At 39.4% G+C, this 72,089-nt stretch overlaps 2 pseudogenes; both read left to right on the top strand.

Moving 5' to 3' along the window:
- Window positions 1-50,541: 50,541 nt before the first annotated feature.
- On the top strand, window positions 50,542-51,457 carry LOC119524483 (annotated as a pseudogene).
- A 7,333-nt stretch (window positions 51,458-58,790) lies between these two features.
- LOC119524391 lies at window positions 58,791-71,586 on the top strand (annotated as a pseudogene).
- The last annotated feature ends 503 nt before the right edge of the window (window positions 71,587-72,089 follow it).

Below are 72,089 nucleotides of genomic sequence, written 5' to 3'. Positions count from 1 at the left end.
ACTGGGGCTCAGCTCCACTGTCCCCCCCTTTTTCCCCATAGTTAACCTTGGATAATGCTTCCAATCTTTTCTGATACGTTTTCTTGTTGTATCATGTTGAATGTATAATTTTTAATCTGACCTTTTTTTCATTTAACATTGTCTTGTGAACTTTTTTTCATGTCATTAAAACATCTTTGACATTACATGCCAAAGGCCATAGGATACTCTATCCTCTGGACATATACTAAGCTAAGCAAGAATTTAGAGCTGAACACTCAGATTGGTCCAAATCCCTTCCTTCTGAAAGTAAGAGAGCAATTAGTAATTGCAATGCTAATATCAATACTCTTTTTTTTTTTTTAGTATTTTTATTATGAAATAACTCCAAACTTACAGGAAAGCTCAAAATTAATTCAAAAACAATACATAGAACTCCAATATATACCCCTCACCCAGATACCCAGATTTATCAACTTTTAGCATTTTATGACATTTATTGTATCTATCTCTATCCATCTATTATCTATTATCTAAACATTTGAGAGTAGGTTGCAAACATTATGCTTCTCTAACACTTAACATTTCCATACACACACACACACACACACACACACATACTTTGTTAATTGCATCAACAATGTGCTACCATCACTATAATTTTGATACTGTTTTACTCTGCTAAACCTTGTTGTTTTTACTGACATAGCAGTACCTTAGGGGTTCAATGCCAGACATATCCCAGAATCATGTTCATGTTCACCGCTGCTCACAATCCTTCCGTCTTCCCCTCCCTCACACCTGGGAGAGAGCTGAGAGAGAGCCTCCCTGAAGCCCCTCTTTAGGGACTAAATCTCAGTATCTGCAATTCCCCTTCAACATCCTCCAGTACCCAACCCTGAAACAAAGGGCTGGCATGGACCCAGCCTGCGGAGGGTTTGGAGGAACTCTCTGAAGCTGCAGAAGAGGAGACTTTAAACCTGGGACGAGGCCAACCCTCTAGGTGGGCAGGAAGAGAACACAAAATTGTTAACAACCCAGAACCCCCAGTCAGAAGTGGTTTTCCTGAAAGCTCAATTCAGGAGAGCAAAACCCTGCAGGAAGCTGCATTAGCCCAGGGGATGAGCTACATCACTGCCCGGAAAGCAGCAGAGCCTGTATCAGCTAATAACTTATATTAGAATGATAATGGATATATTTTCATAAATTTTTTTGCTTCATGTTCTGAAAAGTGAATAAATTTGTATTTGAATCATAATAAATGTCTTTTTGTTGTTAAATTATTCATTTTCATTTATTTTGCTGAATTCCAATCATTAAATTAATTTTCACTTTAAATTATTATTAATTAAATGAATAAAATGATATAGTTTGGTGTTACATGGAATCAATACAGAAATGCAAGGTTTTTTGTTGTTATTTTATGCCAGTACTATTATCACCAGCTTCAATGAATATCTTTGCACATAAATCTTTCTACAAAATTATATGGAGTTCAAGATGCCAATGCTAAGTGTCATGTGACAAATACTTTCACGGCTCAGAGCTGTGATTCTGATGGATTACTAGCCTTCCTCCCACCAGACTGTGAGAGTGATGTTGGTATTCACATTTCTTTATTCACTTAGGTTGCCAGGAAGCTCAAAACTAAGTTTTCTATGCAGATACTATAGTTTTTCCAACCAGAAAGCAGACTTCATTCTCCCAAATATCCCATTTACTAAGTCTTTATTCTGTTACTCATCTTTATCTTATTTTGCTTTTTATTTTATTGTAAGCACCTCGTATCTTTGTTTTTACAGAGAAGAAAAAGAAGATAGTGCAATCAAAACCCATGGTGCTTAAATGGCAGGAGTCTGGAGTTAAACCATATTTGGTCAATTGACCAGGCAATGGCAAAGTCTTCTCTCATCTGCATTTTCTTATCTTCTAAGGAAAGCCACAGAGTAATGATCTACAGCAAGATCCTGCCATCAGAGAACTTGCCTCACCCTGCTCCTAGTTGACAAGTACGATTTATGATGCTTTGATATTTGTCTCATCAGGTGATGGTAGAGGACCTTGGTGACCCTCCTTGGGCACCGAGACGTCAAGAAAGCCCAGATCCCTCTGGAAACTTCTCAGTGCACATAGACTGAAGCAATGGAGTATGCTTCTACTTGGAAGGAAAGGTCTTATATCTGAGTGTCCTCTATTTCCCATCGTTCCCAATTACTTCCCACTGTGTGTCATGTGATGTGGGTTGTTATAGGCACAAAGGGGTATTAGACTTGGTGATCTTGTAAAATTGTAAAAATTTTATATTCTTAACTTAAAATCTTTACACTGTAAAGATTGCAATATGCACACATAAACACTGAAAATGAATTCTTTGTGCTAAGTTTGGGACATACTCAGCCCAGTACATAATACGTTATTCAATAAATATTGTTGAATGAATGGGGAATTCTAGCAGGCATCATGTTGTCAATAAACTCTTAAGATTCTGGGATCCAGATAAATTTACATCTTCTTCATTGTTTCCTTAGATCCCAAAGAGCAGACCTATTATATTTGGGAAAGAAAGATCCTTACCCCAGTAAACACTAGGGAGGAAAAAGTGTAACCTGGATGTCTTCCTTTGTAGTCCATAAAGAGCCTAGATTATTACTTCTAGGACTTTCTCACATTGCTTACATATGGTATTCCTTGAAATGTTTACTAGCATGAACAGCCTGAACATCCTCTTCCTCACCATCTCTTTACCTCCACTTTGCATGCAGCCAAGAACAGCATAATAGTCAAATCATCTGTGGATACTGAGAGCCTCTCCCACAGTCCTCTTCCTCACTTGTGGAGACTGAAGAGGTTTGGTGGCTGGTTCCTGCTGTCCTTCTAGGCTCTCCGAAATGCGTGCTCTCATGGCTGGCTGGTCTGCCCTCTCTATTTTCCTGGATCTTGGCACCTGCACCAACCCAAGCATCTGAGAACCTACACTCCAGTCTCCTCCTATCCAACACATCCTGAGCTCTGTGCTCCTGTGCTCTTCCCCATTCATGATACTGAAAGCTGTGTCTTACAACCTCACTCCCAAAAAATACCCCATAGCCTTAAAAGGGAAACAAAAAAACAAAAAAACCACCTCTCATTCTCTGACTTAGCCATCTCTTTCTCTCTCTCTTTTTTTTTTTATCTTCTCACTGAAACCTCAAGAAAATAAGGAAGGAAAAAAATTCTCATCTCTTATGAAGTGACCAACAAAATATCCACCCTGGGTCCTTCAGTCCCAAAGTTTAAACAAGAGTAAAACCCTGGTTCCACCACTTACGAACTGAGTGGACTTGGCAAGTTATTTCATCTCTCAGAGATCTCCCTTCTTGCTCTATAAAATAGTGTAATTATACCTATTTCACAGGGTTGTTATGAGGAATCAAGGTAATATATGGGAAACCTGGAGTTCACCAGGCAATCTATTGGCAGTGATTGTTATTAGCATGCATGCCTTTTTGACAGATCCTATCCTGAGTTATAGAAGTGTCTTGACACTTCTTGACCCAGGAGAACATACTGAGAACACTGTAAAGGGAAAATTTATTGACCTAGTGCCATTCCCAGAACCTACAAACATTCCCTGGAAATTCCCTTGGTGCCCATAAGCTATTACAAACCTACCAGCGTTGAATTTGTCTAAGCATGTGTTTAAACCATTCTATATTTTCAGCTCATAAAAACTCATGGGATAACCTATTAGTTATAGTCCATAAATTAATTCTTCACAAAAGCAATAGCTTCCAAAGGGAGGTAATGAGACACAGGGGAACGAGCTCAGACTCTGCTTTCAGACATGTGGAGTCTGCCACTTTCAAGCTGTGAGGTTTTGTGTAAGTGGCTTACTTCTCTGATCCTCAGTCTCCAAACTATGAAATGGAACCAGAGCCTTTGACCCTCAGCCTATGATGCTTTTCCCATATGGATCTACATAACTTTCTTGCTCATTTCATTCAAGTCTTTGTTCAACACTTTCCTATGAGGAATTCTCCACTTCTGCACAATAAACACCTAAAAAACTGGACAAAATATAAGAACCTTTTTTTAGACATGAGGTAATTAGCAGAAAAGGACTCTGAGTCCCCTGAGAGTAGAGAAACAACAAAAATGAGCATTCTGATTTGCTCAAGCCATTGGAATGCGAAATACCAGAAATGGATTGGATTTTATAAAAGGGATTTATTAGGTTACAAATTTACAGTCCTAAGGCCATAAAACTGTCCAAATTAAGGCATCAACAAGTGGAAACCTTTGCTGAAGAATGGCTGATGGCATCCAGAACACCTCTGTCAGCTGGAAAGGCACATGGCTGGCATCTGCTGGTCCTTTGCTCCTGGGTTCTGGTTTGAAAATGGCTTTCTCCAAAATGTCTCTGGGCTTCTGTCTCTTTTAGCTTCTCTCTCTCAGCCCTTGTGCATCCTTGCTTGTTCTCCCAGGGCACTTCTTTCTAAGCACCTGGGGGTCTTCTCTACTCTGGGCTTTATCTCTTAGCTTAGCATCTCCAAACATCTTTCTGTCTGTATCTCCAAGTGTCTGGGTCTGTGTCAGCTCTTAATTTCTCCCAGGGGTAAACTCTGGATTACATATCTTAGCTTCTCTCCATAATGTCTCTCTCAGCTTCTCTGAGCTCCTTCTCTCTATGAGCTCTCTTAAAAGACTCCGGTTAACTAATCAAGACCCACCCTAAATGGGGGGAGGTCACATCTCCATGGAAATAATCTAATCAAAGGTTTACCCACAGTTGGGTGGGTCACATGTCCATGGAAACAACTTAATCAAAAAATCCTACCCATGACACAAGGAGCAGGGCAGTATGGCAGAGTGGTGAGGTCTGGAATTTAGTTACTCCTCTCAGGCAGTTGGTAAATAGCAAGGAACAGTCTGAAACAGCTGTTTGGGGGATTTCTGTGACTGGACTCACATCATACACCAGTCTGGAATGGGTGGAATGGCTGAGATCACAGCAAAGAACTTAATGAAAATGTTCAAAAATTGATTGTGGTGATGAATGCACAACTACATGATGGTACTGTGAACAATTAATTATACACTGGGGATGATTGTATGGTATGTAAATATATCTCAACAAACTGAATTAAAAAAAAATCCCACCCATAAAGTCTGCACCCACAAGAATGGATTAAAAGAACATGGCTTTCCTGGGGTCCATAACAGTCTCAAACCAGCACAATGAGCTTTACAAATGCACTGATTTTCTGCTTAGAATTAATTTCTAGATCACAGCACAGGGAGGGGAGACCCAGAAGACAAAAAATCTCACTGAGTTAAAGAGGTGAAGATAAGAGCACTAAAGAACTAAGGTGGCGAGAATTTGTGGGGAAGAATGCCAGAGAGGCGGGAGCTAAACAGAAAAAATGTTTTTAAAAATCTGTATGGGTTTCCCCTCCTTTCTTTGGATGAATACCAGTCTGTGCATGCATAGGGTAAAACTCCACAAGACCATGCAAAGAACACCTGGTTGCTACAAGCTGAATAATTCCCATTGCTCACACATAGCTGGGAGACATTTGAGTTCCTTACTTCAGTAAGTGGAGAGAACTTACTAAAAACTCAGGGCATTCAGTAGAGGCCTGAGAATTGGTATTTTATAGAACACTATACCCAACAACAGCAGAATATGTAATCTAGTCAAATGCACATGGAAAATTCACTAAGTTATCATGTGCTTGACCATATCAAGTCTTCATAAATTTAAAAGGACTGAAATCATACAGAATATGTTCTTTGACCACAATGAAATCAAATAATAAATCAATATCATAAAGATGTCTGGAAAATCTGCAAGTATTTGGAAATTAATCAACATACTTCTAAATAATCCATAAGTCAAAGAAGAATTCACAAGGGAAATTAGAAAACATTTTGAACAGAATGAAGTGAAAACAAAACATATAAAAATTTGTGGGATGTAGCTAAAGCAGTGCTTAGAGAAAATGTATAGCTATAAGTAATTATATTTCAAAAAAAAAAGAAAGACTCAAAATCAACAATTTAAGATTATACCTTAAGAAGCCAGAAAAAAGAGGAGCAAATTAAATCCATAGTAAGGATTGGACAAAAAATAAGAAAGATGAGAGTGGAAATCAATGCAATAGAAAATGATCAAATGATGGAAACTTAAAGAAAACCAATTAACCCAAAGCTGATACTTTGAAAATATGTTTTTTTAAAAAATGGTAAACCTCTGTATCAAGGAAAAGAAAGAGTGAAACACAAATGAGCAAGATGTCTCCCAAAAAGGGAGGACATCATTAAAGATTCTTCAAACATTGAAAATACAATAAATTTGACAACTCAGATAGAATGAACAAATTTATCCAGACACAAATTACCAAAACTGGCACCGGAAGAAAATGTGAATAATCCTGTATCTATTCAAGAAATTGAATTTGAAATTTAAAATCTTCACACAAAGAAAACTCCAGGCTTGAATGACTTCATTAGTAAATCTATCAAACATTTGAGAAAGTAATAATACCAATTCAACACAAACTCTTAAAAAATTGAGATCATTTTCCTTCTCATGTTATTAGGAACTCATTACTCTGATACAGAGACCAAACATGTTTACAATGAAAGAAAATAACAGATGTATAACCCTCATGAACATAGGCACAAAGTTTCTTAACAAAATATTAACAAATTAAATCCAGTGATATATTTTTTAAAAAGCAGTGCTCATCCCAGGAATGCAATGTTGATTTAACATTAGAAAATCAAGCAATGCAATTCACCATATCAACAGACAAAAAAAAAAAAAAAAAAAGAAAGAAAGAAAAAAAACATATATTCATCTCATAGAACCAGAAAAAGTATCTGAGAGAATGTAACTTCCAATTATGATGTTTCTAAAAATACTCTCAGAACACTAGGAATAAAAGGGAAAAGGGAAACTATGAAAACCTGAATGCTTTCCCCCTGGATTTGCATAAGGCAAGGTTATCCACTCCCATCACTTCTATTCAAAATCTATTGGAGATTCCAGCCAATGTAATAAGGTAATAAAAAAATAAATAAAAGGAATACAGATTGGAAAGGAAAAAGTAAAACATTTTCTTCTCAGATGATATTATCATGTACATGGAAAATCATTAGAAAATCTGCAAAAAAGCTACTAAAACTAATTAATGAATTTAGCAAACTCATAGTACATAAGATCAATATACAAAAATCAATTGTAATTTTATTTACTAACAACAAACAATTTGGAAATAAATTTTTAAAATATTTGTTGTAGCATCAAAACCACAAAATACTTAAGGATAAATTTAATGAAAGGTATGTAGGCCCTGGACACATAAGCCTATAAAATATTGCTGAGAGCAATTACAGAAGACCTAAGAAAATAGAGAGATATTCCATGTTCATAGACTGGAAGACTCAATATTTTTAAAATTGTCAAACTGATCTAGAGAATTGATATAATACCAGTCAAAATGCCAACAAGTTATTTGTAGAAATTAGCCAGATGATTTTAAAATTTATGTGTAAATGCAATAGATCTAGAATATATAACAAGAACTTATACTACTTTGTTCCAAGACTTACCATAAAGTAGGGGTCAGCAAACATCTTTCTGTAAAGAGCCAGATAGTAAATATTTTAGGCTTAATGGGTCATACGTAACTCTTTAATAATGTAAAGGTCATTCTTAGCTCACTGACCGTATAAAAATGGACCATGGGCCAAACTAAGCCTATATTGCGTAGTTTGCTATACCACAAGCTACTCCTACTATAAAGCTACGATACTCAAAGTAGCGTGGTACTGTTGTAAGAATATATCAGTTGAATATGACAGAGTCCAGAAATAGATCCGTACATACATGATCAATTGAGTTTTGGAAGGGAAGCCAAGGTAATCCAATGAAGAAAAGATAGTCTTTTTCAGTAAATGGTGCTGGAGTAACTGGATATCTGAATAATAATAATGCTAATAATAGCAACTTTGAATCTTACTTCACACTATACACAAAAATTAAGTCAAAATGCATCAAAGATCTAAACTTAAACACTGTAATTATGAAACTTCCAGAAGTCATAGGAGAAAATTTTCATGATTTGTGGGTAGACAAAGGTTTCTTAGATTAGAGCACAAAAAGCACAAAACAGAGAAAAAAAGAGAAATTGAACTTTAACAAAATTAAAACCTTTTTCTCTTCAAGACATTATTATGATGTATCTGATAAATGACTGATATCCAGGATATATAAGTAACTTTTAGAATTCAATAATAAGGAAACAAATCATTCAATTAAAATGTGCAAAAGGTTTACACAGGCACTTCATTAAAAAAAAAAAGGCACATGGATATCCAAGAAGCTAGTAAAACATCACTAATCGTCAGAGAGATGCAATATAAAACTATGAGACAGCACATCACCCAAGACTAGAATGGCTAAACTGAGAAGGATTGATAATATCAAACGTTGGTGAGGGCATAGAGCAACCAGAACTCTTATAAAATGCTGAGTGGTAATGTTTAAATGGTGCAATCAATTTAGAAAAGTTTAGCAATTCCATATAAATTTAAACATATGCACAACCTGTGGCATCGCCATACAATGGAATGCTATTAAGCAATAAAAAGGAATGAACTACTGATACATGCATATGGATGAATCTCAAAATCATGCTGAGCAAAAGTAGGCAGACACAAAATAGTGCACACTTTATGATTCCATTTATATGAAACTCCAAAAAAGACAAATCCAATCTATAATGGCAGAAAGCAGATCAGTGGTCACCTAAGGTCAGAACCAAAGACTCTGGATTGATTAGCAAGGGGTAGAATGGAACTTTCCGGAAGTTCCATGGAAACATTCTATGAAACTGTAGTGGTGGTTGTATCAGTATACATATTTGTCAGAACTCATCTAACTCAACAGTTAAAATGGGTGCATTTCATTTTATGTAGATCATATCTCAATAAAGTTGATCTTGAAAATAAATGCTTGACAAAAATAAATACTGGAGAACATTACACACAAAGATGTTCACTTATAAGGGAGTTTTTGCCTGACTACCCATATAAAATAGCACCCAACCTTCAACCTTCTCTAGCCTTTCACTCCACCTTATACCACCTAACAGGTTACTTACATACATACTTATTCATTCATTCCTTCAATTGCTGTCTTTCTCCCCAACCCATCCCCACTTGATGCTTTATGGCATCAAGACCCATTGGTTAGGGGAAAGCAGCAACTTCAAAAATGTCCTCTTGGACAGTGAGGTATATCCACCAACAGCCCAGAAATGTTCCCTTTTATCTTTCCATGGTATCTGTACCTCCATTCTCATGAACGAAAGAAGAGTAATTGTGTGTCATTATAGGGGCAGTAATGCCACAAGAGGTAAAACTTGCTTCTGCTTCATGATTAAATAAGATGGTGTTGAACAAGTTCAAGAGGGATAAGAAGGGATTGCTATTTCCTATTTAGGAGATTGACCAGAAAGAAACTACCAAGTAACTGATGTGGGATTAGGGGACAGTGAAGGTCAAAAAGCCTGAGTCAAAAATGATTAATCATTCCTCTTATTGAAGATTTGTAAAACCATGGAATGAAAACTCTTGACTCTCTAAATTATGTCTCTAGCAAGAGCTTCTTTCAAAGTGGCACCTACCTTGTCAACACCTGTGTAGGCCCATGACTTTTCTTGCCAATAATAAAAATTAACTCCCTGCACACTTCAAATCTCAGTTTTCTTTAACTCTCAAAACACTTTCTCAATTCAGTAATTTAAACATCTATTTCCATGTCATAGTGTTGTAATAAAAAATATTTCCTCACTTGATACATAAAGGCTTCTCTCTTTTCCTAGCTCAGGATTTCGGTGGACAGGACCACTATAGAAAAGGGGTGCAGTCTGCTATTTTAATTCCCCATATTCCATTTTCTCCACAGTTTTTCTAACCACAGTCTCTGATCCTTCCAGGGTTGATAAGAGCAGGAAGAGGAGGGAAAGAGGAGCAGGAAAATTCTTAGGCCACTGATAATATCATAGCCGTCATCCCACGGTCTGAGCCTGGAAGATGATCAAACACAGTTATTTATCTCAGGGCCCTTCCTTGGATTCTTCAGAGACCACACTGCCCCCTCCCCAATTCCTGGTCCATATCTGACCCACATCCAGTCCACAGGAGGTACCTGTTCTTTCTTAGACGCAGTAAGTTCAGAAATTGTAGTTTCTTTCCAAACCCGAGTCCTTCAAACCACTACTAAAGACTGTTCTCATTCTTTAGATTATTCTAGGCAGAAAATCTCTAACATTTTTTAATAATCTTGATAGGGGCAAAGGATTAAAAGTCATCTATTTGGATGGTTTGTATGGTGTGTGAATCTACCTCAATAAAATTGCAGTAAAAAAAGAAAGGAAAAAGTCATCTAACAGTTTTAGATCATCTATTTTGAAATTTCTGCATGGGGATCTCAATCTATAATTGTCCTCATGTAATTTTTCTTCACCTATTTTCTTTATGCCTCAGCTGCAACCTAGACAAGAAGGGCCCCATTTTAATGCCCTAATATACATCCATAGAAAAACTGGAAGAAAATAAAACTGAATATTTATTCAACCACCTGGCAGTGGAGAGATGTATGCTTTTTAAACTTAGAATTTTTTTAGTATAATGTGGGCCAACTTGACAAAACAAACATCTTCAAGCTTCTGTTCATCAAAAACATGCTTATCCAAACTAAAACTTAAAAACCAGATTGCCAAAGTACATTGTAAGCATATTTAGCCAGCAAAGGATTACAACACTTAGTGAACATTTTTATTTCCTAATTATAAAATTAATGCAACCTTGTGGTAGTTTGGAAGCCGTTATGTATCCCAGAAAAGGCCATCTTCTTTTAATCCATTCCTGCAGGTGTAGATGTATTGTAGGTGGGACTTTTTGGTTAGGTTATTTCAACTGAGATGTGACCACCTCATTCACAGTGGGTCTTAATCCTCTTACTGGAGTCCTTTATAAGACAATAAAACACATACAGAAGCAAAGAGATGAAATTCAGAGATGCTCACAGTAAAAGCCCCAGAGAAGCTAAAATGAGGCCACTGAAGCCAGAAGCTGGAAGCAACAAAACCCAGGAGAAAAAGACCAGCAGACATTGCCATATGCCTTCCCATGTGACAGAAGAGCCCAAGCTTGCCAGTAACTGGTCTTCAGAGAAGGCATCCTGTTGATGTCTTAATTGAGACATTTTAACAACATTAGACCGTAAATATGTAAGCTAATAAATCTCCATTGTAAAAGACAAAATACATTTCTGGCATATTGCATTTCATCAGCTTTAGCAAACCGAAACAATGCTTATTGATCAAAATCTGGAAAAATACAGTGAACTATGTTATAGGCATAATTCTTGAAAAAGGGGGAAAGATAAAGATATATCACATTCCCTAAATATTCAAATTCAATTTACTTAAGTTCTCTACTGGCCAAGAATTGTATGAAATACAAAACAATTCATTTGGGAGTCCCTCCCTTCCATTAGTTGTTCTACTTTGCTAATGCTGCGAGAATGCGAGCTACCAGAAATGAATTGGCTTTTATAAAAGGGGGTTTATTTGGTTACACAGTTACAGTCTTAAGGCCATAAAGTGTCCAAGGTAATGCATCAACAATCGGGTACCTTCACTGAAGGATGGTCGATGGTGTCCGCAAAACCTCTGTTAGCTGGGAAGGCACGTGGCTGGCATCTGCTCCAAGTTCTGGGTTCAAAATCGTTTTCTCCCAGGACATTCTTCTCTAGGCTTCAGATTCTCTCCAAAATGTCACTCTAAGTTGCTCTTGTGGCATTTGTCCTCTCTGAGCTTCTCTGAAGCAAAAGTCTGCTTTCAAAGGCTGTCTCCAAATGTCTCTGCAAACTGCAGCTCCTCTCTCAGCATCTGTGCATTCTTCAAAGTGTCCCTTTTGGTTCTAGCTCCTCTTCAAAATGTCACTCTCAGTTGCTCTTCAAAATGTCATTCACAGCTGCACTGAGTTTCTTCTGTTTGTCAGCTCATTTATATGGCTGCGGTGATTTAATTTAGACCCACCCCGAATGGGTGAGGTATCACCTCCATGGAAATTATCCGATCAGAGTCATCACCCACAGTTGGGTGGGGCGCATCTCCATGGAAACACTCAAAGGATTCCAAATCTAATCAACACTAATAAGTCTGCCCACACAAGATTGCATCAAAGATAATGGCGTTTTGGGGGACATAATACATCGAACTGGCACAGTTGTGCAACCGTCTTATGCTTTACGGTCTCAAGAAAAGAGTGGCGGAAGCTGGCTCTTAATCCATGCTGACTACCTTTGTCCCTCTTGCTGTAGAGACGTCCACCCTCTGCTGTGTGCTGCTGCTCTGGCTGATGCCCTCTCATAGCTGTCCTCTTTGCAGGCCATAGTTCAGCCAATGGACCTTTCACTGAGGATGCCAAGGTAAAGACACTTTGCATCCTATTGTCCCAACTACCTGTTCAGCCAGTACCCTAAAAGTTCTCTATGAGGAGCACTATTAAGGAGGTCCTATCCCCACCTTGCAGAGAAACCTACCAGCCCTTCTCAGTATTGAAGAAGCCCCTTTCTGAAGGGCAACACACTCCACTTCCACCTTCTAAATCAGGCAAACCCAACCCTGTCTTCCTGGGCAGTGCAACCTAGACTCTTCTATGGGCCAAGATTTCATGAACAAGGACCTATTAACTCTCTTTAAGAAAGAAAAAGAAGCCCAGGCCCCAAGGACACAAAGTCCTACTGAGCAGTAGGAGGAAAAGTGTTTTATCCTCTTCCGTAATGAGACTATCTTGGAAAAACAGCCCTAGTTAATTTCTCAGGGTGTTAGTCTGCTTCATTAATTTTTCAAAAATTGCCTTATTACTAGAATAAATAAGAAAATTAAAATAACCCATAATCCCACCCCTGGAGATAATGAATTAATATATTTATTATACACAGAGCTAAAACTAACTGGTGAAACAGAAATTTTTAAAACTCACACACATATATAAGAAGGCTTTACATACATGGGTAAAACATGTGACAGTTAATTCACAAAAGAGGAACTAACACTGGTAAACAAACAGCTCCACTTTCTCTTAGAATCAAAAATGCAAATTAATACAATGGTGTGGTTCTAATTTTCACCTATTAAGTTAGTGACAGACAAAAATATTGGAGAGGGAATTCCACTTCTGAAAAGATGGAGTAGACATACTTTTCCCTATTCTTACCACTAAGCACAACTAAACAGCCTTGATGGTATAAATAACACAAAAATAAAAAGACTCTGAAAGGTGGAGAGAAGAAAATAGATGGGCTAGAGACCTTGGGACTCGAAATGGCACAGAGATGAGTTCCCTAAGTTCTCTTTTTTCCCAAACTGGATACCGGAGAACCTGGTAACCCAGAAATGCCAATGAGCACAGACCAAAAAAAAAAAAAAAAAAAAAAAAAAGAAAGAAAAGAAAAGCCTGCTTTCTCCAAGCAAAAGACCACAAAAGAAGTAGCATAACAAGATAACAAGACAAAAGCTTTTAGTCAATAACCACTCTACTCAAGTCAAACACCCCAGAAAAATTACTTCATTCCCACTCCACCAACACAGACCAAATACAGAGCCTAGATTTCCAAATTTGCCAGAACTTAAAGAAGCAACCTCTTTCAGTTTTCCAGGGTTGCTGTAACAAATACTTCACAAGAGGTTGGCTTAAACAATAGGAATTCATTGCCTCGAGGTGTTGGAGGCTAGAAGTCCAAAATCAAGGTCTCAGAAGGTCATGCTTTCTCCTGGAGTATGTGGTTTGTGCTGGCTTGTTGCAAACCTTGGTGTTCCTTGGCATGTATCTCTGCTTCTTTCACATGATTTCTCCTTCTGGCTTCTACTTCTCATGCTCAGTGGTCTCTGTGTCTTGTCTAGATTCTCCATCCTTATAAGAACTTCAGTCAGTTTGGCCCCACCTTAGTTAATAATAACATTTTCAAAGGTCCTATTTACAAATGGGCTTATACCCACAGGAATGTGGATTAAGAGTTGAACCTGTCTTTTGTGGGGTACATGATTTAATCCCCAACACATCAAATGCCCCCTGTGCACTGTGGTAGATTGAATTGTGTACCCCAGTTTGGATATGTTCTTGGTCTTTGTCTGCATTCTGGTGGGTGTGGACCCTTTGTAATTAGGATCTCTTTAAGATGTCACTTCAGTTAAGGCATGGCCCAAATGAATCAGGTTGGGCTTTAATCCAGATGACTGGAGCCCTTTATAAGCAGAGTAAAAGTGAGACTGGTTCTCTGAAAACAATCAATAAAATTGACAAACCTCTAGCAATACCCACAAAGCAAAAAACAGATAAGACACAACTTACTAATATCAGCAACAAAACAGGGGATATCACTACAGACCCTGCCGACATCAAAAAGACAATAAAGGAAAACTACATGCAACTCTCCACGCATAAACTGGAAAACATAGATGAAATGGAACAATTCCTTGACATGTACAAACTAACCCAACTCACTCAATTTGAAACAGATCAGTTGAACATCCCTACAGCTATTAAAGAAATTGAATTTATAACTGAAAATCTCCCAAAAAAAGAAATTTCCAGGCCTAGATGGTTCAAACAATTAAAGAAGAATTAACACCAATTTTAGACATTGTCTTCTTGAGAATAGAGTAGGAGGGAATAATTCCCAACTCATTCTACGAAGCCACTATTACCTCAATAGCAAAATCAGACAAAGACAGTACAAAGAAAACAAAACAGACCAATATCCCTTATAAATATAATGCAAAAATTCTTAAAATATTATCAAGTAGAATTCAGCAATATATTAAAATGGAAATACACCATGGCCTAGTGGTGTTTATTCCAGGGATCCAAGCCTTGTTTAATATTCAAAAATCAATCAATATATTCTACCACCTTAACAGGCTAAGGAAGAAGAAAAACACATGATCTCATCAAATGATGTGGAAAAAACATTCAAAAAAATTCAACAACCATTCATAGTAAAAACTTTTAGAAAATTAGGAATATGGGAGAACTTTGATAAAGAACATCTATAAAAAAAAAAAAAAACTACAGCTAACATCATACTTAATGGTGAAAGACTGAATGCTTTCCCTGAAGAATGGAAACAAGGCGAAGATGTCCATTCTTACCACTGATGTTTAACATAATACCAGAAGTTTTAACCAGGTCGATAAGGGAAAACAAACAAAAAAACAAACAAAAAAACGGAAAGAAAAGGTGCACAGTTTGGAAATAAAGAAATGAAATTGTCCCTATTTGCAGATAACATGAATATCTACATAGAAAATGTCAAAGAATAAAATAAAATTTAAAAAAAAAAGCCACCTCCTCACACTAAGTGAGTTCAAGAAAGTTGCAGGATATAAGATGAAAATACAAAACTCAATTATATTTCAATATATTCACAATGAATATGAGTAACAAATTTAAGAATACACCAAAATTAAGAATGCAATACCATTTACAATCACACAAAAAGTGAATACTTAGATGTAAATCTTCCAAACTATGTACAGAACTTGTATGCGGAAAACTACAAAACACTGATGGAAAAAAACAAAGAAGATCTAAATAAAGGCATAAGCATGGGTTATTCATGGATTAGAAGACTCAACCTAGTGAAGACGTCAATTCTCCCCAAATAGATATAAAGGTTTAATACAATTTCTATCAAGATTTCTGTAGATATAGACTAGATTGTTCCAAAATTTATATGGAAAGACAAAAGAATTAGAATAGCTAAAACAATTCTGAAAAAGGTAAAGTGGGAGGAATTGTTCTACCTGATTTGGAGTCTTATTATATGGTTACAGTAATCAAGAAGGTGTGGCATTGATATGGAGCAGACACATAGATAAATGAACAGAATACTTGGCCCAGAAATAGTCCTACACCAGTACAGCAAACTGACTTCCAAAATGTTGCAAAAGCAATTCAATAGACAGAGAATAAAAATATAAATGCAGGGTCCCCCTGAGGAGCTGGGGGAAAACGCAGAGGTGTTGGGCTTCCTCACCTGGACTTGGTGTTGATGTTGTCACAAACATTGGGACTGGCGGTTTGATGTGCCAAGCCCTCTACCATGGGACTTGTCCTTTGAAGTTCGTTACTGCAAAGGAGAGGCTAAACCTGCTTATAATTGTGCCTAAGAGTCTCCCCCGAGTACCTCTGTGTTGCTCAGATGTGGCCCTCTCTCTCTAGCTAAGCCAACTCAGCAGGTGAACTCACTGCCCTCCCCCCTACATAGGACCTGACTCCCAGGGGTGTAATCTCCCTGGCAACGCAGGGTATGACTCCCGGGGATGAATCTGGACCCAACATCATGGGATTGAGAACATCTTCTTGACCAAAAGGGGGATGTAAAATGAAACGAAATAAAGTTTCAGTGGCTGAGAGATTCCAAATGGAGTCGAGAGATCACTCTGGTGGGCATTATTATGCACTATATAGATAACCCTTTTTAGGTTTTAATGCATTGGAATAGCTAGAAGTAAATACCTGAAACTATCAAGCTGCAACCCAGTAGCCTTGACTCTTGAAGATGATTGCATAGAAATGTAGCTTACAAGCGGTGACAGTGTGATTGTGAAAACCTTGTGGATCACACTCCCTTTATCCAGTGTGTGGACGGATGAGTAGAAAAATGGGGACAAAAAACTAAATGAAAAATAGGGTGGGGGGGATGATTTGGGTGCTCTTTTTTACGTTTATTTTTTATTCTTTTTTTACTTTTTCTGGTACAAGGAAAAGTTTCAAAAAATAGATTGGGGTGATGAATGTACAACTGAAAAAAAAAAAGCAGTTCAATAGAGGAAGGATTGACTTTTCAAAAAATGGTGCTGGAACAATTGCATATCCATAAACTTATCAAAGTAAGTGACACATACAAAAATTAACTCAAAATGCATCACAGATTTAAATGTAAAGCATAAAACTATAAATCTTATAGGAAAAAGAAGCAGGGTAAAACCTTCAGGATCAGGAGCTTGGAGGAGAGCCCTTACATGTGGCACCAAAAATATGATCCATAAGGGGAAAAACTCAATAAATTGAACTTTATTGGAAGTAAAAGCTTGGGGAAAGCCACTGAAGCAAGAAGCTGAAAGCAACAAAACCCAGAAGAGAAGAGAGAAACTAGCAGACACCACCATGTGCCTTGCCATGTGACAAAGGAGTCCAAGACCCAGGCTCACTGGCAGCCAGTCTTCAGGAAGAAGTGAGAAACAAAAAGTAAAATCCAGGTGGACAGGAGAGAGACAGACACCAGTGCCTCAGGCTGGCTGCAGAATGTCCCAGCAGCTTGGCCTCATTAGCTAGGTTCTGTTGGATTCCTGCTTCCAGTTCCTCCCCATGGCTTTCTATCTCTGTGTCTGAATTTCTCCAGGCATCACGATTAAGATCCAAGCTCATTCAGTTAGACCACACCTTAATGAAAAATAACCCTTTCAGAGGTCCTATTTACAATGGGTTTACAACCACGGGAATGTGGATTAAGGTTAAGGACATGCCTAAACTGGGGTGCATAATCTAATGTACCACACTCCTTATTTCCCTCCTGGATTATCTCCTTAATTTTGGAAGGTTAAAAAAAAAATTCTTGAATTCATTTTCAAAAAATTTCAAAAAATCATTCTTGACAGATGACAGAAGCTGAGAAAAAGAGGAAAGTTAACTTGCAAAGAGATATTTGAGGAGAGAAGAAAAAAATTGAGGACACGATGGGTGGCTTCCCTTTTCACGTCAAAATAAGTGATTCTTCAGCAGGGTTGGAGAGGTGTGATGAGATGACTGAAGAATATTTGGAAGACAACCTATCATTATTTAACTGGACATTAACAAGAGGTCATTAAATCATTGTCTAAGAGTTATTATGGACTGAGCAACTCAAGTTAGAAGCATACATTTTAATGGGCCCAGTTATCATCAGGCACCCAGTGGTTTGCTGAAATCTGGGATATATGTTTGAAATAACTTCTGTTTACTTTGTTTCTGGTTACAAAATTAGTATTGCTTATTGTAAGAAATTTAAAATATGCAAATAAAAGCAAGAAAAAATCTTAATAATAAGAAACAACTACTCTTAACCATTATGAAGTATATCCTTTCATATTTTTTCTATGCATAAAAGCAAATACTATTGACTTAAAATGTTTTTCTTTTAATGTAAACAATGACATGTCCAGTGTCAAAAAATTAGAAAATATTAAAACATACAGAATAAAATATGAAACTCTCATAATTAAATACTTAATGTATACCTGTAAATAGATATCCATTTTCTCAAATAAAAACAAGATCATGGTGCAAAAAAAAAGTAAAAGCTTTTGCTTTTTTGAAAGACCCTGTTTAGAGGGTAAAAAGACAAGCTACAGTCTTGGAGAAAGTATTGGCAAAGCACATATCTGACAAAGGTCTTATATAAAGAACCTATAAAGAACTCCCAAAAGTCAACATTAAAAAATAAAAATGAATCCAATTAGAAAATGGGCAAAAGGCATGAAGATAATATGCAGATGGCAAATAAACACTTGAAAAGAGATTCTATATCCCTAGCCATTAGGGAAATGCAAATTAAGACCAGAATGAGATATTACAATACTCCTATTAGAAGAGCTGAAATAAAAAAATATTGACAAATGCTGGTGAGGGTGTGAAGAAACTGGATCTCTCATATATTGCTTGTGGTATATAAAATGGTACAGTCACTGTGTGTGCTACTTTTTTATTATTATTAAAAACTGCCAAACACGTTTACCATATGACCCCATAATTTCACCACTGGGCATTTATCCCAGAAAAATGAAGGCTTAGGTCCACGCAAAACTTGGACATGCTGACTCTTTATCCTACTTTGATCTGAGGTTATCTTTCCTTTTGCTGCTTCCTAGCTGTCATGTTTTTTGTTTGTTTTTTCTCTCTTTTTTTTTTCTTTTTCTTTTGCCTCTCTGCCTTCTTTGACTCTTCCTCCTGCTTTGTGGAGGGAATGTAGATGTCCTTGTGTAGATAGCAGTGAGGGTGGTGAACTCATGGATGTGTGACTATACAGGGAACCATCGATTGTTTACTTAGGATGGAATGTGTGGTGAGTGAACAAAACCATCTTAAAAAAAAAATGGGTTGATGATGAAACCTTGAGGGCAATACTCTGAGTGAAATAAGCCAGACACATAAGGACAAATATTGTAGGATCTCACTGATAGGAACAAATTATAATGTGTAAACTCATAGACATGAAATGCAAGTTACCAGGATATAGAATGAGGCTAAAGAATGGGGAGAGGTTGCTCAGTATGAACGGAACATTCAACTAGGATGAACTTAAATATTTAGAAATGAACAGAGGTGACAGTAACACATTGTGAGAATATCTAACAGTGCTGAATGGCGTGTGAATGTGGTGGAAAGGGGAAGCTCAGAGTCATTTTTGTCTCCAGAAAGAAAGTTGGGGGCTGAAAGACAGGAATGTATAAAACAGTAAACCTTGTGGTGGGTGATGTCCAAGATTAACTGTACAAATATTAGAAATATCTTTCATGAACCAGAACAAATGTATGACACTACAACTAGAAGTTATTAATAGAGGCATATACAGGAAAAATATATATACCTACTGCAAACTGTATACTACAGTTAGTAGTATTTCAACATTCTTCATAAACAGTAACAGATATACTACACAATACTATGAGTCAACAATGGAGGGGGTTGGTTGGGGATATGCGAAGATGTGAGTTGCCTTTTTTTTTCCTCTTTGTCTTTATTTCTTTTCTGGAGTAATGAAAATGTTCTTAAAATTGAACAAAGGTTGATTGTGGTGATGGATGCACAGCTGTATGATGGTGCTGGGGGTAGTTGGTTGTACACTTTGGATCTCTGGAGAGTTGTATGGCATGTGAACAATCTCAATAAAAAAAAAGTAGATGAAACAGATGAGTAGAGAGATGGGGAAAAAAAAAACTTGGACATGATTTTTCCCAACCGCTTTATTTGTAATTGCTCAAAACTAGAAACAACCAAAATGTCCTTCAATGGATGAATGGTTAAACAAACTGTGGTAGATCCATATGAAGGAATACTACTCAGCAATAAAAAGGAACAAACAATTGATTTATGCAACGATTTGGATGTATTTCAAGGGCTTTACAATGAGCTGGGGAAAAACAATCTCAAAAGGTCACATTCTATATGACTTCATTTAAATAACATTCTTAAAATGAAATTATAGAGATGGAGGGAGAATCGAGTAGTGGTTGCCATGTTTAGGAATAGTGGTGGGTAGAGAGGTGGGTGTGACTACAAAGAAATTGCACAAGGACAACCTTGAAATGATGAAATAATTATTTATCTTCACTGCAGTAGTAATTACACAAATGACATAGAGCCAAATCCATACATTGAACCAATGTCAAATTCTTGGTTTTTATATTGTGCTCTTATGGTTAAGATGTGGATAGGGTTCATTTAAACCAGCACAGTAGAATTACTCCTCATCAATTCCACTTAGCTTCTTCACCATTCCCTCTGAAATGCATGCCAACCTTTGCCCACTGTGTCATTATAACTCACAGCTGTAGGCTACTCCCCAGTGCTCTGTGTTCTAGTGCTCCCACCAGTTGAGTTGTCTTTTTACCACAAGTGAGTTGTATTTGTTCCCAAACCTGTTAAGGCCACTTGAGCTGTTTCGCTAATTACTTAATTAAAATAAACATTATAAAAACTGATTAAACATGAGTGGGATCAGTAAGAGTTGCTGTTTCGATGAAAGCTAAATTGAAGGCTTTGGAAAGAGGCAAAAATAAGCAAGTTACACATGCAAAATTATGGGTCTCAGAGTAGGTGTGGGCGAGCCAACAGAAAAGATTGGGAGGGTTGTAGGAATCTTAAAAATCCAGAAGGGTGCTGCATTCAGGTTGTTTCATAAGGATCTCCAAGTGCTTGCTCCTTTCTTATAGAATCCTAAACTGGAAATTTCACAGTGCATTGTGGGTTAGGTTTATGCAGTAAAGGCAACACAAAACTCCAAACAGGGGACCCATACACAAAGAAACACTTTGGCACTACATCAAAAGATGAGCAATTAAACAGACTTAGAGATAGACATAGGCAAAATAAAATGCTTAAGATATGCTTGTATAATCCTTGAGTCCTCATTTTAACTGACCACAACCACTCCCAATTACCTGTAATAAGTTCCTTTTGTTCTCCCTTATCTGATAAGTGACACTGTAAATTAGGAAATCCTACAGAGAGCAATTTGGAAATGCACATCAAAGAACCTCCCCAAAAGTTCTACCCTCTGACCCAGTCATTCTACTCTGGAATATTTCATCTAAGAAAATGATGTAAAAAAATCTAAAACAGCTATCTGTGCAAAGATGGAATCTTTAGGTATGTGGTTTATGGGCTATCAAATACCAATACCCTTATTTTCTTTGAGGAGTTTTTACACCTGTCCTCACCATACAGAGTCATGGTTGTACCAAGAATCTTGGTCTTCAGCTTTCATCCCTCCAGGGCACATGCCTTGGATTGGGTCAACCACATTCTCTCCAGGGACTTTGTATCTTTAGTGGAATAACACCTGAACAGAAAACCCAGCTAACCGTAGAGCTATAACCAGTCCATCCAGTGGCGCCTACCACCCAGACCCCCAGAACTTCTTCCAACTCCTGTTTTACAGGAACACCTGGTTCTTCAGCCCCCTGGCGGACTTTATGACATGAATCTGTAGCCTTCAAGTCAACTCCTTTCCTGCCTAAGCTAGCCAGAGCTGGTTCCTGTTACTTGCCAACAAAAACTGATTCAGTTTACAAAAGTAAAAAAAGAGTAAAACCATCTAAATGTCAATGACTGGAAAACAGCAAAGTAAATTACAGCTTATCCAATCAAATAAATTCTATGCTGCTGTTAAAAATCACAGTTATTAGGCTACAGAATAAAATAGAAAGTATCTGTAATACAAAATTCCATGAAAAAAGTCAGGATACAAAATCTTATTTGCAATATGATTACAACTATGTAATACTAGGTGTAGGAAAACATCAAAATGAGAATGTTAATTATGTTGGGATTGTGTGTTTTTGTTCTTATTTTCATGTTTCCTAAACTGTACTAATTTGACTGTATTCTTGTTAAAAAAGAAAGCTATTTTTTATGTTTGTGGATGTTTTGGGGGGAAAAGAGACCAGGTACAAACACTTTGGACTCTTTTTTGTCACTGTCTTCATAAGAAACCAGTGGATCCCTTCTTAACTTTCTACTGATATATAATTGATCCCTGCAGCTCAAATCCTTGAGTGCCTAGGATGTGTTAGACCAAGTGTTGGAATTTTGCATTATGTCATCTCTAATACTTACAACAATCCTGAGGTCAATCATATCACTCTCAATTTGCAGAGAAGCAAACTGAAGCTCAAAGTAGCAGCTGAAGGCCATATGGTAAGTGGCAAAGACAGGAGTCTATTTGCATAATACATTACAAATTATACCATGTCATATAACACAATTTTATTTAAACATGTAACAAGACATTAAAATTGAATTTTCACTCAGGTGCCAAGATAACCTAGGTAGGCATGATATCTCCAAGAGAGAAACCACAGAGGATGTTCAAGGGAAATTCTTGAGAACAGTTTCCTGGATCCCCTCACCCACTTGGAAAACATAAAAGGGTTGAAAAAAATAGAGGAGAGAGATTTTGTGAGCAGGCTCATTTTGGAAAGAGCTGTGCTTGAAGACCCAGTCCGTCTCCAACTTGGTAAAGGGGGTTCCTTACACAGGGCTACTTGGATGACTTAATATATGACTCCACGGATGGGCTGCGGTCTGACCCCTGCCTGGGAATCAACAGAAGGAGCCATGGGCTGGCAACTGCCCTTCCAGGACTGGTCAGGGCCAGGGATGCCTGAGTGGTTGCTACAGTCCAAATGAAGTCTTGTAGGAGAGAGAGTCTGAGTGGGCTTGTCCTATTTAAGGTCCCATTAAATAGGGCAGCTGGGGCAACCAAGGGACTTCAGCCACAAATAGCTGGACTACCTACAGGTTGAAAAAAGGAATCACAAGTAACCACCTGAAATAAAGATAGGTCAAAGGACCTATGGGGAGAGGGCCCGGCAGGAAATTCATAGAAAGTACACAAAAGTAGTCCAACCAAGAGAAAGAGCTGGCCAAAAGCACCTGCCAGGGCCAAAGGAATACACATTCCACTTAGAACAGAACCACTTCAAGAAGGAAATCATCTTGCCCCGGGATGCTCCTCTCCCACTCCAACCCTGGAGGGGTCAGTCTCTGGACAGCAAGCTGGAGGGTTGGGAAAGACAAAAGAGCGAAGGGGAGTGGATAAATGAGCAAAGGGGAGGGGAGAGGAGATTCAACCAAGCCCGTCTTCCCCACAGTATAAGTCCAGCCTGCATCAGGCAGAGGGATTTAAAGCCAAATCAAATTCAGAGCTTAGATTACTATCTTGGACTAAGGATTCTAATGAATGAATCGAGATTGACTTTGCAACTTAAAGTGATGGTAGGAATTCTTGTATCAAAGAGTGAGCAGGAAAGCCATGGCCCCTGCCAGAGTTTTCATGTAGAGACAGGGAAAATAACTGCCCCCTGAATAAAATTGTAAAGGGGCAGCCGAGGTAGATAAAATTAATAATAATGAAGTCATGTTGTAATACATGATGGGCTGTTCTTGTTCAGCATACTGGGTAAATGCATTTGGTTTATTTCTGGATGTCTCTCCAAGGGCAGGAACTTTGTTTTGTCACCACCATATTCCCAGCCCCAAGGACAATGCCTGGCACATGGCAAGAGTTTAGCAAATGCCCTCTCCACCGATCATACTACTCAAAGAATTGATAATCAAGCTGCAAAGTTTACACCATTTCTATCTGATGCCTTCATTACTTATTTGAATCTCTCACACCAACCATGTGAGAGAAATGTGGGATAATTTATCTCCTTCCTTTTTTAACTGATTCTGCCAGTGACCTCCACAAGCATCCAAAATTAGCATTGACTGAGGTTGTTTCAGGTCAATATGTCTTTTGCAAATAGCATTTCATTGTTGCTTAAAATAATTCAGAGACAACCTTATAATATTATATATTTTGCAATATCTTCTCTGATATTTTTAGGCAGAAAAGCTTCATCTTATATTCAAGAATTTACGATATTATGGTGGGGGGAGGGGCATGCCTTTCCCCAGCACTGCTGGACCAGGGGAAATTAAAATGTTTTCCCCAAATTATTTGAGCTGGAAAATGTTATTTCTTTTATTTGTCCAGGTTCTCCAGAAAACAGAGCCTGAGGCAAGGATTTGGGTGCTAACCAATGATCTGGGAGTGCAAGCCCAGGGCCCTGGTGATGAGGGCAAACGGAAGTGTGGGAATGGAAAATGCTATGCCTCATGGTGAGACAGTGTCATCACTCTGCTGGGTACCACTTTACAAAGAGCCAAGAGATGCAGGATGTGGCTTGGAAGGCTTGCTTATGCAATATGCAGATTTCTCTGGAAGGATTGCACAAAGAGAGACTGTACCTTGGAGTAACTCGTGGGAGAGTTGAGTGATTCATCTTTCTGCCTCACCCCCTTCTCCAGTTTCCTGTTGGTCAGTGTCTACCCCACAGTTGCTGACTCTACCACACTCTGGGTTCATCATCAGACCCCTTGCGGTTGCTCAGGAAGCCAGGTCCCACACCTTGTGGCATGTGGCATGGTTTCATGTCTAAATCCACAAGTGGAGAAGTGACCCAACACAGGCATCTTAGTTTCCTAAGGATGCATAACAAAGTACCACAAATAGGTGTCTTAAAACAAGAGCAATTTATTGTCTCACAGTTCGAGAGGCTGCAAGTCCAAAATCTGCAGAGAAGAATCTGCCCCTCGCCTCTCTCCTGGCTGCTCGCGGTGGCTGGCAGTCCTCAGCATTCCTTGGCCTGTGGCAACATCACTTAATCTCTGCCTCCATATTCCCATGCTGTCTTCTCTTTCTGTGTCTGTCTCTTCACATGGCATTTTTCTTTTTTTTTTTTTTTAACTTTCCCTTCTTTCTTAATTCAACTGTATGAAAAAAAAGTTAAAAAGAAAACAAACATACAATAAAAGAACATTTCAAAGAGACCATAACAAGGGAGTAAGAAAAAGACAACTAACCTAAGATAACTGCTTAACTTCCAACCTGTTCCTACTTTACCCCAAGAAAGTTACATAATATAGCATCATTTCAGTGAACTTGTTCCTACTACATCCATCAGAAATTAACAGACCATAGTCATTTCTGGGCATCCCCAGAACGTTAAATAGCTTATCTGTTCTTCTTGGATTATTGTTCCCCCTTCCTTAATTGCTCTCTACTGCTAGTTCCCCTACATTCTACATTATAAACCATTTGTTTTACATTTTTCAAAGTTCACATTAGTGGTAGCATATAATATTTCTCTTTTTGTGCCTGGCTTATTTCGCTCAGCATTATGTCTTCAAGGTTCATCCATGTTGTCATATGTTTCACCAGATCGTTCCTTCTTACTGCCGCGTAGTATTCCATCGTGTGTATATACCACATTTTATTTATCCACTCATCTGTTGAAGGACATTTGGGTTGTTTCCATCTCTTGGCAATTGTGAATAATGCTGCTATGAACATTGGCGTGCAGATATCTGTTCGTGTCACTGCTATCCGATCTTCCAGGTATATACCGAGAAGTGCAATCGCTGGATCTAATGGTAGCTCTATATCTAGTTTTCTAAGGAACTGCCAGACTGACTTCCAGAGTGGCTGAACCATTATACAGTCCCACCAACAATGAATAAGAGTTCCAATTTCTCCACATCCCCTCCAGCATTTGTAGTTTCCTGTTTGTTTAATGGCAGCCATTCTAACCGGTGTTAGATGGTATCTCATTGTGGTCTTAATTTGCATCTCTCTAATAGCTAGTGAAGCTGAACATTTTTTCATGTGTTTCTTGGCCATTCGTATTTCCTCTTCAGAGAACTGTCTTTTCATATCTTTTGCCCATTTTATAATTGGGCTGTCTGTACTATTGTCATTGAGTTGTAGGATTTCTTTATATATGCAAGATATCAGTCTTTTGTCAGATACATGGTTTCCAAAAATTTTTTCCCATTGAGTTGGCTGCCTCTTTACCTTTTTGAGAAATTCCTTTGAGGTGCAGAAACTTCTAAGCTTGAGGAGTTCCCATTTATCTATTTTCTCTTTTGTTGCTTGTGCTTTGGGTGTAAAGTCTAGGAAGTGGCCTCCTAATACAAGGTCTTGAAGATGTTTTCCTACATTATCTTCTAGGAGTTTTATGGTACTTTCTTTTATATTGAGATCTTTGGTCCATTTTGAGTTAATTTTTGTGTAGGGGGTGAGGTAGGGGTCCTCTTTCATTCTTTTGGATATGGATATCCAACTCTCCCAGCCCCATTTGTTGAAAAGACCGTTATGGCTCAGTTCGGTGACTTTGGGGGCCTTATCAAAGATCAGTCGGCCATAGATCTGAGGGTCTATCTCTGAATTCTCAATTCGATTCCATTGATCTATATGTCTATCTTTGTGCCAGTACCATGCTGTTTTGGCAACTGTGGCTTTATAATAAGCTTCAAAGTCAGGGAGTGTAAGTCCTCCCACTTCGTTTTTCTTTTTTAGAGTGTCTTTAGCCATTCGAGGCATCTTCCCTTTCCAAATAAATTTGATAACTAGCTTTTCCAAGTCTGCAAAGTAGGTTGTTGGAATTTTGATTGGGATTGCATTGAATCTGTAGATGAGTTTGGGTAGAATTGACATCTTAATGACATTTAGCCTTCCTATCCATGAACATGGAATATTTTTCCATCTTTTAAGGTCCCCTTCTATTTCTTTTAGTAGAGTTATGTAGTTTTCTTTGTATAGGTCTTTTACATCTTTGGTTAAGTTTATTCCTAGGTACTTGATTTTTTTAGTTGCTATTGAAAATGGTATCTTTTTCTTGAGTGTCTCTTCAGTTTGTTCATTTCTAGCATATAGAAACATTACTGACTTATGTGCATTAACCTTGTATCCCGCTACTTTGCTAAATTTGTTTATTAGCTCTAGTAGGTGTATCATTGATTTCTCAGGGTTTTCTAGATATAAGATCATATCATCTGCAAACAATGACAGTTTTACTTCTTCTTTTCCAATTTGGATGCCTTTTATTTCTTTGTCTTGCCGGATTGCCCTGGCTAGCACTTCCAGCACAATGTTGAATAACAGTGGTGACAGCGGGCATCCTTGTCTTGTTCCTGATCTTAGAGGGAAGGCTTTCAGTCTCTCACCATTGAGTACTATGCTGGCTGTGGGTTTTTCATATATGCTCTTTATCATGTTGAGGAAGTTTCCTTCAATTCCTACCTTTTGAAGTGTTTTTATCAAAAAGCGATGTTGGATTTTGTCAAATGCTTTTTCAGCATCTATTGAGATGATCAATTGATTTTTCCCTTTCGAGTTTTTAATGTGTTGTAATACATTGATTGTTTTTCTTATGTTGAACCATCCTTGCATGCCTGGAATGAACCCCACTTGGTCATGGTGTATGATTTTTTTAATGTGTCTTTGGATTCGATTTGAAAGTATTTTGTTGAGGATTTTTGCATCTATATTCATTAGGGAGATTGGCCGGTAGTTTTCCTTTTTTGTAGCATCTTTGCCTGGTTTTGGTATTAGATTGATGTTAGCTTCATAAAATGAGTTAGGTAGTGTTCCATTTTTTTCAATGTTTTGAAAGAGTTTGAGTAAGATTGGTGTCAGTTCTTTCTGGAAAGTTTGGTAGAATTCCCCTGTGAAGCCATCTGGCCCTGGGCATTTATTTGTGGGAAGATTTTTGATGACTGATTGGATCTCTTTGCTTGTGATGGGTTGGTTGAGGTCTTCTATTTCTTCTCTGGTCAGACTAGGTTGTTCATATGTTTCCAGGAAATTGTCCATTTCCTCTATATTATCCAGTTTGTTGCCATACAGTTGTTCATAGTATCCTCTTATAATTTTTTTTATTTCTTCAGGATCTGCAGTTATGTCACCTTTTTCATTCATTATTTTGTTTATATGGGTCTTCTCTCTTTTTGATTTTGTCAGTCTAGCTAGGGGCTTGTCAATCTTGTTGATCTTCTCAAAGAACCAACTTTTGGTGATATTTATCCTCTCTATTGTTTTTTTGTTCTCTATGTCATTTATTTCTGCTTTAATCCTTGTTATTTCTTTTCTTCTACTTGGTTTAGGATTAGTTTGCTGTTCATTTTCTAGCTTCTTCAGTTGATCCATTAGTTCTTTGATTTTGGCTCTTTCTTCCTTTTTAATATATGCGTTTAGTGCTATAAATTTCCCCCTTAGCACTGCTTTTGCTGCATCCCATAGGTTTTGGTATGTTGTGTTCTCATTTTCATTCGTCTCTATATATTTAGCAATTTCTCTTGCTATTTCTTCTTTAAACCACTGATTGTTTAGGAATGTGTTGTTTAACCTCCAGGTATTTGTGAATTTTCTAAGTCTCTGATGGTTATTGGCTTCTAATTGTATTCCATTGTGGTCAGGGAATGTGCTTTGAATAATTTCAATCTTTTTAAATTTATTGAGGCTTGTTTTATGTCCCAGCATATGAGCTATTCTGGAGAAAGTTCCGTGAGCACTAGAAAAGTATGTGTATCCTGGTGATTTGGGATGTAATGTCCTGTATATGTCTGTTAAATCTAATTCATTTATCAGATTGTTTAGGTTTTCAATTTCCTTATTGGTCTTCTGTCTGGTTGATCTATCTATAGGAGAGAGTGATGTGTTGAAGTCTCCCACAATTATTGTGGAAACATCAATTGCTTCCTTTAGTTTTGCCAGTGTTTCTCTCATGTATTTTGTGGCACCTTGATTGGGTGCATAGACATTTACGATTGTTATTTCTTCTTGCTGAATTGCCCCTTTTATTAGTATGTAGTGGCCTTCTTTGTCTCTCAAAACATCCCTGCATTTGAAGTCTATTTTATCTGAGATTAATATTGCTACACCTGCTTTCTTTTGGCTGTAGCTTGCATGAAATATTTTTTTCCATCCTTTCACTTTCAATTTCTTTGTGTCCCTGTGTCTAAGATGAGTCTCTTGTATGCAACATATTGATGGTTCATTTTTTTTGATCCATTCTGCTAATCTATATCTTTTAATTGGGGAGTTTAATCCATTTTCATTCAACGTTAAAACCGTGAAGGCATTTCTTGAATCGGCCATCTTATCCTTTGGTTTATGTTTGCCATATTTTTCCCTCTCTCTATTAATATCCTTTATTGTACCCATACCAAATCTCTTTAGTACTGAACCTTTCTCCAAGTCTCTCTGTCCTGTCTTTGTTTCTCTGTCTGTAGGGCTCCCTTTAGTATCTCCAGTAGGGCAGGTCTCTTGTTAGCAAATTCTCTCAGCATTTCTTTGTCTGTGAAAAGTTTAAGCTCTCCCTCAAATTTGAAGGAGAGCTTTGCTGGATAAAGTATTCTTGGCTGGAAATTCCTCTCACTCAGAATTTTAAATATGTCGTGCCACTGCCTTCTTGCCTCCATGGTGGCTGCTGAGTAGTCACTACTTAGTCTTATGCTGTTTCCTTTGTATGTGGTGAATTGCTTTTCTCTTGCTGCTTTCAGAACTTGCTCCTTCTCTTCTATGTTTGACAGTGTGATCAGTATATGTCTCGGAGAGGGTTTTTTTGGATTTATTCTATTTGGAGTTCGCTGAGCATTTATGATTTGTGTATTTATGTTGTTTAGAAGATTTGGGAAGTTTTCCCCAACAATTTCTTTGAATACTCTTCCTAGACCTTTACCCTTTTCTTCCCCTTCTGGGACACCAATGAGTCTTATATTCGGACATTTCATATTATCTATCATATCCCTGAGGTCCATTTCGATTTTTTCAATTTTTTTCCCCATTCTTTCTTTTATGCTTTCATTTTCCATTCTGTCATCTTCCAGGTCACTGATTCGTTGTTCAACTTCCTCTAGTCTTGTACTATGAGTGTCCAGAATCTTTTTGATTTGGTCAACAGTTTCTTTAATTTCCATAAGATCATCCATTTTTTTATTTAGTCTTGCAATGTCTTCTTTATGCTCTTCTAGGGTCTTCTTGATTTCCTTCATATCCCGTACTATGGTCTCATTGTTCATCTTTAGTTCTTTGAGTAGCTGCTCTAGGTGCTGTGTCTCTTCTGGTCTTTTGATTTGGGTGCTTGGGCTTGGGTTATCCATATTGTCTGGTTTTTTCATATGCTTTATAATTTTCTGTTGTTTTTGGCCTCGTGGCATTTGCTGAACTTGATAGGGTTCTTTTAGGGTTTGTAGACCTATTGAAGTCCTTATCTCTAATTTATCAGATCTACAGCTTCGTGGAGTACACTTTCTCTAACTAACCAGCAGGTGGCGTCCACGAGCCACCTGTTCTCCAGAAGCCAGTTCTCCCCTGCTTAGCCTTTTTGGTGAGTGGGGGAGTGAGTCTTGTGGGGCCCAATTGGTGTACCAAGCTTGCGTGTGTAGTTGGTGTTGCCTGCCCTGTATGTGGGGCGTGTTTCTGGGCAGTCGGGGAGGGGGGGTGGCCCTAACAATCAAATCTCCCTGATGATCCTAGAGTTTTAAAGCTGCTGCAATAGTCTAATCCTTCAGTTCAGTCCTGCCACAGTTTGTCTCTGCCACTGACCCACAAGTCTTTGGTATTGGCGTATGGCTCCTGAGACTTGCAAGTGGGCCCCTCTTCCAGGCTGTGCACCCCGGGTCCTCTGTTGAGGGATGACTGTGCTATGTCACAGGTGAGTGCCGTCCCCCCAGGGCAGTTCTGGGCTGCTGTGCTGTGTAGGCAGGCTCCCAGTCTGCTCAAATGATGGCTGAATGGGGCTTTGTTAATTCACACTGCTCCACCTTCCCAGTTCTGGGACATTCAGCTGAGGTTGCAGGGAAGGCTAATGTCCACGCCCAGTTTTGTGGTGTGTGCCTGTTATTTGAAGCACTTCCGTCACACTGGGTTGTCTGGGGCAGCTCTGGGCTATGGGGCTGGCGATGGGCAGGAGTGTTTCCTGTCCACCAGGATGGTGGCTGTGAGCGGACACCCCCCTTTTCTTGGGAAGTTGTGTTGTTTAGTGAATTTTCTCAGACACTGGATTATTGCCTTTTGTCTCAGAGCTCTCTTAGTTCAGCTCTTGACTTGACGTGCCCAAATTGCAATTCTTTGAAGCTTTCTGTATTGGGCTTCTTAGAGTAATTGTTTTAGAAAAAGAAAAAAGGATTTAAAAAAAAAAAAAAAAAAAAAAACGGCCCACCTCAGAGATCTAATGGGTTATTGAATTGCTAATAGACAAAGCACCCAGGGCCATTAAGGAAAGGTCCACAGGGCAGAGAGATCAGCTTTGCTTCAGGATTTGCATATGCGCCTCAAGGCCTGAGCTCCGCCCTTCCCCTTTCTGTGTTCACCAGAACTCCAAAAATCCTCTGCTTTTATTTTGGAGTTTTTCGTGTTGTTTTTTTTCTATGCCTGTCTCCTCTCTGCTGGGCTGGCTGCTCTCAGAGTCTCTGGTGTCTGGTCTCAGCCTATCTATGGTTGGTGTTTGAATCAGTAGAATGAGTTTCCGATAAGAGCAGCCACTGCAGTTCTCCCTTCTCCTTCCCGGAGCTGACAGCCCCTCCTCTTCGGGACTGAGCCTGGCAGGGAGGGGCGCGGGTCCCCTGGCCGCAAAAACTTACAGATTTCGCTGATCTCAGCAGTTCCACGTTTTCATGAGTGTTGTATGAAGTATGCCCAAAGACAGATTGCTCTGTGGTGTCCAGTCCACGCAGTTCCTGGCTTTTTACCTACTTTCCTGGAGGAGTAACTAAAACTTACAGCTCACCAGTCTGCCATCTTGCCCCGCCTCCACATGGCATTTTTAACCCCTGTGTCTACCTGTGTCCAAATTTCCCCTTCTTGTAAGGATGCCAGTCATATTGGGGTAATGACCCACCCTCCTCCATTATGACCTCATCTTAAATTAGCTAACTCCATCTGCAATGACTCAATTTCTAAATAAGTTCAAAGTCATAGGCACCAGAGGTCAGGACTTGAACATATCTTTTTTTTTTTGGGGGGGGGGGCACAATTCAACCATAGTAACAGATGAGGTGTCAGCCAGGAGAGAAAGAAGGAGGCAAGTGAGGGCATCTGAGAAAGCTAAAAGTTTCTATCCCACCACATACATTAACTTTAGGGACAGGAAACAAAATAGGAGAAACTGAATAAAGATGATCAGAGTTGAATGCTGCCCCTACTTCTAGGAGCCTATTTGAAGAATTTTAGTGAAATTTTAATTGCCAGGAGGTCCAAAAAGAGCTTTGGAGATAGATGAGTGAGGACTTTAGAAACAAGTCTTGCCTCATAAGAGCTATGTCCCCGAGTCGCTTCTAATTCTTCGTCTGTGAATCCAGGAGAATACTCCCTATTTCCTGGGCCTTAAAGAGAATTAAATAAAATAAGGTCCATAGATTGGCACACAGTAATGCTTAATAAGTGGAAGATTTCTTCCTTTCCCTTCTTATTTTATCCAACATTCCTGATATGACATAAAGGTGAGAGATTCCAAGGAGGAGTTTAAAACCTTTAAAATCTCATGGATATGTAAATTTCAGGAAAAAAAGTAGGATGACTATAAAGCAGTTCCTAGCTACCACATATGAATTTTAAATGAAGTTTAATTTTAGAACAATTTTCCAAACATATTCTTAGCTTTTGTCACTCAACAAATATTAGTGAGGCATCTATATGTCAGGCATATATAGATTTCCAGGCTATGCTTTTGGTGGATTTGCATCATTGGAGGTAGACATTCTCAAAATATGACGTTGCAAGTAGAACATCATTTTGATAATGGTGAAATGTTAGACCATATCTATTGGCCTCTTTGCAGCTCAGAAAATGGGGCTGGGGATTTCTATGTGGCCCCCTGTTCTAGTTTGCTAATGTTGGTGGAATGCAAAACACCAGAGATGGATTGGCTTTTATAAAAGGGGGTGTATTTGGTTACACAGTTACAGTCTTAAGGCCATAAAGCATTCAAGGTAACACATCAGCAATCAGGTACCTTCACTGGAGGATGGCCAATGATGTCCGGAAAACCTCCGTTAGCTGGGAAGGCACGTGGCTGGCGTCTGCTCCAAAGTTCTGGTTTCAAAATGGCTTTCTCCCAGCATGTTCCTCTCTAGGCTGCAGTTCCTCAAAAATGTCACTCTCAGTTGCTCTTGGGGCGTTTGTCCTCTCTTAGCTTCTCCGGAGCAGAAATCTGCTTTCAACGGCCATCTTCAAACTGTCTCTCATCTGCAGCTGCTCTCTCAGCTTCTGTGCATTCTTCAAAGTGTCCCTCTTGGCTGTAGCAAGCTCACTCCTTCTGTCTGAGCTTATATAGTGCGCCAGTTAACTAATCAAGGCCCATGCTGAAAGGGCGGGGCCACTCCTCCATGGAAATTATCCAATCAGAGTTATCACCCACAGTTGGGTGGGGCACAGTTCCATGGAAATAACCTAATCCAAACATTCCAACTTAATCCCCACTAATATGTCTGCCCCCACAAGATTGCATCAAAGAACATGGCTTTTTCTGGGGGACATAATATAAACAAACCAGTACACTCCCTTAGAGGGGCTACATGGTAACTGCTGTAACTGAGATGATGGCTCTAGCTGCATGGATATACTTGTTTCCGTCATTCTGTGCCTTCCTGCAGGCTGCTCCCACTCACTGGATTTCCCTCCTCTCCTACTCATCCTCCAAAAATATCCCCCAAATAGCCTTCTATGACCTTTCTCCACTGCTCCCCAGTCTCATTCAGACACTCACCCTCCACCTCCTCCACCCTAGCTCCTCTAACACTGTATTACAATTGCTAGTTATCTGGTCCATATTTCTACATTGGATGAAGGACTCCTTGCAGACAGAATCATGTTTAGTCATCTGGCTCATTCCAGGGCATAACACACAATCAATGGAGGAAGGGAAGGAGTGGAACAGGGAAAAAAGGCCAGATGGAGGAAACCAAATGCATTAATATAATATATAAACACATAATTTGTATATATAAATATATAACTGTTAATATATAAATAGATATATAACTGAGCTCATATACAAAGGAATAGATATTCTATAAAGTTACATATGAGTATATCGAGCATGAATTCAGATAAAGTAATTTTGCAAAATTGTTCTGATTTTAACCTTTCAGTTTCAACATCTCAAATAGCTGGGCAAAGAATCATAGTTATTTGTTCTTGCCAAAGTAACTGAAACAGAGAGAGAAAAAGTTACTTCATTGATTTTCTTATTAGTCACAACTCATAAATGCACAGAAACCCAACTCAAATAGATGTAAGCGAATTTATCGCCCCTGGTATTTGGAAGTCCAGGGAGTACATTAGCTTCAGGAATAGCTGGATCTGGGGGCTCTCTCCACTTCTCAGCTCTGGATTGGCTTCATTTTCAAATGTCTTTGGCAGATTCAGATTTACCTCATTCATACTTCTAGAAGCACCAATGAACAACAGAGAGCTTCTCTTTCCCAACAGCTCCAATAAAAGTCTCAGAAATGAACTGCTTTGTCTTGGGCCACATGCCCATCTCTGAACCAATCACTATGGACCAGGGGATGACTTTGGTGGTCCCCAGAACTTGGAGGAGAGTCAGAGCTGCCTAAGCACCATGGGTTAAGAATGGGAGAGATGTGGCTTTCCACAGGACATGAATGTGCCAGAACAGAGAATGGATGCTAGACAGCAGAACACAGTGTGTCCAGTGCAAAGTGGTGACTAAGGCTATGTTAGAAGTGATGGCTTTCCATGAGACAGAACTTTAGCAGTCCTCCTGGTTGGGGTTGGGAGAGAGGGGAATTAGAATAGGATTAATCCAGCCTGAGTCCGGGCAGTACCAGTGGGGATGGAAGGCAGAGAGGAAGACAAAAGATAACCAGGAGTGGGATAGGGAGGCTGGAAGAGATGTGGTAGTGACCAGGCTGTGATGGATAAAGAAGGAGGCAAGTAAGATGGCCTCATGACATCTGAACTGGACAAGACCCCTGAAGTCCAGTGCTTGGAGAGTGCCTCTCACACATGGGGCACCTCTGCAAAAGCCAACCGTTTCCATTAATTCCATTAAAATCCTGCAATCCTGCATTTCCTAGTTTAAGGAAACTTCCTTATTCTTTTTTTTTCATGCTAAAAAAGACTCATCTTTGGAATCTAGCTTCTAACCAACAAATCAACTTAATGTTGTTGTTTTATTCTCCTCATCGAATAGGAAAAATAGCATGGGATTCACAGTCCAACAGACCTTATCAAATCCCTGATCTGCCACTTGTCAGTTGTGTGAACATGAAGAAGTTGTTCCCTCTCTGAACCTCAGTGTCCTCAGCCATCAAATGGGCGTTTATCAGAACTAACTCCCAAGATGATTAGACATGTCAGCTGTCAGCAGAGTACCTGGCACACAACAAGGGCTCAATTCCCATTAGTTGCTGTGGCTGTTATTTATGGTGTTGTAAAGTTTTATAGGTTTAAAACAACCCAGTAATGAGTTCTTCATAGCACGCTCGTAACTAAATCCAGCCAGACAGCTTCCCAGGTGTCTGCAGCATGTGAAATTTTTCATTATAGAGCAAACACTTTCCCTTGTGCTCTCTCTGAGGATCAACATTAAACCAGTGATTTTTCTTCCCCTCCCCATCATTAGGCTCTGCTCAGGATTCCCAGAGGGGAGCAGAATTTAGAGAATTCATTTTTAATCCTCTGAGCCACACAAGGAAAGGCTGCTTTATCAAAATATGGAGTAACAGAAGAGCAGGAGCAGGAGGGAAAGCGAGTTTTGCTGGGTTTGAACTTGAGCTGTGGTCTGCAGATTCAGTGACTGGTCTGGTTTTCTCATCATGTGGACCCACCATCTACCAAACGAGCTCCCAATGCATTCATTTATTTATTCATTTGGTTATTCATCTCCCAGCATTTCTTGATCACGCTCCACCAGTTAAATAAGCCCCGCCCCTTGCCCTAAATTGCTCATAATCTACAGCAGGGCTCCACGAATTGTTTCAATAAAGAGCCAGTTCATAAATATTTTATGCTTTGCAGAGCATATGGTCTCTGCTGTGACTAGAGAATGCCGCCTTTGTAGGGAAAGCAGCCAGAGGCAATAGGTTAAGGAATTGTGGCCATGTCCAACAAAACTGCACAGAGGGGCTGGACTTTTCTCACCCCTGATCTAGTGGAGGGAGGGTCACAAGCAAACACATACATGTTCGTTCATTGTCTCAAGTACAGAGTTTGGTACAAGAGGTAGCAGTGAAGAAAAAGCTGTGCAATCATCCCCGGGAGGGATGGTGGCTTGCACTGGGGTCTGGGCAGTGAACCGTGAGAGGTGATCCATTCTGGAATACACCTCAGAGCCATGGAGATTTATTGAAGGATTGGATGTGGGGGTGAGAAGACGATGGAGGACCCCTAGGTTTCTGGCCTGAGCAATTGGGTGATGTCACTTCCTGAGGCTGCCCCAAGAGAAAGAGTCTCTCAGTCTGTGTTTCTCAACCTTTTTTTTTTTTTTAATTCTCACCCCTCCGCCCAGACGCCCTTTTAGATACTATGATGCTAATTGCCTGTCCATAAGATTTTAAAACCATTGGTGATTTGGCTTTCTAGGCTGCTCAAGTAAATACCATGCAATGGGTTGGCTTAAACAATGGGAATTAATTTGCTCATAGTTTTGAGGCTGGGAAAAAGTCCAAATCAAGGGATCATCAAGGTGATGCTTTCTTCCTGCAGACTGTGGCTTTTGGGGGTTGGCTGCCCATAGTCCTGGGCTCCTCTGTCTCATGGCAAGGCAAGTGGCAGCCTATCCTGGCTTCTCTGTTCTCTTCCAGGTTCCACTGATGTTCAGTTTTCTCTTCCCATAGCTCTTCTCTCTGTGTGTCTGAATTTCACTCCACTTATAAAGGACTCCAGTAATAGGATTAAGACCCATCCTGATTGACGTGGGGCCACACCGTAACTGAAGTGACTGCATCAAAACTCCTGCTGACAGTGGGTTCACACCCACAGGAAGTTTAAGTACATGTTTTTCTGGGGAACATACAGCTCCAAACCACCAGAGGTACTATATATTTTAATATATATGCTTATGTACTGTATGTATATTTGTGCGTTAGACATAAAAAGAGTAAGATTTTCCCTCCTCCCAAGAATGCCTCCATTAAGAATGCATGATCTTAACATGACCACAGACATAGGGGACTGGTGGTTTGATGGGTTGGGCCCTCTACCACAGGTTTTACCCTTGGGAAGACGGTTGCTGCAAAGGAGAGGCTACGCCTCCCTATGGTTGTGCCTAAGAGCCTCCTCCCGAATGCCTCTTTGTTGCTCAAATGTGGCCCTCTCTCTCTAGCTAAGCCAACTTGAAAGGTGAAATCACTGCCCTCCCCCCTACGTGGGATCAGACACCCAGGGGAGTGAATCTCCCTGGCAATGTGGAATATGACTCCCGGGGAGGAATGTAGACCTGGCATCGTGGGACGCAGAACATCTTCTTGACCAAAAGGGGGATGTGAAAGGAAATGAAATAAGCTTCAGTGGCAGAGAGATTCCAAAAGGAGCCGAGAGGTCACTCTGGTGGGCACTCTTATGCACACTTTAGACAACCCTTTTTAGGTTCTAAAGAATTGGGGTAGCTGGTGGTGGATACCTGAAACTATCAAACTACAACCCAGAACCCATGAATCTCGAAGACAGTTGTATAAAAATGTAGCTTATGAGGGGTGACAATGGGATTGGGAAAGCCATAAGGACCACACTCCACTTTGTCTAGTTTATGGATGGATGAGTAGAAAAATAGGGGAAGGAAACAAACAGACAAAGGTACCCAGTGTTCTTTTTTACTTCAATTGCTCTTTTTCACTCTAATTATTATTCTTGTTATTTTTGTGTGTGTGCTAATGAAGGTGTCAGGGATTGATTTGGGTGATGAATGTACCACTATGTAATGGTACTGTAAACAATTGAAAGTACGATTTGTTTTGTATGACTGCGTGGTATGTGAATATATCTCAATAAAATGAAGATTAAAAAAAAAAAAGAATGCATGATCTGCCCAGGGGTCTAAATCTCCCTGGCAATGAGGGAAATGACTCCCAGGAATGAACCTGGACCCAGCAGCGTGGGATTGAGAAAGCCTTCTTGACCAAAAGGGGGAAAAGAAATGAAACAAAATAAAGCTCCAGTGGCTGAGAGATCTCAAATAGAGTTGAGCAGCCAATCTGGAGGTTATTATATAGATATTCCCTTTTAGTTTCTAGAATAGCTAGAAGGAAATACCAAAATCTGTTGAACAGTAATCCAGAAGATTTGATTCTTGATGATAATGGTATAACTATATAACTTTTATCATGTGACCGTGTGATAGTGGAAACCTGGTTACTGACACTCCCTTTAACCAGTGTTTGGGCAGATGAGTAATAAAATAAAGATGAAAAATATATAAATAATAGGGGGGATAAGGGATATGGGATGTTTGGGGTGTTCTTTTTTTTTAATTTCTTTTTATTTTTTTTTCTTTATTTTGGAGTAATGAAAATGCTTGAAAATTGATTGTGGTAATGAATGCACAACTGTATGATGATACTGTGAGCCACTGATTGTATACTTTGGATGGATTATATGATGGGTGAGTATATCTCAATAAAATTACATTTAAAAAAGTAAAGAATGCATGGTCTGGCCCTACAAGAGGGGAGAGGCTGTCTCCCTACCTTTGTAAGACCTGTCTCAGAGCCCTGGCCTCCTGTGAGAACTTCCTCTTCCCTAATAATGACAGCTGGGATCACCCACCTTTGTGCTGTTTTATTGAGTCTTCTCATAAGCCCTAAGCTGTTAGAATTATTCCCATTTTTGAGTTGAGGAAATCAAGGTTCATGGAGACTAACAATTTGTCCAAGATCCCTGTGCCTTTGGGCTCCCAGGTTTGATGTACTTCTCTCTACAGTGCTGTCTCTCTGGACAGTGTCAGGAAGTGTTCGTTTGCTAATGCTACCATCATGGAAAACACCAGAAATGGATTGGCTTTTATAAAGGGGGTTTATTTGGTTACAAATTTACAATCCGAGGGCTATGAAAATGTCCAAATGAAGGCATCAACATGAGTATACCTTCACCGAAGGAAGGCCAATGGTGTCTGGGAAACCTCTGTTAGCTGGGAAGGCACATGGCTGGTGTCTCCTGATCCCGGGTTGTGTTCCAGTGCCTGTGCATTCTTCAGAATATTGCTCTTGGGGTGTTTTGTCTTCTCTTAGCTTCTCTGGAGTAAACTTTGGGCTAGCATTTCCAAAACATCAGTAAAAGTCTGCTTTCAATGACAATCTTCAAAATGTCTCTCTCAGCTGCTCTGAGCTCCTTCTATTTGTGAGCTCTGTTATAGGGCTCCAGTGATTAAATCAAGACCCACCCTGAATGGGCGGGGTCCATATCTCCATGGAAATAATTCAAGAAAATGTTTCACCCACAGTTGATTGAGTCACATCTCCATGGAAACAATCAAAAGATTCCAACCTAATCAATACTAATACATCTGCCCCCACAAGATTGGATTAAAAGAACATGGTGTAACTTGAAAGGTGAAATCACTGCCCTCCCCCCTACGTGGGATCAGACACCCAGGGAAGTGAATCTCCCTGGCAACGTGGAATATGACTCCCGGGGAGGAATGTAGACCCGGCATCGTGGGATGGAGAACATCTTCTTGACCAAAAGGGGGATGTGAAAGGAAATGAAATAAGCTTCAGTGGCAGAGAGATTCCAAAACGAGCCGAGAGATCACTCTGGTGGGCACTCTTACGCACACTTTAGACAACCTTTTTTAGGTTCTAAAGAATTGGGGTAGCTGGTGGTGGATACCTGAAACTATTAAACTACAACCCAGAACCCATGAATCTCGAAGACAGTTGTATAAAAATGTAGCTTATGAGGGGTGACAATGGGATTGGGAAAGCCATAAGGACCAAACTCCACTTTGTCTAGTTTATGGATGGATGTGTAGAAAAGTAGGGGAAGGAAACAAACAGACAAAGGTACCCAGTGTTCTTTTTTACTTCAATTGCTCTTTTTCACTCTAATTATTATTCTTGTTATTTTTGTGTGTGTGCTAATGAAGGTGTCAGGGATTGATTTAGGCGATGAATGTACAACTATGTAATGGTACTGTAAACAATCGAAAGTACAATTTGTTTTGTATGACTGCGTGGTATGTGAATATATCTCAATAAAATGAAGATTTAAAAAAAAAAAAAAAAAAAAAAAAAATAAAATGGTGTTTGGGGGGACATAATATACCCAAACTGTCACAGGGAGTATTGGGGATTGAATTGTGTCCCCCAAAAGACATGTTGAAGTCCTAAACCCTGGTCCTGGAGGTGTGAACCCATTTATAAATAGGACCTTTGAAGATGTTATTATTAGTTAAGGTGTGTCCAAGCTGACTGAAATCCTTATATGCAAAGGAAATGGACACAGAGAGAAGCAAGAGGGAGGAGCAAAACGCCAGAAGTCAACAGAACCTGGAAGAGAAAGCAGAGTACATCACCATGTGCAGAAAACCCAAGGAACCTAAGGCTTACCAACCAGCCAGAATGCTACCTATCCTGGGAGGAAGCAAGCCTTCCAACTGATGAATTCTGTTGTTAAGCCAATCTATTGCGTAGCATTTTTCATAGCAGCCTGGAAATTAAGACAAGCAGTCTAGGGGTTATTATCTCAACTAAGTTCAGAGGTAGGACATCTCAAGATTTGTTAGTTTGTTCAGCAGCTTAATGTCCATCATCTTTTATGGACTCAGGTGTTTTCTGTCTTTCCCTCTGTTATCTTCAGCATGAGGGCCAGGTCTCCCCTCCTTGGAGGCAGCCACAGTTAATAGTATGACTTTCTCTCCTAGCCACATGCAGAGGCAGCAAAGTAGCAAGTCACTATTGTGTAAAACTTTGTAAGAGCAAAGAAAGCTTTTCCCGAATCCTACTCCCCACCCCCCAAATCCCCAGCCCACTTCTCAGAGGTTAAAAAAAAAAAAATTGTATCTCATGTCCTTGTCCAAAGCAACGCTTGGCAAGAAGAATGGAATTAGCATGCTTGGTAAACTGGTGATTCTCAAAGTGTGGTCCCTGAATCAGCAGCATCAGTATCACCTAGGAACTTTTGAAACTGTACCCCAGGTCTACTGGATCAGAAACCCTGACGGCAGGTTTCAGCAATCTGTGTTTTAATGAGCTCTCCTGGTGATTCTGATGCACACAGAAGTTTAAGAACCACTGGCTTAGACTAATAAACATGCTGGCCTTGTGGAGAAGCGGTCCCAGTGAAGCCTCCTGCACTCTCGCCACTTGGCATGACAGAGATGAGTGTGTTTCAAGTAGACCCATGAAAGTAACTGGGCTCAAGCCATCTTGTCAGAGACAAGACGGCATGAAACTCTGGAAAGAGGACCCATACTCAAAGAAAGACCTTGGCTTCACATTGAAAGATTAGGAACTAAATATATATTGATACACTATAAAGCAGAATAGAATGTTTAAGATAAATTTGTTTGTTTCAGTGTCTTCAAAACAAGACCACTTCCTATTACTTTAAATAAGGAAAGAAACTTGAACCCCACTCTCAGTATCTGAAGACGTAGAGCATCTAAATGACATGATTCAGAAATTTGACTCAATTGCCACATATTGAACACTGCACCCAATCATGGAAAAATATATTCTTTTTAGATAGATGGATCATTTACCAAAACTGACCATACGCTAGACCAAAAAGCAAATCTCCACAAATCTCAAAGGACTGAAATTACACCAAATGTGTTCTCTGACCACAGTGGAATCAAGCTAGCAATCAATAACAAAATGACTTGTAACCATAAAACGTTTGGAACTTAAGCAGCATGCTTCTAAGTAACCCATTGGTCAAAGATGAAATTGAAAACAGAAATTAGAAATTATATTGAGCTGAATGATAATTAAATATTACATTGTGGTGGCCACAGCTAGAACTATGCTTAGAGGGAAGTGTATTTATTTAAATGCATATATTTCTTAAAATTTTTTAATTAGAGAAGTTGTAGGTTTACAGAAAAATCATGTTAAAAATATAGTGTTCCCATTTGCTTAGTGTGTTTCCTTTGTTACAACTGATGAAAGAATATTAAAATTGTACTATTAACTATAATCCTTAGCTTATATTAGGGTGTATTTTTCCCATGTGCTATTATTAACACCTTGCATTAGTGTGGTGCATTTGTTGTAATTCATGAAAGAACATTTTTGTAATTGTACTATTAACTATAGCCCATCATTTACACTAGGGTTCACTATGTTGTACAGTCCTATATTTTAACCTTTAATTTTTATTCTAGTAACATACATATGACCTAAAATATCACCTTTTAACCACATTCACATATATTAATACAGTGCCATTAATTACACTCACAATATTGTGCTACCATCACCACTAACCATTTCCAAAACTTTAAAATCAACCTAAATAGAAATCTTGTACTAATTAAGCATTAAATCCCCATTCCCCACCCCCAACCTAGCCCCTGGTAACATTCCAAATCTACAATGCATATATTTTAATGCATTTAAGTGCATGTATTTTAATATGCATATATTTAAACATATGTTTAACATATAATATTTAAATGCATATATTTAAACATAAACATATTTAAGGTGGAAAAATCAATGATCTAAGAATCCATCACAAGAAGTTAGAAAAAGAAGAGCATATTAAACCCAAGTGAAGTAGAAGAAAGGAAATTATAAAGAGTAGAAATTAAATAAGATGGAAGTTTAAATTAAGTTTTATATGGAAAGGACCTGGCACATAGTAAACCCTCAGTGAATGGTGGCCTTCTACTTCTTTTTGGTGGGAATGATGCTAGCATTTGCCGATTCAGTACAATGTTGGTTTTGGGGCTGAGAAAAATGTTCTGGTTTGCTAATGCCGCCATTAGGCAAAATACCAGAAATGGATTGGCTTTTATAAAAGGGCTTTTTTGGTTACAAATTTGCAGTCTGAAGGCCATAAAAGTGTCCAAGCTATGGCATCAGCAATAGGGTACCTCCACTAAAGGATGGCTGTTGGCATCTGGGAAACCTCTGTTAGCTGGGAAGGCACATGGCCGGCATCTGCTGATCCCAGGTTGTGTTCCAGCTCCTCTCTCAGCTCCTGTGCATTCTTGATTCTTTCTCCCAGGTCCTTTCCAAAGGCTTATGTGGCAGCATTCTAGCAAAAGTCTATTTTCAACAGCCATCTCCAAAATGCCTGTCTCAGCTGCTCTCCAAAATGTCACTCTCAGCTGCTCTGAGCTCCTTCCATCTGTGAACTATTTTATAGGACTCCAGTGATTTAACACCCACCCTGAATGGGTGAGGTAACACCTCCATGGAAATTATTTAATCAAAGGTCTTACCCACAGTTGATTGAGTCATATCTCCATAGAAACACTCAAAGGATTCCAACCTAATCAACATTAACACGTCTGCCTCCACAAGACTGCATTAAAGAATGTGGCATTTTGGGAGATATAATACATCCAAACTGGTACAATAACTACATTTTATCAAGTTAAGGAAGAATCAGTCAATTTCTGGTTTATTAATCTGTCGAATTGTGCCGAGTGCCTTGTCAGCACTCATAGAGGTAATTGGGATTTTTCTCTTTAGATCATTACTGTGATAATTTATCTTAATCCATTTCCTAATATTGAATCATCCTTAAGTTCATGACATAAAACCCACTTGGTCTCACCATGTTCTTATGTTTTCTTTGATTTGAGGGATCATTTTTTAAGTCTCACTTTTAATGTGGTGATGCATTCTGGTTTCTAATACTTGATTTAGAATTTCGTATTGATATCCATAAGTGACATTGGTCTGTAGTTTTTGTCTCAATCTTTATCAAGTTATTAACATTCTCACTAGGTAAAAAAATGGAAAATATGTTTTTTTCTTTGCTCTACATCAGCTTAAATAAAATTAGAATTATTAGCTATTTTCAACACTTTGTTTTGAAGAATTGCAGACTTACAAAAAAGTTATACAGACTAGTACAAAAATTACCATGTACCCAAATTCCCTATATATATAATTTATCTGATCCCTTTGAAAGTAAGTTATAAATATGATGTCTCTTTAACCATAGATACATCAGTGTGTATTTTCTAAACACAAGGACACACTTTTATAGCACCACAGTACGATGATCAAAATCAGGAAATTAACATCGATACAGTACTATTTGTGAGCAGCCACCTTCCGGATTTGGCCTAGTAGACAAGCTGCAGCCTGCCCTTGAGTTCCCCCCGCCCATCGAGTGGTGCCAAGATGGCGCCCACATCCTGCTTCCGGCTTCTGATGTATGTAACCACCCGCTGTATTCACCAATCATGCTTGTGTGCGTGGCGTTAGCCCATTGGATACACGCAAGGTTTATAAGAAAGTTCCCGGGCAAAGCTCGGGGAGACAGCCCACAAGGAGCCGTACCTGACGGCCGCATCGAGGTTGTTCTCCCCCGAGGTGTCTCGCCCCGGGTGGAACCTGTAAAGATGATGATTGCCTAGTCCCATTAAAAGTTTATCTGCTTTACCACCGCGAGTCCTGAGTGATCACAAGTGCTCCGGGTAAGACGTTGTCCGCACCCTCTCTCCCCTTATCTCTCTGGTCCCCATCGCCGGCCGACCGAGGACTCGAGGCGGGGCGGAGAAGCGCCGGACAAGTGGTGGCCCGTACGGGGAACTTCGAACCCGCAACCTCATTTGCGTTCCCCTCGCCCCGACGGAGACGTGCTCCCGGGATCCGTGGTTTGACCTCCGCGACTGATCACCGCGAGAAGGTAAGCACCCCCTTTCCATACGAGGACTAGGGCCCGTGGGCGTTCAGGTAGCCCCGGGGACTCGGAAGAGCTCTCCGAGTGATTACAAGACAGTGCCGGCTGCAAGCATGGGGCAGTCCGGGAGTTCACCCCTACTAATCCCCTTAAAGACCCTTTTGAAACAGTGGGGTATCTCAGTTAAGAGAAGCTCTCTCCAGCGATTTTTTGATGATGTGGCCACTTTTGCCCCCTGGTTTCCTTGTTCTGGCAGCCTTAATCTGCCCTCTTGGATGAAACTTGGTCGTGATATAGACCGAGCGCGCCAAACGGGTGTCTGTTTGGACCCGATTCTAGTCCTTATATGGGAGACTGTTCGTGCAGTACTTGAGTTAGAATCAGCCACAGGCCTAACTACGCCTACCGCCTTGTTGCAGGCGCGACATGCACTCCAAGAGGCTCAGTCTGTTTCATCTGCGGAGGGCTCCCATAAGGGCAAGCCGCCGGAGTCGAGTGCTAGTTCTGATAATTCTGACTCAGAATCTGAGAGTGAGGCAGATGAAGGGCCGGAAGCGCCTCCGCTGATTGACCTAGAGGGGCCTCCTGTCTCACCCACGCGGCCCTCCGCCCCACCAGCAACGGCTGCTGCGCCTCAGAGGATGCACCTGCATCCGGTGGATGGTTTCAGCGGTTCCGTAAAGGGCCCTTATAGAGGGCTCCCTCTGGCGGACATGCCGAGTACATACCCTAACCTTCCCGCGCAATGCCCAGAATCCCCACCCGACTACGCGGACCCTCCGCACCCTTCACCCAATAGGAGGCATTTTTGGAGGTGGAGCCCTTTTACCACATTCAGACCTTTTGGCGTTCTTGGCGGCTACCGACCGCTGCTCAATGAACCCGAACCAGCCTCCGAGATGTTCCCAGTCATTATCAATCAGCAAGCTCGTAATCATGAACCCTATGATTACAAGCTCTTGAAGGAGCTGAGGCAAGCCGTCCATCAGTACGGCCCTAACGCCCCTTACACCCTGAATATGGTTGAAAACCTCTCCGCCCTAAATCATACACCTGCAGATATCCTTCAGCTGGCTCGCTCTTGCTTGCCTCCTGGCAGGTTTATCGATTGGAAGGCGTGGTTTGAGGAGTTAGCTGAGGAACAAGCCGCAAGAAACGCTGTGGCAAGGCACGGCGGGTGGAATGCGGATATGCTTTTAGGGAAAGGTGCTCACGCCCAGAATCAGACAGGATACCCCCAGGAGGTTTATGCCCAAATTTTTCGCTGTTTCATAGGGGCTTGGAAAAAATTGACAGGGGAAGGAGAGGCGCAGGCTTCGCTTAGCGGCATACACCAGGGTCCCACAGAACCTTTTGTAGATTTTGTAGCGAAAATGCAGACTGCGGCTGAGAGGATTTTCTCAGATCCAATGGTTGCAGAAACTGTGGTTAAGCAGATGATTTTTGAGCAATGCAATAAGGAGTGCAAGGTTATCCTGGCACAGAATAAGGGAAAGAGCTTGACAGAGTGGGTTCGGCTTTGCAGGGACGCTGGCAGCCCGTTAACTAATGCGGGGCTGGCTGCTATGTTAGCCAGCTCCTTACAAGTAAACACAAAGGACCCCAGAGCTTTAGAGGTAAAGCCAAAAAGATGCTATGGCTGTGGCCAGTCTGGGCATTTTAAGAGAGACTGCCCCAATAAAGATCAACCGCCTGCTGTTCAGCACCTCCGCGGGCCACGTGCAGTCACTAGGCTGTGTGGCCGCTGCCACAAGGGGCCTCACCGCGCCGAGGACTGTAAGTCAGTCTTCAATGCGCAAGGAGTACGCCTTTCTGGTCGTCCTGAGCAAGATTCAAAAAACGGGCAGGGGGGGTCCACCCTTGCGGTGGGCCCCCAAACACACCAACGGACGATGCGGCCCCCATCCAGACCCGCGCATCTCCCGGATCAGCAGGATTGGACCTCCGTGCCACCTCCGGGCTCGTGCTAACCCCAGCTATGGGAGTCCAATTGGTGGGGACCTCTTTCAGGGGGCCCCTTCCAGTAGGAACCGTGGGGCTTATATTAGGGAGAGCATCCATAGCGTTAAGAGGATTAACAATTGTGCCAGGTGTTGTAGACTCAGATTTCACGGGTAATGTCCAGGTTATGGTGCAGTCTCTGCAGGGCACTCTGGTCATTGCAGAGGGCGATAGGTTGGCACAGCTTCTGCTCTTGCCCAGCCTGCATTCAGTCTTTCCAAGCAAGCCAGGACAGAGGGGGAATAAAAGATTTGGGTCCTCCGGAGAAGTTTTTGAGGGTCTTCAGATGTCCCTAGAGTCTCGACCCATGCTGACTCTTAAAGTACAAGGCCGAGCCTTCCTAGGTCTGTTAGATACTGGAGCCGATAGGTCGATTATAAGACAGCAAGATTGGCCCCCCGCTTGGCCAACGAACCAAGCGGAAGACACCATCAGAGGGATCGGCCAAATCTCAGCGCCCATCGTGAGCGCCATTACTCTCCATTGGGAGGATGAGGAAGGGCATCAAGGCAGTTTTCAGCCTTATGTGCTGGCCCTGCCTGTTTCGTTATGGGGAAGAGATATTCTAGCTCAAATGGACGTGACTTTAACCACTGGTTACTCTCCAACTTCTAAACAGTTGCTGAATAGAATGGGATATGTCCCGGGCAGGGGGCTGGGAGCCTCCTTGCAAGGGCGCGTGAAGCCCATTCAGGCTGACTCTAACCCCGGTAGACAAGGCCTGGGTTTTTCCTAGGGGCCACTGAGGGTGCATACCCGCCTACACCTATAAAGTTAACATGGAAAGTTAAGGCTCCAGTCTGGGTACCTCAGTGGCCCTTACCTCAGGAAAAACTTTCAGCATTGCATGCTTTGGTGTCAGATCAGTTGGAGAGGGGGCACATCGTCCCTTCCACGTCACCCTGGAACACCCCTATCTTCGTCATCAAAAAGAAATCAGGTGCGTGGAGGCTTTTACATGATTTGAGGGCCATAAATAGTTGCATGGAGCCTCTAGGACCTGTCCAGATGGGGTTGCCCCTTCTCTCAACTCTGCCGGAGCGGTGGCCTGTTGTTGTCATAGACATTAGAGATTGCTTCTTTTCTATCCCACTTCACCCTGAGGATGCCTCAAAATTTGCTTTAAGACAGACAACGGCCCGGCTTACGTTAGCAAAGCTTTTCAAAAGTTTTGTGATGTTATGGAAGTTAACCTAAAACACGGCATCCCATACAACCCTCAGGGGCAGGGTGTCATCGAGAGAGCGCATAGGACCATTAAAGAACTATTGCAAAAGCAAAAGGAGGGAATAGGTCATGGTCTGTCCCCCAGGGCCCAATTGTCTGCCGCCCTATTTACATACAATTATTTAAATGAAAACGCATCAACCATGACGCCTGCCCTACAACATACCACCCCAGGTCCTCCGCATAGAGGCCTGGTCCGTTGGAGGGATGTTCTGTCGGGGCAATGGAAAGGTCCTGACCCAGTGCTCAGCTGGGCCAGAGGCTCTGTTTGTGTCTTTCCCCAGGAACCAGGACGCCAACCAGTGTGGGTACCGGAGAGATTGGTGAGAACCGTGCAGTCGCCTGAGAACACCAAAGAACTGCAGCCTGACGGGTCGTTAAACCCCCAACGTGACCTGTTGGATCCAGTCCTCAACTCGCGTGATGAGCGGTCAAATGATGTCGACGGTGTCGACCACTCCCCAGCAGACCGGGAAGAGGGCCAGGAATATTGACCTTTTTTCCCTCCTGGTTCTCTTGGCCTAATCTGACCAACTGGGTTCTTCTTGCTGTGGGGTTATTAGTAGGTTTGATCATTGTTAAGAGTTTGCTGGAGCGTTTGTTTCAAAGACAACAGCAATTACGTGTTACCGCCATGATGGCCATGTCCTCTGCCTGTAACCCTCCTGATAACTATAGTCCCTCTGCCCAGCACCCATCCCAACCACTCGAAGCTGGGCATTCGGGGGTAAGGTTCGCAGCTAAGTATATGAAAAAATCTCGTATATAAACATTCGGTACCAGTGGCCCTAATTTTTGTCTCAGGTGGACCTCTTACGCAGAGTCCTAGTTGTGGCCAGACGGGACCCTTGGCGTTTGCACAGAGGCTCCTAGTGACGCCCTCGGCACTGGCTACCTTCTCCTAATCCTCCTGTCCCCCAGTTGCGAGACTGAGTACTGCAAGGAGGGCCACGTGGTTTCCGGCTCACGGGTTCTCCGGTCTCTATATGAAGTGAGCATTCTGGTCGGTGCCAGAGGTCCCACCTTGGTATGGCCGGGACCTAGTCCAGACTCCCCAAAGCACCAAAAAATACGTTGTGGGCCATCTTGGTCCACGGGAGCACATTCATCACTGGAGACACTGGGGCATAAAAAACAAAAAAGGGGGAGATGTGAGCAGCCACCTTCCGGATTTGGCCTAGTAGACAAGCTGCAGCCTGCCCTTGAGTTCCCCCCGCCCATCGAGTGGTGCCAAGATGGCGCCCACATCCTGCTTCCGGCTTCTGATGTATGTAACCACCCGCTGTATTCACCAATCATGCTTGTGTGCGTGGCGTTAGCCCATTGGATACACGCAAGGTTTATAAGAAAGTTCCCGGGCAAAGCTCGGGGAGACAGCCCACAAGGAGCCGTACCTGACGGCCGCATGGAGGTTGTTCTCCCCCGAGGTGTCTCGCCCCGGGTGGAACCTGTAAAGATGATGATTGCCTAGTCCCATTAAAAGTTTATCTGCTTTACCACCGCGAGTCCTGAGTGATCACAAGTGCTCCGGGTAAGACGTTGTCCGCACCCTCTCTCCCCTTATCTCTCTGGTCCCCATCGCCGGCCGACCGAGGACTCGAGGTGGGGCGGAGAAGCGCCGGACAACTATTATCTAATCCACAGACTTAATTCAAATTTTATCATTTGTCCCAACAATGTCTTTCATAGAAAACACTTTTCTTTTCTGACTTAGAATCCAACCCAGCATCACACAGACATTTAGTTGTCCTGACTCTTCAGTCTCTTATTTGGGAACAATTCCCCAGTCTTTCTATGTCTTCCATAATCTTGATATTTTTGAAGAGTGCAGGCTATTTATTTTGTATAAGGTCCCTCAGTTGAAGTTTTTCAGATGTTTCCTCATGACTAGATCTTGGTTACACATTTTTTGTCAGAAATACCAAAAAGTGATGTTATATCATTTTTAGTAAATCCTATCAGAAGGTGCATGACACCCGTTTATCCCATTACTAGTTATCATTTAATTAGGGCAGAGTCAGCCAGATTCTCCACTGGATGGAGTATCTGTTCCTTAATAGTCTATAAAAAGTCCCCTAGAAACTTTATAGCATTTTTTAACGGAGGGGAGGGTAGCTCTTTCAAAACTTCCTTACAATCGGTTTATTTAAACTTGAATCTCGGCGCTGCTAGGTGGGCTGAGGGGACGTCGGCGGCTGTGGAGCTGGGGAAGTTTGGGTGGCCGCTGCCTGCCCTGCGACTCGGCAGGCTCAAGCCTCAAAGACTGGAGTCGGGCGGACCCGCCTACGACGCTGGGTGGCCTGCTGCGGTCGTCTCGCGTCCTCTTGCCTGGTAAAAGTGTTTCAACTTCTAAAATGTCATCTATCAAGCACCTAGTTTATGCAGTTATTCCTTTCTTACGGGAACAAAGTCAAATGGATGCTTATACTTCAGATGAACAAGAAAGCTTGGATGTTGCAATTCAGTGCTTGGAGACGGTTTTTAAGATCACCTGAGAAGATACACACCTAGCAGGTGCACAGCCCTTGACAGAAATATTCACAAATTCCCTCCGTAAGAATGATATTGTGCCCCTCTCAAACTCAGTGGCTGAAGATGTGGGGAAAGCTGACCAATTAAAAGATGAAGGCAATAATCACATGAAAGAGGAAAATTATGATGCTGCAGTGAATTGCTATACACAGGCAATAGAATTGGATCCAATCAATGTGGTTTATTACTGCAACAGGGCTGCTGCTCAGAGTAAATTAGGTAACTATTCAGATGCAATAAAGGATTGTGAAAAAGCAATAGCAATTGATTCAAAATACAGCAAGGCCTATGGGAGAATGGGATTGGCCCTCACTGCAATGAATAAATTTGAAGAAGCAGTTACAAGTTATCAAAAGGCATTGGAGCTTGACCTTGAAAATGATTCCTAATAAGTCAAATCTCAAAATAGCAGAACAGAAGCTAAGAGAGGTATCCAGTCCTACAGGAACTGGATTGAGCTTTGACATGGCCAGCTTGATAAATAATCCAGCCTTCATTAGTATGGCTGCAAGTTTAATGCAGAATCCTCAAGTTCAACAGCTAATGTCAGGAATGATGACAAATGCCATTGGGGGACCTGCTGCTGGAGTTGGGGGCCTCACTGATCTATCCAGCCTCATCCAAGAAGGACAGCAGTTCCCTCAGCAGATACAGCAACAGAATCCTGAACTTATAGAGCAACTGAGAAATCATGTCTGGAGCAGATCATTCAGCAGCAGCACTGAAGAACATTCCTGACTTGACCAGAGACCATAGCTCAGAATGCAAATGGTTTCTGTCTCTGAAATGTTTACCATAGATAATGGCCATAAAAAGCACCATAGCTGATTTTTTAAAATAATGGAGGAAAAACTCTTGTGTCTATTCAAAAAAATAAATCTGTTTAGATAATAGGTTTATTACTGACAGACTTGAACATAACATGACTCCTTTGGAAAGGAATGATAAGTAGGCCTGTTAACTGTAAGTGCCGATATAGCACTGAACAAGATTCCATTTGCAAACCGTTATTATCATATTTGTATATTAGACTTAACGGAGTATATTTATTCAATAGTAGGGCTATCTATTGGTGAGTTCTTGAGCTTCAAATTCCCTCAAGCAAGCATTTTTGAGAGGGGAGATGAACAAAAGGAAAGATTTTCCAAGTTGGTCTAGAAGAAATATACTTGCCAGTAAGCAGCATGTCAAGAGAAGAAAATGTTTCTTCAGATTTAGCTTGGATAGTGCTATCAGTAATGAATGTGTTATCATAGATGCCATTGCCATTTTAATGTTGCTTATTCTGATACATGCCAGGGGATCTTAAGAGCTGGTGAAAAGTAGCATTTGAGCAAGGGATGTTGTTTTGAAAAGAAAAATAGAAGAGGTGAATGTAGAGAGAGTGAAGGTAGGATGCTCAAATTTTCTGCCTAGTTCTCAAGTAATCTTGCCAGCAGTTTGGTATTGATAACATTAGCATGGCAAATTGTGCTAAGTAAATAATAAAATACACTTAGAAATCCTTAATGGTACTGGTTAGATCAGTCATATAACTATTCAATTAAATTGGCACAATTTCACCATTGGTGATCTTCCATGGAAACTCTCAAAATATAGGTCAGGATATACCTATATTTAACTAAACCAATGGCTTGACCCTAAGTTAAAGATTTTCTAAGTGGCATTTAATTGTTTCCACAAACATTAAAAAAAAACTCAGTAATTAATGGATTAGTTAATTAATGGATTTGAAAAAGCATCTATCACTAACATTGCTTGTTCATGTAGTTTTCTGCTCCTATAATTTGGCTTCGCATGCCACTTATGCTTAACCTTAATATGATGCAACTAAAACATAACAGGAGACTTAAAATATTTTATTGTAAATTACATGCCATAAGAGTGGAGAATAGTGGCATTGGGTATTAATGGCATCCTTCTAACTATAGTGATGGATGAGACAGTTCTAATTCCAATTAGACTTTGTTAATCACGAAATTGGTAAAGTGGGGGCTGACATGATTTCACAAGTGTTGAGTGAAAACTGAAATAGAAGGTAATATAAAATATGTCAATAATATTGATGATCAGGGTCTCCCCTCCCCAAAGACCAACTCTTTTCTTTCTTTTCCTTTGTAAGATTAGAACAGAGATTCTATAATTCAGGTAGTTCTGATGTAGGTCCTAGGACTCGAATTTAGAGAAACACTAGATTAGAGTTTCTCCTCCATTAGACCAGGGAGCACCTAAGCCTCTGGGCTCAGGCTACATTGAAGATCTATATAGTTCTGAGCAGAGTAGATGAGAACTTAAATTTTAGGCATTCTGAAATTAAATCTCTGATATTCCATCTAAACCAACTTAATTTTTCATGAAGTCAGCTGCTTGTGTTCAAATGTTATACAGAATAAAATGCTAACTAATCAGATAAAAGTGATGACTGTGATGAAAAAACAAAAATACCGGAAGCAAAGTTGATCCTTATAAAAGTTAGTCACTCTTATCCCATGTTGAATAAGAAGTTAACGTTTCCAGTATAACTATCTTGAGTGCATTAAAACAATTCAAGATCAGTAAAATTGATAATCCACTTGTCGGATGGACTAAGAAAAAATATAGAAAATACAAATTAATAGTATCAGCAATGAAAGGGGGGATTATCAGTATAGATCTTATAGTAGATATCAAAAGGATAATTTAGAAAATCCCAACTTCAGATCTATTTAACAACTTAGATGAAATTGTTAATTTTAAGGTACAAATTACCAAAATTCACTGAAGAAATAATGAATACACCTATAGTATTTGTTGAAGAAATTGAATTTGTAGTTAAAGACATTCCAGAAAAGAATGAATTCTACCAAATATTTAACATAGACATACTATCAATTCTATGCAATCTCTTCCAGAAAATAAATGAGGAACCACTCCCCAACTCATTGTATTTGGCTAGTATCACTCTGATACCAAAATCTGACAAAGATATTATAAGAAAAAATACTTTAAATAATGTCTTGATGTGGTAACATTTGTAGTTAAGGTAGCTATTCTTTTTACATGAAATAATGGGAATGATGTAATTCTTCCATTTTACCCTTGTAGTTTGTTTCTTTGCTAATATAATACTGATAACAAATTCAATCTATATACCTGTTAACTACCTGGATTTCCATTCCATCCAGGCCACTTTTGGTTTTCAAGGAAGTACTTTCTTTACTTTGGAATCATTGCATTGCAAGCTGTTTGAAGAGATGGGTCTATGTATTGGATTGTGCTAGCAACTCTTAAAACTCTAAGAAATGCCCCAAATATTATTCTTGCTTGTCTGGAATCTAACTAAAGGAAAAAGAGGGCATTGCAGTAAATCTTTGTATCATTTTAATTAGGAATGCTTAACTTCCATTAACCACACTTCATTGTGATAGCTGTAGCTGTTATGATGCTATGTAAAACTTCATGCGTCCTGTTTATGCAAATAGCGTTTTTATTTACTGTACCAAATTGTTTATATTGTTTTTATAATGTGGTTTTAACAAATCTTGTCTAAGATGGCATTATCTAACCCTTACTTAAAAGTATTTGTCTGGGTTATTGTTTTGAAACAAAAGGGACTTTATAATTAAATAAATAGCAGATACAAGTGAAAAAAAAAACTTTAATCTCTTCTATGATCAGATTGATGAATTACATTTTTCTAGAAAGTTATTTCATATACATTTTTTATTTTATTTGCCCCAAGTTGTAGGAAGTAGTCTCATTTTTTTTTTTTTTTTCATTCCTGTTTTGAAGGTGTTTCCCCTGGTCATTTCTTATGTTGCATATTTATAGTTTCTTTCATTTTTCTTGGGTAGTTGGCTAATGGTTTATCTTTTATATTTTCATTCCAAGAACCAGCTTTTGGTTTTATTAGCTCATTCTTTCTAGAGTTTTGGTTGCCTAATTTGTGAATCTCTACTTTCATTTATTTAGTTTTAAGATAACATACAATAAGATTGACTTTTTGCTGTATAGTTCATGAGTTTTAACATATGTATAGATTCATGTAACCACCACCAATATCAGGAAACAAAAGTCCCATCACCCCAAAAATATCCTCATGCTCGTCCTTCATAGTCACTCCATTTTTGAACCCCTAATTCCTGGTAACCATTAATTTGTACTCTGTCTATAGTCTCGCCTTCTTCAGAAAGTCATATAAATGGAATCATACACTACATAACCTTTTGACTGGTTTCTTCCATTCAGCATATTGCCTTTGAGAGTCACCTATATTGTTGCATATATCGATACTTTGTCCTTTTTTATTGCTGAATAATATTCCATTGTATGGCTGTACCACAGTTTGTTTCTCCATTCATCTGTTGATGGACAGTTGGGTTGTTTCCAGTTTGGGGTTAATAGAGCTGCTGTAAACATCTGTGTACAAGTTCTTATGTGAACATAAGTAGTCATTTCTCTAGGATAATACCCTGGGATGAGATTGATTAGTCATATGGATAGTGTATGTTTCATTGTATAAGAAACTGCCAAATTGTTTTCCAGTGGCTGTACCATTTTGTATGAGATTTTTCAGTCTCTCCACATTCTTTATAGCACTTTGTATTGTCAGAGTTTTTGTTTGTTTGTTTGTTTTAATAGTATTCATTCCAGTAGGTATGTATAGGTAGCTCCTCATGGTTTTAATTTGCGTTTTCTTAATGGCTAATGATGTTGAGCATTTTTTCATATGCTTGTTGCCATTTGCATGTTTTGAATTTTTTTTGAAGTGCCTGTTCAAGTATGTTGTCCATGTTTTTGTTGGGCTGTTTATTTTCTTCTGTTGAGTTTTGACAGTTCTTCATATACTCTGGATACAAGTCCTTTGTCATATATGTGACTTGCAAATGTTTTCTCCCTGCCTGTGGATGGTCATTTCATTCTAAGTGTTTTTCACTTAGAAAAATTTTTTAGTTTTTATATAGTATAATTTATCAATGTTTTTCTTTTGTGGATTGTGCTTTGGGTGTCATACCTAAGAATTCTTCATTTAACCTAAGGTCATAAAGAGTTCTCCTATGTTTTCTTCTAAAATGTTTATAGTTTTATGTTTCACACATAGATGTGAGGGGTTTAGGTCAAGGTTCTTTTTCTTTTTGGCAAACAGATGTCTAATTGTTCCAACAATATTTGTTATTTGTCATAAAGGCCATCCTCCATTGAAATCCCTTTGCAATTTTGTCAAAAGTCAGTTGGCCATATACATTAATTTTGAACTCTCTATTCTGAACTCTCTATTTTGAAAATCTCTCCATTGATCTTTGTGATCTACCAGTCTTGATTATTATGGTTTTATATCAACTTTATTCTTCTTTTTCAAAATAGCTTTTGGCTATTCTAGATTCTTTCTCTTCCCATATAAATTTTATAATGATCTTTTCCATATCTACAAAAATTCCTTATGTGATTTTGATTAAGTAACATTAAATGTATAGATCAATACGGGAGAATGACCATCTTAACTATATTCAGGCTTCTAATACTTGAACAAGGCATATCTCTCCATTTATTTGAGTCTTTTTTCATTTCTTCACCAGCATTTTGTAGTTTTCAGCTCACAGTTCCTGCATGTATTTTGATAGATTTATACTTAAGTACTAAGGGGTATTATTTTTTTTTTTTTATTTTGCTTTACAATTGCTCATTACTAGTATAAAATTTATATAAAAATATTTTCTAAGTTTTAAAATATTTTTATATGCTGTATTTGTGTCCCACAACCTTGCTAAACTTACTTATTATTTCTGGGAGGTTTTTGTAGACTCTGGGGCTTTCTATGTAGAAAATCATGTATTCCGTGAAGAGGAACAGTTTTATTTCTCTTTTCCAATTTGTAGCCCTTTTATTTCTTTTTCTTGCTTTATTCCACTGTTGAATGGAAAATTGAGAATGGACATCCTTGCCTTTTCTCCTATCTTAGAGGGGAAAGCATTCAGCTTCAGCCATTAATAATGATGTTAGCTGGAGACATTTCTTAGGTGTCTTTTATCAGCAGAAGGAAGTGCTTTTCTATTTCTAGTCTGCTGAGAGTTTTTTCATGAATGCATGTTGAATTTTGCCAAACGCTTTTTCTTCATCAACTGAAATGATCATGTGGTTTTTCCTTTTTACTCTGTGAATATGGTGCATTACCTTGATTTTTTGATTATTCAACCAGCTTTTCATTCCAGCAATAAACTACACTTAGGATATAGTCCTCATTTCATATATGACTGGGTTCAATTTGTGAATATTTTCTTGAGAATTTTGACATCTATGTTCATGAGGGATATTGGTCTGTGGTTATATTTTCCTGCATTGTCATCATCTGGTTTTGGAATAAGGGCAATGTTGTTCTCATAAGATGAGCTGGAAAGTGTTTCCTTGCTTCTATTTTCTGGAAAAGAATGTGTAGAATTGGTGTATTTCTTCTTTAAATGTTTTGTAGGACTTGCCAGTGAGACCATAACAGTCTGGAGATATCTTTTGTGGATTTAACTACAAATTCAATTTTCAAGATAGATACAGGACAGTTCAGGTTATTGGTTCTTCATGGGTGACTTTTGGTTAGCTTATGAATTTCAAGAAATTGTTCATTTCATTCACATTGCCAAATTTATGTGCATAGATTTGTCTGGAGTATTGCCTCATTATCTTTTTAATGTCTGTGGAGTCTGGTTTTATTTTTGCTATTTTTGCTTTCTTTTGGTATTTTGTTATTCCATTGATAATTTTTTAAAGGTGGTTGCTTAATTTATTTTATCCCTTCTTTCTTATTAATATATGTCATATAAGATAATGGATTTTCCTCTGAGGACTATTTTTAAGTTCTGATGTGCAGAGTTTTCTTTATTATTATTTTTCTTCATATAATATAATTTTGGTCAAATTCTTTTCTTTGCCCTGACTTGAGAGAGTTTTGGGTTATTTTTTCCTTCCAACATAGAAGAGCTTTTCATCTTCTCATTTTGTTTTTAATTCTAATTTTACTGCATTAAAATTAGGGGATGTTGCCTAGGCTACTTTTACTTTTGGAAATTTATTAGGATTCTCTTTGTGGCTTAATGTGTGGCCAGATTTTGCACCTCTTCCACAGGTATATGTAAAGAGACTCTATTTACTGTTTTCAAGGTACAAAGTTTCCTATATGTTAATTACATCTACTGTATTAATTAATATACAGTTTAGATCTACTTGATCTGTCATTGACTAGGAGAGTTGCAGTAAAGTCCCCTAGTTTCACTGTTTCTGTTATGCATCTGTTTTTCCTCCTTGCAATTTTTGTATTTTTCCCTTTAATCAATGGTAATGCCATTATCAAGTACATCCGTGGGAACTGTACTCTTTGCTCATCTTCTATTTCTTAGCTTATCGATCACTCAGTTTTAAATGCTTGTCTTGTAAGCATCATAATACTGGTTTTCATTTGTGACCCAATCTGAATTGATCTTTCTATTAATAGGTGAGTATATTCATTTTGACAAACTTAGTGATTTAACACAACACAAATGTATTAGCTTACAAGTCTGGAGGTCAAAAGTCCAAAATGGGTCTCATCAGGCTAAAATCGATGTGTCGACAGAACTAAATTGCTTCCAGAGGGTCTAGGGGAAAACTTGTTTCCTTGCCTGTTCCAGTTTCTATAGGCTCCCTACATTCCTTGGCTCATGTCTCACTTACTCCATCTTCCAAGCCAGCAGCGGTGGCTTGAGTCCTCAAATCACATCACTCTGACTTCCTCTTCTACAGTCAAATCGCTCTCTGCCTTTTTAAATAACCCTTGTTATTACATTGGATTCAGCCAGATAATCCAGGATAATCTCCTCACCTTTAGGTCCAATGATTAGCAACCTAACTTACATCTGCAATGTTCGTATTACTCCTTTAATATGAATAGCTTCATATTCATATTCATAGATTCAGGGATTAGGATATGCACATCTTTAGGGGTCATCATGCTACCTACCACAGTGAATTTAGTTTTTTTACATTTAATAGTATGGTCAATATGTTAGTCTGAGTTCTGACATATTAATTACTAGCTTTTTTGTTTAGTGATCAATTTTCTAGAGAAATGGATCAGGTAGGAGATATAGTAACATATTTTCCAGAAAAACAGAACAGAGAGAGAGAGATTATAGGAATTGACTCATGCAATCATGGGGATTGACAAATTCAAATTCTGTAGGGCAGGCTGCAAGCTGGAAATTTCAGTGAAGGTGAAACTGTATTCCCCAGGAGAAGCTGGCTGGAAAAAAATGCAGAGATTCTTCTTTCTGACTTCCAAAATCCTCAGTCCCAGCTTTAAGGTCTCCAACTGATTGGATAAAGAGACTCCCCTCATTGCTGAGTGCAGTCTCCTTTGTTGATTGTAGATGCAGTCAGCCGTAGATGCAATCAACTGACCAATGATATAAATCCACCTACAAAATACTTTCACAAGAACAATCAGGCCAGTACTTGCTTGACCAAACAATTGGACACAATACCTAGCAAAGTGGACAAATGAAATTAACTGTCACAGGTGGTTCCTTTGATATTTAGAAATAAAATTTCTAGTGATTAGCTTTAAAATTATAATTTTATATGATACTCTTAGTCCTCTATTTTTTTGACTTATCTATTAGTTCCCTATCATCAAATTTTAGCTAATATTATCTTTTTCAGTTTTTTTATGTGTACTCTTAAATATGTAATGATAGATTGGATTTTTGTCCTAAATTCTTTGCTCCAGGCAATATATTATTCCCACCTGATTGATGATGGGCTTGGCCATGTGACTTGCTTTGGCCAATGGAATGTTAGGAAAGAGTTTGTGAGCAGAGGCCTGCACTGTGCTTTCCTGGATGCTTGGCCTCTTACATTCTTCTGGTGTGCTCTGAGAAGATCTCCCTCTGGAGATCTGCTGCCCCTTCAGCCTGGGTCCATAGCTAACAGACATGGATATCTGAATCCACCCCACAACTTGGAAGCAATCTCAGATGATCCGCAGCCTGAAGCAGGAACATCTTGTCTCAATCCAAACCTCAGTCAAACTGATGACAGATGAGAATAAATTTTCATGTTATCATCGTAAACCACCAAGATTTTTTAGATTGTTAGGTAGAAAAAGCTGGCTGTTACATAGGCTTATATTTCCACCACTTTGTCGATTTTAAATAATATCCTTTTACTCTCAGCTATTAGATGAAGCAATCAACATAGTTTCACTTCCTTCTATTTTCTTTTCCTTTTCTTCTCTCAATTTTTGTAAGTTTCTATAATCATTTTTATTATTAATGATTATATGAAACATCATTTCTATAATGTTTTATGCTGTATAACTTTTAGATTCTGTTTTTCCGCTTTAATATCCATATTAGCATTAATCTTAGTTCTACTGTCAAATATGTACAATGCTCACCATTAGTCTTTGTATATTTTCCTCAAAAAATTTCTTGGTTGGCTGAAGTGTCAAAAAATTTCTTGGTTGGCTGAAGTGTGTCCTTTTTAGTTTCCTCAAGGAGGGCTCATGGGAACATATTCTCTGAGCTCCTGTGCTTTTAAAATTGTATTTCTGTAGCCTTTATACTTAAAGAACTTTTTGAGTCAATCAGAATCATTGATTCAGTCTCTCTTTCCTTAAATAATGTGTAAGTGTTGCTCTACTCCCTTCCATAGTTGAATGTTGCTCTGGAGGAATCTGAAGCCAGCTGGGGGAAGGGGAAAATAAAGTCCCATATGAAGAGAAAAATCAGGAATCTTTATATTTGTAATCCACTAACCTTCCTAGAACATGTCTCATCAGTGTTGACCATTTAGGGTCAACTTTCTCAGACCCAAAATGTGTCCTCACAATATGTAGATTCAGGTGTCATTTTATTTTAAGAAAGTTTCCTTGATTTATACCTTTAATATTCATTCTGTTTAATTATCTTTGGAAACTCCAATTATATATGTATTTGATATCTTTTGCCTGTTTCCTATAGCCACCACTAACTTTCTAAACTTCTTTAACCTTTTCTTCATCATCATTCATTTATTCACTCTTTTCATTTCTATTTGCGATGTTCTTTCTTGTATTTTCTGCAGTATTTATTAACCCTTGTGCTTTTTCAAATTTTCTTTTCTTTTTTTTCTTGATGGTCTTATTTTTTCTTCTACTTCTTTTCTGAGTTTTGCCAGATCACATTTCATCTTCTGCTACCTTGCAATCTCTTCCCTGCATTATTTATTATGAGATGGTTATTCTTGGAGGCTATTGTTTCATTGAGATATTTCACTCATGGTTGAATGCTTGTTCACTATTTTAAGCTATTCCAGGGCCATTTTACTAGTGAGTGTTCTTTGTTCATAAATTTTGCTGCTCCATTCTTCCATGTTTTTCTTAGAATATCTTTGTAAAGCTACAGTGCTACTTTGCTTTTATTGCTTATTATTGAATGCATCAAGAATTTATGACCCAAATATGTGACAAAGTTTTCTGTAGATGGAGAGAGACCAGGGTAGCATTATAACCAAGCTGGTTTTTACAACTTGAAGGCTCTCTGCTCCTGAGCTGCTACATAGTCAGACCCTTCTCACAACAATAGATTCTCTCCATGCATCCAAACATAGCCTAGCATGGAAAAATGAATTCTTTCTCACTTCTTCATTCTCTGCAGTAATATCATACATCTACACCCTTGCCATGGCCTTGTGATGGGTGGACTCTATTTCTCTACCCCTTGATTTTTAGACTTGACTATATGGCTTGCTTTAACCTGTGGGACACTGGTGGGTGAGCCATGAACAAAGGCATGACATGTGCATGTATTGTTGATCTTGCCCTCTTGACTCTTGATTTTTATCATTAAGAAGAACACGCCTTGGGTAGCCACTGGTCAATGGAGGTTGAGAGTCACAAAAAGCAGTCAATCATCAGTCAACCACCAAACCCTCAGACTGCAGTCAACCCAATGGAGACGAACCTAGATCACTCAATCCCAGCCAACCCATAGACACATGAGAAAAAAATAAATATTAATTGAGTTTTGGGGAAATTGTTATGTAGCAAAATCTGACTGATACTCCCAGTCTCCTCACTTCTCTGAACCTAAGTTTGAGGGGCAACTTCTGCCATCTCCTAACTTACTCTATTCCCTCATTCTCTTTTTCAGTGAAAGCATATAGATTCTTTTGCACCTCAGAGTGGTTCCCCTAGCTTCAGGAAGCTTATTTTTGTTGGTTCAACACCTTACTGAGCTCTCTCCTCTTTTTTTCACTACTTCCTCCCGCACAGCTCCTGTGTGTTTTTGGCAGTCCTTACAAAGTATTTTCAGTCTGTCTTCTGGCTTCACTGAATAAGGAGTTTGAATTTTTGTTTTCTGTTTGTATTTTTTTTTTTTTTTTTTTGCTTTGGTTGGTTGCCAGGAGGTGAAGGGTAGAAAATCAAGTGTACACACCCATTTTCAAATGGAAGTCTTTGCCTTGCTTCTAGGACAGGAAGGCATCATGGAGTCTTGGAAAGAGCATGGGCTATGGAATCGGGCATATCTCAGTCAAATCCTTTCTCTACCACTAGTTTGCTCTGTGACCTTGAAAAACTTATACCAACTTTCTGAGCTTCAGTGTCCTCATCTACAAAGTGGATCCAGCAACACTCACTGAAGAGTAATTAAGAGAATTTAAGCTGGGATATGGGCAGCAGTTAGCAATGCATATGGTAGGCACACAAAAAATGAAAACCATCATTATTATACTTTTTGTGGTGGTGGTGGTCATTCAGGGAAAAAAAAAGATAAAGGAAAGCAATTTAAAAAGTACTTAGTTGAGGAGGCAATAGAAGTATAAAAATATGATCCCATTCTCTGAAACCTGCACAGCAGTAGTGAGAGGAACTGGCTCTTTCAGAATCTCAGAAAATAATTTCATTCCCAGCACCCACTCCCCATAGTACTTGGGTTTTCTTACCTAATCCCTGTAAACTACATGCCTTGATACAGGCCAAACCAACCAGCATAACATCATTCCTTGACCACTGTCCATTGGTTATTTGATAGACATGAGATGACTTCAGGGCCAGTAAGATTGTAGATGTTTGCTGATGGCTTCAGGGAAAGAAAAGTCTCACCTTATGAGAAAGGTTCTAGGAGCAACCCTGTCTCTCTCCCTGGAAACAGACAAGATCTTGGCAGCCCTCTTATAGCTACAGCAAGAAAGAGAGGCAGCTTGAGGATGAGACAGCAGAGCAGAGGGAAACACAAGAGAAAGACTCTGCATCCTTGTGGATTTCGAGTGTCTGAATCAAACCAACCCTGAAGTCCACCTACCCTCTTTAATGTCCAGCTACACAAGCCAATTAACTTAGTTTTTAATTGGTTAAGCCCATTTGAGTTGGGTTTTCTGGCACTTGCAACTGAACGCACCCTAATCACATTGTCAGATGCCAAAGCTTCCCAACAGCTTCTGTCACCATCGTTAGGACACATTGTCAGATGAACACCATCTTCCATCTTGTGCCCCTAGTGGTTTCCAGAATCAAAAAAACTATTGATCAATGTTTCTTTTATGACTCTCTCTTTTTTTTTTCCAGACCATGCTACTGCATTTATTCAACAAACATTATGAATAATAAAAACTAACATCTGTTAAGTTCTTCCTCTATGCCAGGTGCTGCGCCAAGCCCTTCACTGCATTCCTTCATCTAATCCTTACAACATCCCTATAAGGTAAGCACGATTGCCTCCATTGTACGGGCTCCATTGTAAACTAAGACTTGCCCAGCTTAGCTGCTTGCCCTATGCTACAGAGCTATAAAATGGTAAATCCAAGAATCAGATTCAGATCTGCCTGACTCCAAAGCCTGGACTCTTAACAACTAGCCTGAACTGCCCATTACCAGTGATACAGAGAAGAGTCAGCTACTCACGAGCTGTCCATGGACTAGCGGGATAAGCGAATATGTAAGAAGAAAATTACAGTATGGCACAGCATACAACAATGCAGGCTGAAGATGCAAGCTGCAGAAAAGTGTGTAATTGTGCAAAGTATCCATCACTCTCTCCTGAAAGTGGTGCAGAGTCAGTGAAGGGTTTTCAGCAGGGAAGTGGCATGATAAATCAGGGGTCTATAAATTCTGGATGTGACTGTAACGTGGAAGATTGGTGAACAGAGAGTGACTGGAATCAAGCAGACCCATGAGGAAGATGGGGCAATGCTCCAGATGAAATTTGAGGAGGGGGTATACCCAAGTGACTCTGAGTGGAAGAAAGAGATGGAACATAAAAAGCTTTCCCACATTTGTCTACAAGCCCACATTTTGTGCAGGGCAGACCACCCAGCAGAAACTGCAGGTATTGACAGCATTTCCTACATTAGAAAAGTGCCCTGTTACACAGGAACCTTATCCCTCTGACCAAAAAGACACCACTTTTTCTGTGGGTGGCTTGGTTGAACTGCTCAGCGAGTTCTTACAATAACTGGACAGCAGAGAATCAGACAAGAGTCAGCCAAAAGTGAGGCATGGTCTCCAGGTGGGAGATGTGTTTCGTGGTGTTTTCAGCTATTGTAAAGACTAAATTGATTCTGTGACTCACCCAGTTCTCACTGTAGAAATTTGTCATTAATCATAGAAAAGCTCACACATACACACACAGACAATCACACACTGTAAACACACACACACACGCATGCAAAAAAAGAGAAAAAGTTAAAAAGCACTCAGTGGAGAAATCAATTAAAGTGGTATGAGCCATTTCTTTCCATTTCCTAATTTCTTTTCTTTAGTGCCATCACTTCTGAACCAGGGACATAATCATTATAATTGCTAAAACACTTACTGAGCACTTACTGTGTACCGGGCACTATACCAAACATTTTATGTGCATTAATTTCACTGAATACTAACCAAAAAAATCCTGTTATGTGGGTAGTATTATCTCAGTTTTGCAGATGAGGAAATCAAGGCTCAAAGAAGTGAAGTCACTTGTCCAAAACTGTACACTTATGAATGCCTGAGCTAAGATTCAAACCTGGTCTGCTTGACTCTGGACCAGGCCTTCTCAAACTGAGCATCATCTCTGATATTTTCCAGCACTTCAGATTTACAGTACCATAACCTTATTTGTTTGAACATCACAGCAACTCTCTGAAAAATCATTGTCATTTTTCAGGCAAAGACACTGAGGTTTGGAGAGGGGTGATGACTGAACCAGGGTCACACGCAAGGAGAATCTAGCCTCTCAAAGGATGTTTCTAGCCATTGGGGCTTGCTGCCTTCTTCATTTGTCAGGGCTTTGCTTTTGCCTGGATTGATATAACATCTTCTATCTCTGACTCTGAATGGCTGAACAATCTTCTCATGATAATGTATCAACCATAATTGTGGTAGAAAAGAATCTAGAGTTGACCACTTCCCATGTTATTCCCATATTATTATTATTATTAATGTAGTAAATGCAGCCTTTGGCACTCTTTTAAAAAGCAATTTTCTTATTACTCGGTTCTAAAGTGCTTGTGCACCAAAATCATTCACAGAACTTTCTTAAACCATATTTGGAAGTAGCTGTGTATTTTGTTCTTTAACAAGGCCTGGGTTGAGGTAAGGAACATTGGTTTTATTCTTAAGAGTCTTGCAATCCATGTCTTTCTCTTTTTAAGAATCAGGCTTAAATCAAAAAATAAAAGTAGTATTTGATGGGATCAGCATGGCTGGCCAAGACTGAGTGCACCATCTGTCTCTCCGGCCTCCTGTAAGCTATGCCACAGGGAACAAGCCACCATGGTCATCACAGAGCAACCAAGAGTAAAGGAATTTCCGCCATCTTGAAGACTCACCATGTGCCAGGGGCTGTGCTAAGCTTCTTATGCACTGAAGAGGGTACACAGCCTTTGGGTTAGGTGTACTTATTCTGGAACTACCCCATCTGTGTTGGAAGCCCAGACCTGCCTTACTAGCCGGAAGCCTTTGTCAAGCCTCTTAACTACCCTATGCCTCAGTTTTCTCCTCTATAAAGACTCTACTAACACCCACCTCACTGAATTGTGAGCTGATATATGTAAAGCACTTAAAACACTTTCTTATAGTAAGAGTTCTCTCTATAAGTATTAGCCACAATTATTGCTATTGTCTTATTTAATTCTCAAATCTACCCTTCAAGATGGGGAAACTGAGGCTCAGAGAGGTAAAGTGACTATGGTTGGGAAAGTGATTAGAAGAGTAGAATTTAACCAAAGTCTGTCTGACAACAAGCTGTGGTCTCTGCACTGCTCTCCTACCTCTGATAGATGGTCCCTGTGCCCACATTTGCCTACAAGATCCATAATCCAGTTGAAGAATGTCCCACAAGTAGAAACTGAGAAGTCCCTTTAACAGGCTTCTAACAACCAGCCACAAACAGTGTCAGTCCAATTCTGCTACAGATGCTGAATCTCAGACAACAGGATGAAACTGCCTTCCATCCGTCAGTCTACCCACTCACCCAACCACTCAACAACAGATGTTTACAGAGATCACACTCTTTGCCTTGCCCAGTGAAACTGCCAAAATCTTTCAAATATTTCAAGTTGAATTTCTGACTGCATTCTGATGGTGCTAGAAGCACAGAAAAGAATTATCTGAAAGTCCTAACACAAATGTACTTCTTTATCACTGGCATCTTTTTAACCAGAATTCATTCACCATTCACTTTTTATGCTCAGGCACCCACTAACAGCCAAAGGATCCTCATAAGTCACTTCTCAGTCAGCACCCAAGGTGAGTGACCAGTTATCTGTATGACTGGTATGCCCAGCTTCACTATCCTGTGATATGTATTTCTCAATATTCAGGTAAAACATCTCCAACTTCCCATCCTCCTTATCAGGAGAACATCTTTCTTCCCTTCCAGGGGCCCTCCCACCTTGGATGATCCCAAGTACTTCCTAGGTGTTTATTCAGTCTAAGGAGGAAGGTCTGGTAACCATCCTCAAAAGGTCAGGAAACCAAAATCCCTGCCTGGGTCAACTGTTGACCCAGGTGACTTGTGTTGTCTAGCTTCGGTGGCTCATGGGGCCATACTACTAAATCTCTGAGGGTTCATAGCATCAAGGCCATCTCTACCCAGGACATGCATCCCCATTGCTGATCCAGGACAAGGGGAAATGGACAAACAACTCCCTCTCCCCAAGTGTTTCACTCCCCAAGCTGTGGTTGCTGCACCTAAGCCTCCGCCTTCCATAATGAAGACTCCATTCTCCCAACACACACCATGCAAGTTCACACTTCCAAGCACCATCCGTGATCCAGAAAGTCTAGGTTAGAAAGAATTCAGGTATTATTCCACGTGCTCTGGGGAGATTATACAAAGCGGTGGAAGGGTCAAATTGTTGGGCCCAATGGTGCCTCACAAGGTGAAGGCGCTCACCCCGCCACCAGAATCTCTGCTTAGCCTCCATACACACCTCTGTCTGGTCTAGGACAAGTCCCTCTTCCTTGCCCAGTCCCAGATCCCGCCTGCTTCCTGCCCCATCATGATTGGCAGTTGGAACACCCAATCCCTTGCCTCAAGTCTCCCTACAGACCAATGGTGGAACATCGCCCTCAGTCTGTACTGACAGTCGCCATCTTACATTCCTTTCCAAATTTCCCACCGATTTACTTGCTGAGATTCCCTTCCCTGGGAAGAAGCATTATGTAGTGAGGGAAGGGGGATCCACAGACTGTGGGGGCATCTCTCAGGCTTGTTCCAGGCACTAAATGAGGAAATGGATGTGAAAGTGCCCAGCACAGTACACGACCCATAAAAGCATCAATAAACTTCATCCCTCTCCCCCCTTCTTCAAACTACCTAATTTTCTTTGAAACTAAGACTTCTTTTGCTAATTGCCCTTGACTTCAAGTGTCACATTCTTTAGCCCATACACCATAACTAATCCATTCCTGACTAGTTCCTCCTACGTTACTTTTGTTCATGTTAAAGATGACTTGGCTTTTTACCTGTATAAGTCTTGCTACCTCCCACACTGATTAATTCAACTAGATTGAAAAAAGAGGACTAGCTCTTCCTCCATAAAACCCCAATTAATCAATCATCTTAGAACCTGAGCAACTTGGTGCAAGCAAATTTGGTGGAAAGAGCAGCAAAGCTGCTGTCAATTCTGGGACATGGTGCTTAGTAATAGCAAGACCCCGGGCAAGTCATTTTACTTTTGTAAGCCTCACTTTGCCCATCTGTATGAGTACCCTAACTCATGCAGTTGGTGGGAAGGTTGCAAATAACCTAAGAGGAGTCTCTAGTGCAAAGCCATATAAGTGCACAGAAAAATGAAATTAATACATATAAGCTGACAGGCCTGGTTCTGAGTGTGTTTCTCCCACTTGGTCTATTTTTGTGTATAGAAAGTATACACTGCTCCACTGAATAAGAGCAGAATACACATTCTTCTCAAGCTCATCTGGAACGTTCACTAAGATAGACCACACTCTTGGCCTTAAAACACACCTTAACGAATTTTTAGAAAGATATATGCCATCAAAGAATGTTCTCAGACCACAATGGAATTAAACTAGAAATCAATAACAAAAAGATAGCTGGAAAATCCCCATGTATTTCGAAATTAAACAACACACTTCCAAATAACTCTTGGGTCAAAGAAGGCATCTCAAGAGAAATTTTTAAAATATTTTGAACCAAATGAAAATGAAAATAAAACTTATCAAAATTTTTGGACTACAAATAAAGCATGCTTCAAGGAAAATGTATAGCATTAAATGCATACACTGAAAAAAGAAGAAAGAGCTAAATTCAATACCCTAAGCTTCCACCTTATGAAACTAGAGAAAGAACAGTGAATTAAGAGAGCAAAAGAAAATGAATAATAAAAACTTCAAGCAGAAATAAAAGAAATTGAACACAGAAAAAAATAAATAAAATCAATGAAGCCAAAATCTAGTTCTTTGAAAAGATCCATAAAATTGATACAATTCTAGCCAGACTAAGAAAAAATAAAAGAGAAAACAGAAATTACCAGTATCAGAAATGAAAGAGGGGACACCAGAACTGATCCCATGGATGTAAACGATAATAAAGGATGCTACAAACAACTCTAGGCCCACAGATTTGTCAGATTGTAGGGTAATTCAATGTCTAGTTGAGGCTCACAAATTTGATAACTTAGATGAAACAGGCCAATTCCTTGAAAGACTTAAACTATCAAAATTCACACAGGAACAAAATAGTTAACTTTAATAGCCCTATATCTATTAAAGAAATTGAATCAATAATCAATAGCCTTCCAAAAAAGAAAATACCAAGCCTGGATGGTTTCACTAGAGAATTCTACCAAATATTTAAGGAAGAAATTATATCGATTCTCTGTAATCTCTTTGAGAAAGTGGAAGCAAAGGGAATTCTTCCTAACTCATTCTATAAGGCTAGCATTACCCTAAACCTAACAAAAACATTACAAGAAAGGAAAACTACAGACCAGTATTTCTCATATACATAGATGCAACTATCCTTAACAAAATATTAGCAAATCAAGTCCAATAGTGTATAAAAAAGAATTATACACCATGACTAAGGGGAATGTATTCCAGGAATGCAAGGCTATTTCAACACTTGATGATCAATCAATGTAATTCACTATAGTAACAGGCTAAAGAATAAAAATCAAATGATCATATCAGTTGATGCAGAAAAAGTATTTGGCAAAATCCAACATTCATTTATGAAAAAAAAAAAACTCACAGCAAACTAGAAATAGAAGGAAACGTCCTCAAATTGATTAAAAATAAACATATAGCTGAGGTCGTACTAAATGATGAGAAACTGGAAACTTTCCCCTAAGGTCAGGAACAAGGCAAAGATGTCCTTTCTTATCACTCTTTGTCAACGTTGAACTGGAAGTCCTAGCTAGTATATAAATACAAGAAAAAGAAACATACATGTTATACAGATTGGAAAGGAAGACACAAAACTGTCTTAACTCACAGATGACACAATTGTCTACATAGAAAACTCCAAATAATCTCCCAGAAAACCCTCCCAGAACAAATAAGTGAGCATAACAAGTTTGCAGTATACAAGGTCATTACACAAAGTCATTTGTTTTCTTATATACCAGGATTGAAAAACTGGGGTTTGAAATTTTTTTAAATACAATTTATAATAGCAACAATGACAAAAATGAAATACTTCTGTATAAATCTAACAAAATATGGACAGGATCTCTATGTGAAAAACTACAAAATAGTGATGGAAAAAAACAAAAAGGATCTAAATAAATGGAGAGATATTCGACCTTCATGGATTGAAGACTCAATATTGTCAATATGTCAATTATTCCCAAGTTGATCTATAGCTTCAACTCAGTACCAATCAAAATCCTAGCAAGCTATTTTTCAGATTTATATAAACTGATTCTAAAATGTATATGGAAAAGCAAAAGACCTAGACGAACCAACACAATACTGAAAAAAGGAAAACAACATTGGAGCACCCACACTACCCAATTTCAAGACTTATAAGATTACAGTAAATAAGACAACATGGTATTAGTATGAGAATAAATACATAGCTCAATGTAATAGCATAGAGAACCCTGTAATAAGTACATACCAATTGTTTTTTGACAAAGGTGCAAAAGTAATTTAATGGAGAAGGATGGTCTTTTCAACAAATGGTGCTCGAACAAATGGATGTCCACTTGCAAAAAAAATGAACTTAGACACAGACCTTACACATTTCATAAAATTTAACTCCCAAATGAATGATAGACCTAAATGTAAAATCCAAAACTATAAAACTTCTAGCAAAAAAAAAATCAGAGAAAAGCTACGTGCCCTTGGGATTGGCGATAAGTTTTTAGATACAACACCAAAAGCACAACCCATTTTAAAAAAATTGAGAAGTTGGATTTCATTAAAATTTTAAATGTCTTCTCACAAACGACGCTGTTAAGGCCATGTGCCTTGCCATATGACAGGCTAAGGACCAAGAATTGCCAGCAGTCAGCCCCAGAAGGCAAATCTTTGGGAAGGTAGCATTGCCTTGATGACACCTTGATTTGAACTTTCTTTTAGCTTCAAAACCATGCAGTTTGTAAATGACGAACGAATTACACCCATGGAATCAGCACTGATGATTCAGTTTCAGTTGGAAAGGAGCATGACAAACTTTATGAAGAAATATAGACTTTAATTAAAATTCAGGGTATAGCTGTTTGTATGGAAAATGGCAATTTTAAGGAAGCAGAAGTCTTTGAAAGGATATTTGGTGACCCAGATTCTTATATGCCTTTAAAAGGGAAATTGCTTATGATAATCTCTCAGAAAGATATATTCCATTCTATTTTTCAACAGTGCAGTTATAACCAAATGATGGAGAAAATTAAGAGTTATTTTAAGTCATCAACCTTTCTAATGAAGGCTGCAGCAAAAGTAGTGGAAAGTAAAAGACCAAGAGCAGTAACTTCTCAAAATAAACCTAATGGTAACAAAAATAAAATGGAAACCAAAGCTAATTTGTATATAGGAAAAAGGTCTCACAAGGGTCTCTTCTTATCTAAGTTTAAACATGGAAGCCAACAACAAGATCTTGATAAGAAAGAGGAAAGAGCAGGAACTCCTCAAAGAGGAAGAAAGAAAGAAAAAAAAAAAACCATAGAAGAACCACTGCAAGCAAGAGACTGCACGTTTTAAACAATCAGCCAGAATCCTCTGAAAAACATCGATCTAGGAAAAAAAAAAAAAGTTATGGCTTTGGGAAGAAAACAAGAATCTATGATCTGGCTTGAAGAAATATGCAGAGGGAGACTGGTCTGAAATACTATTACATTATAAATTCAACAACTGAACAAGCATCATGCTAACAGAGAGATGGAGGACTATGAAGAAACTAAAACTGATTTCCACAGACAGTGATAACTGAATGTATTTGTAAAATCTTGATAAAAGGAGGACAGTTAAATATTTTGATCACTGCATTTGTTTTAAGCTTGCTGATCATCGATGTAGCTTAATATTTTTGTTTAAAGCATTATAATAGATTTCCGTTACACAGTCTTTGATTCATTTAAGGATTTGTGCTATAAGAGTAACATTTTATGCCTTCTTTGTATTCTTAAGAATCTTTTTACTTTGATAAAATTGTTGAGTCCTGCTGCATTCAATACTCCCACCCCTAAATCCTGCTCCAAATTAAACCTCAAGAAAAAAATGCTCTATTAATCTATTCTGTTACTGTAGGCTGACCTCATCCCTGTTTCACACACATAAAAATGTTTCCCCATCAGTGAATAATAATAGGCCTTTGGCATAAGAGGAAATGACTTGATTTATGGCTTTAATATGCTGCTTAATTATCAAGATATTTGGTTATAAAATAAACTTGTACAAAGTAATCTATCAGTTACAACATACATCAGTGTTCAT

The sequence above is a fragment of the Choloepus didactylus genome, assembly GCF_015220235.1.
Source record: "Choloepus didactylus isolate mChoDid1 chromosome 11 unlocalized genomic scaffold, mChoDid1.pri SUPER_11_unloc1, whole genome shotgun sequence".
Lineage (NCBI taxonomy): Eukaryota > Metazoa > Chordata > Mammalia > Pilosa > Megalonychidae > Choloepus > Choloepus didactylus.
This window is presented reverse-complemented; position numbering and strand designations above follow the sequence as displayed.